The sequence below is a fragment of the Actinia tenebrosa genome, unplaced genomic scaffold (assembly GCF_029948245.1).
Source record: "Actinia tenebrosa isolate PJP-AT-01 unplaced genomic scaffold, QUT_ActTen_1.0 PGA_scaffold3__52_contigs__length_22856419, whole genome shotgun sequence".
Taxonomy (NCBI): Eukaryota; Metazoa; Cnidaria; class Anthozoa; order Actiniaria; family Actiniidae; genus Actinia; species Actinia tenebrosa.
The window spans coordinates 5,806,486-5,870,953 of NW_028292580.1; the positions used below are offsets into that span (position 1 = coordinate 5,806,486).

General features: G+C 36.7%; 3 protein-coding genes, 1 long non-coding RNA gene and 2 pseudogenes across 5 annotated transcripts in view; 4 read left to right on the forward strand and 2 right to left on the reverse strand.

Annotated features, from left to right (window-relative positions):
* Positions 1-443, reverse strand: part of LOC148908236 (uncharacterized) — a 1,131-nt gene extending 688 nt beyond the window's left edge. The window contains exon 1 of the mRNA XM_089035816.1: positions 1-443. This exon is cut by the window's left edge and continues 688 nt beyond it. Coding sequence (XP_088891942.1) covers positions 1-443 — 443 coding nt within the window.
* Positions 444-5,364: 4,921 nt separating this feature from the next.
* On the forward strand, positions 5,365-6,597 carry LOC148908237 (uncharacterized). The gene has a single exon (XM_089036130.1). It carries the CDS (start codon positions 5,380-5,382, stop codon positions 6,595-6,597), a length of 1,218 nt encoding a protein of 405 aa, XP_088892256.1. The 5' UTR covers positions 5,365-5,379.
* Positions 6,598-19,390: 12,793 nt separating this feature from the next.
* On the forward strand, positions 19,391-19,904 carry LOC148908238 (uncharacterized). 2 transcript variants are annotated; one of them, XR_016120852.1, is made up of 2 exons: positions 19,391-19,587; positions 19,680-19,904. It is a non-coding gene; the product is annotated as an uncharacterized LOC148908238 (long non-coding RNA). The 2 variants fall into 2 exon arrangements; XR_016120851.1 differs by having other exon boundaries at positions 19,393-19,587; positions 19,669-19,902.
* Positions 19,905-35,546: 15,642 nt separating this feature from the next.
* On the forward strand, positions 35,547-37,789 carry LOC116294705 (uncharacterized; annotated as a pseudogene).
* Positions 37,790-38,644: 855 nt separating this feature from the next.
* LOC116308561 (uncharacterized) lies at positions 38,645-40,025 on the reverse strand (annotated as a pseudogene).
* A 7,817-nt stretch (positions 40,026-47,842) lies between these two features.
* LOC148908239 (uncharacterized) lies at positions 47,843-51,663 on the forward strand. Its single transcript, XM_089035818.1, has 7 exons — positions 47,843-48,296; positions 48,850-49,053; positions 49,582-49,739; positions 49,865-49,982; positions 50,482-50,553; positions 50,822-50,905; positions 51,497-51,663. Exons 1-7 carry the CDS (start codon positions 47,897-47,899, stop codon positions 51,661-51,663), a joined length of 1,203 nt encoding a protein of 400 aa, XP_088891944.1. The 5' UTR covers positions 47,843-47,896.
* Positions 51,664-64,468: the final 12,805 nt, after the last annotated feature.

A 64,468-nucleotide genomic window follows, 5' to 3' on the forward strand; every position in this document is an offset into this window, starting at 1 on the left:
TCAATTTCAAGTAGTCTATCAATGTCTTGACCAGAAAGCAAAGTTTCAGTTGCTTGTTGAAGATCTTGGTTGTTTACTTCGACGCCATGATGAAAATCTGGGTTTTCGATGGTTTGTTCGTTTGTCTCTGACTCAACTCGTTTTTTCTTTTTCTGTGATTTGTCTACAACAGGATGTCGGGAAATCTCTCTTCTTTTATGTGTTCGTTTCGTCAACGGAAAGATGGTTGGGAAATGATTGCGACTCAACTTTTCCCCTCCTTCGAAATGTGCAGAGCAAACCCTAGTAGCTTGAGATTCGATCTTTAGTGTTTCGTTTCTCAAAATACGCTCGTAAACTTTTCTTTGCTCTTCATCCTTCGGAATCCTGTAATAATGTAATTCTGGAGCATTTCTGAAGCTGTTTAGGCATCCAGGAACACAACAGTTGGATTTATGCGGCATAATCCACACAATCACATGCAATTTTCAGTCGCATGGACGCCATTACTAAAATTTCTGTCCTTCCAAACAATCCATGCATGCTTTGCGGTCCGAACTCGAGCCCAGTACCCTGCTCGATATGGAAAAGGCGAATTACAAAGAATACGTCGAATTTATGGATCAAATGATAAAGAACTGTGCCGAGATAGTACCCCTGGATGAAAATGTTGTTCCTGTTACCAAGTCGAAAGTGAACTATGTAGTGCATCATAGGGTATACCACCCAAAGAAGAAAAACAAGATCCGCGTTGTATATTAACTGTGAAGTCGATAAAAGAATCTAAACAGGAACACAGCAGAGGATTTCCTGTGAAGTCGATATGTTTCAAATCTGGAAGATTGTACACATTCTCGAGGACTGGACAATGGATGTTGTTGTCTTTAAGTGACATAAACATAAAGCGACCACACGTAGGTTTATCTGGTAAACGAGGGATCAAAGTAAGTCCTTGCCAAGCGCAATCAATCAAAGTGTCGCTAAAAAGACATTTGCAACCACTTGGTAGAACAGGGCAACACTTTCTTAAAATATAGGGAATGTAAACTGAAAAAAAAATTCTTCGCAGGCTAAATCCTATAGTACTGGAGATGCGACGACTTGAGAAATGATATCATCATTTCCATTAGCAATAATATTATTTTCTGGTTGGTCTTTCTCCACCAGATCCGTGGCTTTAATCTGTTGATCGACTTGCGCTTCTTCTTCTAATGGCTTCCGCTCTTCTTTCGAGGATCGCCAACTGTCCATTTATGATATGAGTACTGGATTGTAGAACATTCCACTCTTCTAAGGAAAGTGTGATTCCTCATTTGGTTGGAAAGCTCTTTCCGCTAACAGGGTCCTTGTACTGCTTTCGAATATGGAACTTTGGTTCGCCTCGAAACGCATTCACAAACGCTTGAAATCTGCGGTTTCCCAAAACTACAGGGTTCTTAGATGACATATTTTAAAATTTGCTTTCTCCTTGCTTGTTTTTTCTGAGCCGGTTATCAAGTGAATACTATGCCTCCTCTCTCTCGAATTTTAATTTCTCACACATAAACTTTTCTTTGGTGCTGTAATTTATTACAATGATTTAAGAAACATTGTTACTATACTATGCTTATGCTTATAAATTAGCTTTTAGTTCATAGTTCACTCATAAATCGTTATTCTTCTACGGCATCTGACTCTTTGCTTCATTTCAACAAGCGTGCCTTCTTGGAACGAGGCTCATACTCTTCAGGCTTCTTAGCTTCACTAGCTAATTATTTCATATGATCTCTTCGTTCTTGTTCGAACTTCATATATTCGTTTTTCATCCCTTCTATGATGTCATCAGACCATTCGAAGTAATCACAGCAACGATCGGGGTACTGAACGGCACAACAAAAGAATGTGCGGTCTTTATTCTTCTCGGTATGACTGACACACATTTTAGGAATTCCGTCTTGTCTTTGGACTTGAGATTGAGCAGGGAGTACCAAAGAAACAAGGACGGCAGGAGTCTTGTCGTAGTCAGACATAATTAGTACGTAAGGAGTGATTGTCCTGTATCCTCTCTTTAAAATTATATATTCTTTCACACATTCCACAGTACGTATCCAAGTATTTACTAAGATTTCTCAAGGAATACTCAAGAATTCGGTAACATTGTCAAAGGGGAATTTCGAAAATTCAGACAACCCCTCCCCCTACATTTTCAATGAGTATTCAGGAATTTAGACCACCTCTCCCTCTACATTTTTTATGGGGTACTAAAGAATGCAACCACATTCCTGAGTCGGTCATACGGGGGGGTTACTACTCCTTGAGTTTAAGGTCCACCATTTCATATCTTCCATTGTGAATGTTAATTGAAATAGGTGTATACAGGCTACTATGATTTAACTTGTTTGTGTTTTGGTATGTCTATTGTTTTAAGACAATAAGCTTGCACATCCTTCACCACATTGTGGATGGAATAAAGCTGTATGGACCTGTTCATAGCTGGTGGATGTACAGCTATGAAAGGTTCAACAGCTGGATCTGCCAGCGTGTCACGAACAGAAGATATCCTGCTGCAACAGTCATGTAGACATACAGGGTACATGTAACAATGGATTTTACGTAAAAATAGATGATCGGGTGCATGAATATGTGCATGATTTTTTTAGTACCTGATGGTGTTATTTGAAGTTTATGAAAATGATTAGAAGCTAGAAGAATAGTTTAAATATAAATCTAAAATATTGTCTTTGTGTGTTTTAGATATTCGATTGGGTTCAGTTTATGCGGCTTTCCGGGCAACTTCAACTGTTAAGGACTTAGCAAGAGGATTCCAGACCCATTGTCCATAAAACGTTATGAGAGGATGAGGAAACTGCATTGCTGAATTTTGGCCTTGAAGTACAGCCTAATGCGTTTATAAAATATATTTCATTAAAGAAAAAATGCAGCAGGATTGGAATATTTGTCAGGTGAAGTTGTATTTCTTACTAGTGGTGCAGTAGGGTTGTGAAGCATTTTTTGTCACCACAAAGCTCCAATGACAGTTATGTGACACTGAATATTTTCATTAACTCATTGAAGGACAGAGAGAGTGCCTTGCTGTATGTCCACAAGCCTTTGAGGGGAAAAAAAACAGATTTCATGTCATGCTTTAATGAAAATATGTCTACCTGAAAAATGTTTCTGCTGCCATATACATAAACAGTCACGTGCTGATATATGACTTTACTAACGAATCAATTCAGCTAAAGGTCCCTTGGGGAAGGATCTGCTGGATGGCAAATAAACTTTAAACACGCCGGGTCATCTGGCTCGGATTTCCGGACATATACTTGAAGCAAAATATGATATCTTGACCGGGATAATTTTTTTAGAGACTGGGTACTACTTATTTTGATATAAAAACGGGTCGCTGAGCTTCTTGGGATAGCTTTGACAAAGCAAAGAGCGGGAAATTTACAAAGAACGCGAACTAAGCTTCATTTTGATACCAAACTTGAGCTGTAAAACTTAAGAATCGACGAATTGTAGATGGCAGACTTCGAGTCAAAATGGCTTCTTAAAGACAAGTTGTGAAATTGGCAGACTTCTCTTCCAAAAAACTTTTTTGCTTCCAATCCAAAAATCTTACAGAGGTAAATAATGGATTCCATGTTTATCAGGTAAGAATCGTATGCTTTTTATTTTTCATACAAACCTAATCAGAACGAGAAATAATTATATATCTGGACCACCTTTATAGCATAGTCACAACAGCTTGTACTCTTTCACAGCTGACTGTGGCACAATGCCTTATAAGAGAAATAATCGCTTCGATGTGGGCAGCTTTGTAAGGAGAAAGCGCGAAGTTCTTCAGGAATTGACGGAAGAAAAAGTGAATTCCTTGTCTTCTATTAAAACCTTACAGCAGCAGGTCAGGAGATTAAAAAATAAGGTAAGGTTTTTAAACATTTTTGAATTTAAGTTAAGCTTAAATCTGAATTGAAAGTTAAGAACAGCAGTGTCGGACTTCAAAAACATTAACTTAATAAATGTAAGAAATTAAACTTATAAGCTTATTGGCCGATAAGTTTCTGAATTATTAAGAAAGGCTAGGAACAAGACTATCTTGAATAAAATGCTATAAGGAATAGAAAAAATATATTACACGAGTTGTGATCTACATTCAAATTCTCCTTACCTTTTTGATATAATTACTGTTAAAAGTTAATAAGAATTTGTCTTTTGATAAACTATCGAATTTCTGTCTTATTTATATTTTACTTTGCAGTTTTTATTAATCTTATTTTGTTTTTTTGTTTTGTTTTTTTTATTTTTCTTACTCTTATTAAAATTTTACATTTTCTTCATCTTGCAAATGCAGGAAAACCAACTAAGAGAATCAACTAAGAAAGCATCTGCATGTACAACACCACCTCCTCTTAAGGTATTTTTTATTCAGATAATTTGCTTTGGTGCATTCTACCTTTATTTAATGAAAATATATATAATACATAGTTTCTGATATTTTAGGTTCCAAAAAGAGTCAGGTCTCCTACATTGCTAAACAGTCCTGCTTGTAACCAGAAAACTCTCCAAAGAAGGAATGAAGAATTATTCAACTTGGCCCAAAAAATATACGGAGCTACAAACAGCAACAAAAGGCCAGCACTAGATGGACTCTTTGACACCTTGCAAAAGAAGTGTAAGATTAATGAGCTAGGGGATTATGTATTGACTAACCAGAAAGTCACAGAATATGTAATAAACAAAGTCCAAAAAAAGGAAATAGATAATTTTACTAAATCACACCAAAATGTATTGAGAAGTATAGCAGCATACTATTCTGCTGGTGTTATGGGTAAAAGAAAGTACCAGGCAGTGCGTCTTGCTACCTCTATGACATCCAGTAAACGCAAAAGGGGTGGTCGAACTGGTCTGAAATTTTTGGGGAATTGTACAATTCCTAAATTACTTACTTATAATCAGTTGATAAAGGAAATCAATGCTATGGATATTGGCAATGTATTTCCAGTTGAAGAGCTGTTATCAGGTGATGATGAAATTAGCATAAATGGTAGTTTTCGTGACCTGAGAGAATTTCTCCCAAGACTTGCTAACTTCTATTTAAGCAACTCAAAGAAAGATAGTCTTAGATGGTTTGGTGAAACTGAAGGTAACTTCTAATTTGCTTTTGGGGGGGATGGTTGCCCTTTTGGAAAGCATGAAACAGCTTGCTCATTTCTAATTAGTTTCCTCAATACAGGAAAAAAGGTTGCATCTAGTAATGATAATTTTTTAGTCTTTGGTGCAAACTGTGAGGAAACCTCTTTGACAGTTACAAAATATGTTCAAGCTGTTTACAAACAGATTGTGGATATAGAAAGCAAAGTTTTTCAAGTACAGGGTTTACATGTGACATTCAAATTTTCTGAGCTCCCCAATGACATGAAAATGCTAGCCATGCTTGGAGGAGAATTGTCCAATTCTGCTAGATTTTTTTCTTCATTTGGAAATGTTACTTTTTCAGATAGTGGTGACCTACATGGGACTTTTGGCCAGGGTCAAAATCACATGTGGAAGCCATGGAGTTATAAACACAGGGTTGAAGTAGTCAAGCTTGTGGAAAATTTCAAGAAAAAGTTAGAAACTAAACAGGTTACAAAGCAAACTAAAAGAACTAGTATCACAGAATTTATTGCTAACCAGAAGAGCCGCCAGGAACATCTTCCTCTTATAGGGAGACTAATTGATAGAGCTCATGTTGAACCATTGCATCTGAAAAACAATGCATGGCAGTATTTTTTTAGAGCTTTATTTAAGGAAGCATTAGGAAAGTCCAAGCTCAAACCTTCACACAAACTTTTTTCTGATATCCCTCAAGACATCTGTGTTGCTAGAGTTGTAACTGCTTTGCAGTTTGAAGTGAAGGCAACCCGACTGGCAAAGAAAGTTAGGATGTGGTATAATGAAACACAAGGGAAAAAGGGGGACATGCAATACAGGTTTACTGGGAAGGAGTCAAGGATGTTTTGCCATAATTTCATGAGACTTATAAGGCACCTGAGTCATGAGGATGATAGTAAGAAGCAAAGGCAAACAGTCCTGGCTTTAGTTTATATAGGCATCAGGTTGAGAGACTGCTGCTCAATATTCAACAGATTTGAAGTCAAAGATGCTGATTTATGTAATCTTGAAACTAAAGCCAGAGAGTACTGTCATGCCAACAAGCTGTTTCTTCCTTACCCCATCAATCCAACCATCTGGACTATTGGCCATGTTTTACCTGTGCATGCAAAGCATGTGTATGATATCTACAAACAAGGGCTCCTTACAGTCACAATGGAGGGTAGAGAAGCTAAACATGTTGCTTTGCACAGGCTGAGCCAAAATTCCACATATCAGACAAGATGGAAAGACATATTTAGACATGAGTTTATTATGGCAATATGGTTGCCCGAGCACAACCATGTACCATGCCTATACTCACAAAGCAAAGAAGTTTACATACCTTCGAGAGTTTTTGAAGATGATAGTTTCTGCTATTGTGGCCTAGAAAAGGCAGATCCTAGTGATAAAGAATGTTCTTTCTGTGGTGACAAGCTCATGGCTCTTATACATGACAGTGTCAAGGCCAAAAGCTATAAACCTGGCCTGGCCCTTTGAGTTGTTTAACCATGTGCATTCCTGAGATTGCTAGATTTGCATACAATGTTATGAAAAATGTGTTTCTTATCTAGTTTATTATTATTAACATTTCATTGGTATGAGATTATAATATATATCTTAGATTGATAGATTTTTATATATAATATTATAAAAATGTGTTTTATTATCTAAGGTTTTGATATCAAAATATTCATATATAGAGGATATAATACATAGAGGATATAATGGACAATTACTAGATGCTACTAAATGGCTAGAGAACTGATTTAACAAAGCAAAAATTGGTATTAATTAGTATTATTTGATTACAATTATTGCTCATGGTTTAGTGCAAGCACTCTAGTGTTTACACATGATCATATACTTACATAGATTGTACTTGGCTGGTCTAAGAAAATCAAATAAACTGATGACAATAATAATGTAATCTATGTTGCATAATGAAGTATTTTGAAGAAAATAATAATAATAATAACAAATAAAATAAAATGTCTTATTATAGTCTGGTGAATTAATCGTGAAAACCATATCCAAGTTCATTCCAGTATCCATAATGGCAATTGATAACTATTTTCGAGTTTCTTTCATCGTAAGTTAAAATGAAAGGCTTCTCACTGTTCACCAAAAGTTCTGCTTTGCATCCCTCTCGCCTGCCTTTGAATGTCTTTTGCAGCATATCTTTAACTTCAGTAGCGCTGATCCCAGATAACTTCGAAAAATCACGAATTAAGCGCTTCTTGTGATTGAATTTCAGTACAGAAGACTCTACTGTTATACCAAAATTCGTAGAAGATTTTGAGCAAGCCTCGATGATTATTGTAAATATTTGTTTTGGCAACCTACGTCTTAGTTCAATTGACCAGGAGTTTTTGGCTTTCGGTGATCCTGTCATTCGTCTCTTGATGGACTTAAGCCACAAACTGATCTCGGAAGCAACTGCAGGTCTTACACTGATAGTTTTATTCAAGAGTTTGTCCTGTTCGTCTAACAGTCCAACCTGACGGCGTCTGTAAACTTCCCTAAGTACTTCGCTAGCTTCGTCTTGGAAAGCGTTGAATGAATCTACCGAAGATCTAAGAGGATAAAAATTCTTCACAGAGCTTCTTAATACCTCCTCGAGACTAGGTGATTCTTCTTCACTAACTTCTGAACCAGATTCTGCTAAAACTTCTTCTAAAACTTTTTCCACTGTAAAATTATTATTGCAAGCCGCCATTATACTTTTTAAGAATGCCGCTGACCGTTTGCAGCATGATCGCGGTACCTAAATGTCCGATTTTTCATGCCAGCTGACCCGGCGTGAAATTGCTTCGTACCTTGAAATCGAAAGTATCTTATAAGGGAAAAACAGTATTTTTGGAAAGGTTTTGGATGTGACATTAGTAATCCAGCAAAAAATCTTTAAAAAAAGGCAGTCCAAATGTTTTTGCCATCAAGTAACAATCACGTGTCAATCTATTGCAAAAGGCCTATTGCTACCAGAACAGATTACCTTTGGAGTGCATATTTTAATAATTAGTAAACTTTAAACATTATTCTTGTTGGAGTTCTATTATGTAAAAAGCTGGTAGAAAATGACAAGATGCTTCATGTATTGAGGTAATATAACTTGTAAACTGAATTAAGACCTAAATAGATTGTTACCTTATGGTATTCTACACCATAGCATCCAAATCCTCTTGTGTAATGATGTTTTGCAAACTTTAATTAAAGGGTTATGAGCTCATTTCGCATAGTTTTTATAAACTCAAAGTTTCTGAGCACTAATAAGAAAAAAATGTATGTATTTTATGATGATTCAGTGTTGTGCATTCAATATTACTATGCAAAGACTGCTCATCATTGATTGCAAAGGTATACATATTAATTCTGAATGAATACCTTTTTGCATGCATGTGAAATTTTGATGTAAATTGTATGTGATGCATTTCACATGTTTTTGATGTGTCTCACTATTATTTACATGCATGTGAAATTTTGATTCAACTATTTGGACGGCATTACACATGGTCTTGGAAGAGATTTGGGTATTCACATGCATATGTTTTTAACGTTTCACATATTTGTTCAAGCTAGAGGACACAGAGTGTAACCAGAGCCCACAGGAGATCAAAAAGACTTTTGGAAAGTTGAACAGAAAGTTCAAGAAGCGGGGTTGTTTTCAGGTACTACAATGAATACAAAGAATATTATTTGGTAAAGCAACTTACTAGAGTACAAACACTAAAAGTGTGCAACACTTTGCACTATTTAGTAGTAAATAGTGCTAATTAAACAATAGAAAACAATAGAATTAGCATAATTTAGCAGTATTTAGTGGTATTTATGTTACACACTTATAGTGTTCGTACTCTATAACATAATGCTTTATTTATTGTATTTTTTCATTATTATTTCAGGAAGTGTATGATTGGATAGCAACTTATGACAACAGTTCAATTTTGTTTTCGTTGTCAACATTCGATAAAAATATTATCCCTTTTGATGAGATGCACAATGAGAGGCAGGGTCTCTTATATTACAAGGAATTGGTAAATATGAATAAAGTCATTATAATTAGCTACAGAATGCAGAATGCAGAAAACAGATTGTGTATTTATCAACATTCGGTAATATCATGAAATATTTTGGCAATTTTCAGAGTAAAGAAGAACATTTTTAAAAGTGAGGTAAGAGAAAGTACGGAATATTATTTATTTGAAAGCAAAATCTATTTGCAAATGTTAGCTGTAAAAGCACAAAACAGTAAAGGGGTGTATAAATGAATAGTTACAGTGTGAACTGTAAGTTCTTTTCTTAAGCTTTTTTTCGTAAGTTCTTTTTTTGGAACTTAAGTGACATTGCTTATAACTGTTATCCATTAATTAGGATCTTCATCTGCAAACTTGCATTTTGATGACTGTCAATTAAGAAACTCTGAATGAGAACCATCAATAAATAAATACAAGGCATGTTCTTTCAGACCAATAAAAAAATTTTAATTTTAGGAATTTTAGGAAATTTTGATTGACATTTGATAGACAACAATGAAAATGATAAAATGCTAGTTTTCGCTGACAATTAAAACTTTGCAGATCCGGCACTGCAACGATAATGGTTATTAATTGATTACTGAATTAATTGAAGTATTGGTTTCTAAGTACCAACTTCCCTGAATGGGTATATGAGATATAACTACATTTGTTTTTCTTTTCCTTTCCTTTTCTATTTTTTTGCTATGTGCAGATAATGTGCCACAACACGAAGAGGTTGGCGTAGTGGGTAAGTACAACACGTTTATGAATGTCCCAGGATTTTAGTAGGATAGTTCTGGTGGTAGGGGCTAAAGGACTACTAGATGTGGTTAATTTCTTTTTCTTTTCAATTTTTTTTGCTATGCGCAGATGATGTGCCACAGCATGAAGAGGGTGGCGTAGTGGGTAAGTGCAGCAAGTTTATGATTGTCAATATGTTATGTATGACCTGTTCTCAAAACATATGATTATCTAAAATTATGAATTAGTTATATCCCTATGCCTTTCCTACTTACAGAAAAGAAAAAGAAGAAGAAAAGAAGAAAAACAAAAAAATATTAGAATAGAGTTGACATGCCAGTTACAATGAAATTATGAAGACACCTTTCATTCACTTTTATTTTATTTAGTAAATTTCGATAGTAGAGTGCACGCACTAAAGCCGTGAAACATTTGGAATACTAATAATTAGTAATTCATACAGACTCCTTTGGTTCCTATTGTTTGATTATCACTATGTGGAACTAAAAAATAGTATTTGTTTCACGGGTTTAGTGCGAGCACTCTTATTGTATTGTATTGTATTGTTTAAACAAATTTTTGATGTCTGAAACTGTAGTTGAAATTAAATAAATGGAAATTATCAATATTTTTATACCTGAAACGTCATGTAATATTAATAAAAGTAATATGTTTCAAAAAAGAACGAAAATAAAAGAGAGTTACATATAAATATGGATAGTCTGACCCGTGTATATCTGAATCATGTATTAATATAAAGGAAGAAAAAGGGAATATACATGCATCTTATATGTTGACAAAGGAATTTTTCTTGGTTTCGTTTGCGATTTTTATTATTTTTCTTTCAAATTTCATTTGTTTATTTTTATTTTTTTAGACCTAGTTGAATGTATTCCAGCTAGATGATTTGATTTCTTTATCTACATAAAATGACATACATATAGTCCGAATATCATATACTCAGGTACTCGAAAAATTTGCGGTTTACAAAGAATTCAGGCGAACGACTATTTATGAAAATTATATACTGCAATAACGATAACGATATTGGATGTCTAGAGATAATATTTTTTATAACTGTGATCTTAATGAAATAAAAAGCATCAAAGACAGCTTGGAATGGGTACAGCACACGCTTTATATATTATACTGCAAAAAAAGGGCCAAACTTTCGCTACAACTCGGCCGTTAATGCATAAACGACGTTCGATCATTCCAACGACGCACGTTCGCCCTAAACAACACTCGTTCACATAACACTACTCTCGATCAATCGAAACGACTCTCGTTCACTCAACACAGAATCCCACCTCGGACCAATCACTCAAAACGACGCTCAAATGCGGAATCGTACACGATTTGATAAACGTGTGTCGTTTCTGTATGGACGTGCGTCATTTACCAGAAACAATGAGAGATCCAATAAATGAATATATGTATTTGGTATTTAGGTCCTGTCGTAAATTAACTCCATCAAATCCCCAACAGGCAGCGGTCTCATAAACGTGCGTCGATTCTGTATGGACGTGATCGTTTACCAGAAACCATGAGAGTTCCCTAGCTCGATTACCAAAACGACGCTCGATTACGAAATCGTACACGATTTGATAAACGTGTGTCGTTTCTTTATGAACATGCGTCGTTTACCAGAAACCATGAGAGATCCCCTTTTCGCTCCATATTATTGGTTTCCGTCCATTTCTTATTTAAATTATAACCATGAGCAAAACAGTCATGTACAAAACTCGAGATTTAACATTCTGGAAAGATGGGAATATATATAAAATAATAACGCTACGATTGATCGAAAACCATGTTTGATGAGGGTATCAAAACACGCTCGCGTCATCCTTGCGTGACATAATTTCTCTTAGATTTTTTTTCTTGCTAATTTTTTTTTTTTTGTAAAAGGAAAAAATGGAAGAAATTACGAATTTTGATATGGAATGGGAAAATATCCGCGACGAAGAACTAGAGAACCTTTCACAAGCAATTGACAAACTTCAGTGTTAAAGCCCCTGAATATATGTCAAACAGGTTTACACGAATTGCAGTGATATTTCTGTAAGGCAGTCAAGAAATGGAAGCAAAACGCTGAGATGCCCAACATACTCAAGTGAAACTGAGGGAGGAAGGACATTTACAGTGACGGCAGTGAGAGAGTGGAACAAAATCCCTATTTCTATTAGATCCAGCCAAAATGTTAAAATCTTTAAACAAAATTATGTAAATTTCCTTAAGGAATCTTACGTAGGGCTAGATTTTTTCTCTATTTCTTAATTTACTCTTAATTTGTTTATATATATTCTTAACTGGGGACGGGGGCGTTTTTGGGTGAATGGATAGTTGGGGGTGTAGTAGAATTCAATCATATTTTTTCTTAATGATTATATTTTCTCTTGATTATTATATGTATGCATGCATATGTATGTATGTATGTCGTGTGCACGGGTGTGTATAGTTACATATATGCATATATATGTGTGTGTATATGCTTGTATATATATGTGTGTGTGTGTGTATGCATATGTATATATATATTTAGAACTTTTTAAATACTCATATTATTGTAATTTATTATATTTATATATAGCTCGAGGGCCACTAGTTTATCAGTTTATAACGGTTAAGTGTTTTTACCCTCTTTAAATAAAGTAATTATTATTATTATAAACTTGAAAGAGAAGCAGTTACTGTTGATAGTGTCGATGCAAGTAGATTTCCCAAAGTAAACACCGAAACGATAGACAAGATTCCCGTGCATTAGAAGGTGCTCCTGCCGTTCAAGTCGATGGCCGTGTTAAGCAGCAATTATCAGTTGAAAACCACCAACTGAAAAACTTTTCTCTAAACGATTCTCATGAAATGAACCCAACGAGTCTCAAAAAACACGCAAACACGCAATGTGGTGAGAATTTACAAATGCATTAGAATAATACGAAATTTTTTTCGTTTTTTGGCGTGTTTGTTATTTTATGAAATGCTACACGTCGTGGTTTCCTATGCTCCTCTCATGTTCTCTCAACATCCCGCATGTTTTGAACAGAGTATCAAACGCGGAAAACTGTTTTTGATCTGTTAAATCATTAGGCTAGCAACTATAGAATACCTGAAAGATCTTAAGCACCGTTAACAAGTTTTAGGATTGAACTGTGTATTTAATGCCTCAGGTTTACTTCTCATATATTTTTGCAACCAAAACTCTGACGCTAGTGACAGACTGTTCATTCTTCGTGTTGCAGATCTTCTGGAAGTACACGTTCCAGGGTCCCATGCTATGAGACTTTATAATACAGCTGTGTATCATTTAATCCAGCCAAACCAAGTGCCAGATTTTGGCTCACCAGAGGATGTCCAGAAATTAGTTTCATGTGGAATAAGCATGCTGAGTCGTTGAAATCAAGAAAATGGGTCTGCATGCTAAGCCAGGCGCAAAGTCAGATCTTTTTAAGCATGGACACTTTTTAACAAGCTGCTGTTAAGACACTGCAGAATTATTTTTCCAGCTGCCACTATTCACCAACTGGCAATGTTTTTCAAGGAACTTGGAACTCGTTGGGCATCTCCATATAACTCTGGTACCAAGACTACTGAAAGAATTATTGGAGAAATGCAAGGAAAAACGAACGAACTGCAATCTCTTGATTAACAGTCCCAGTTTGAAGATATGCTTGATAAAAGCACCAAAGTACAATAAGCCTTTTCATAGTTTAAGAATCGATTCCACTGCGCATGCGATTTTATCCCGAATTTCTCACCTTCTTTTGTTTAATTAAGAACAAAAGAAGGTTTAGACAAAGGAAGGTGAGAAATTCGGGATAAAATCGCACGCGCAGTGGAATCGATTCTTAAACTTTGAAAACGCTTATTGAACCTCAACGCAAAGCGTCGTCTTTCCGCAGAGGAAACAAACGTAAAATCCACTCACAAACGAAAACGGCTGGCATTTGCAATCAAGAAAAACGATATTAGAGCGGGCTCTTATCCTGAAAAATACTCCGACTTCAAAGCAGCTTAAGTCAAAGCTCACAAAGAAGGGGTGAAAGATGCCCAAGTTCTTTTTGAAAAATATATGCCTCCTGAGCGTGTCAGACATCTAAAAACAACCGACGCTGGGAAAAAGCTTTTTCATACAAAATGCCGGAAGGATGTATTGTGGTCAACGAATGTCATCAAAAGATTTTAACAAACTTAACACTTCATTTGCCAACGTTAATTAAGACGTAGTCTCGTATTACGACCACATAGATGAGATAGAAATACCATATCTCGACAATAAGGAAGAGGAAGTGCAACATGATGATCAAAAGACAACTTTGGAGCTGTAAAGTGAAGAAGAAAATTGTATTGAGAATTTTGAGCATAGTAAAGAGTGGAAATTGAGTAAAGTTGTAAATGGAAAAACCACGTACATTCACATCAAGCAAGCCATCAAACTTCTTTTACCACGTGAGTATATATGTCGCTGTCATTAGGAGAGGCATCTTGCGGCAAAATATCTTCCTGGAACGGAGCCTCTTAATTCAAAACATGACATTGTTAAGTTTTGAAATGTTGCTTTAAAAGTATAGCGCGATAATAGGAATAGATCCCAAATTGCAAGGATTGAGTCTATTGAGTATACAACTGATGACAAAGAAGTCTTAAGTTTTAAGTTGAAAGGAAGAAAGTTCTGTAGTTCGAGTTCCTTGTTCCCTCTACACCAGATTTTGTATCGTTGAATCGTCTTCCAACCATTGGAGGCAGCGGAAACACGATCTGGACATTAAGATTTCTGATAAAGTAAAAAATTAACAGAACCAGGTGAGAGTAAAGAAAGCCCCCCCCCCCCCCCCCCCCCCCCCAAACCATTGAAGTAAAAAGAAAATTCCAAGAAAAGGAAAAACCCAAATATTCCTAGACAAGATAATAGTAGAACATTTATATCTACCTTACCAAATCATGATCTTTAACACATATCTTCCGGCGCCTAACATGGCAGCCACATATTCTTTGTCTGTATATACGTTATTGTTTTTTATGGTTTGTCGCTGTTATGTAGTCCCTTTTTCTTATATTGATAATTATAACATTAATCGTCATTTGGATCTTGAAAGAAGTAAATCTCTGCACTTTACTGCCTACTATATGTGAAATCGTTAACCTGTCACTTCAAACTGGTGTTGTTCCATCTTCTCTTAAAGTTGCTGTTTTAAAACCGTTACTGAAAAAACCATCTCTTGATCATGAAATTTTTGGAAATTATCGCCCTATCTCTAATTTAAAGAATATCTCCAAGATTATTGGAAAAGTCGTTTCCCTTCAGCTAAATGATTATCTGTCTCTGAACAATCTCCATGAACCATTGCAGTCTGCATACAAAACATTTCATAGCTGTGAAACTGCTCTTCTTCGAGTACAAAATGATATCCTCCACTCCATTGACAATCGTTCTTGTGTTGCCATGCTACTCTTGGACCTATCTGCTGCATTTGACACAGTTGATCATCAAATTCTTCTAGATCGTCTCCATACAAAATTTGGCATTTCTGGCATAGCTCTTCAATGGTTTAAGTCCTACCTCACTGATCGCTTTCAATTTGTTTCCATTGATGATTTTTCTTCTGAAGCCCTTCAACTTGATTGTGGCGTACCTCAGGTTCTGTACTTGGTCCTTTGTTGTATCTCCTTTATACTTCTCCAGTAGCTGATATCCTCCGAATACACAGAATGTCTTTCCACCTTTATGCTGATGACACTCAATTATATATTCCTTTCTCCTGTAATGATGATTTGTCCCTTAATGATTCCATGAATCTGATTGAAAACTGTCTATCTGATATTGATGCTTGGATGACTACAAATAAATTGAAACTAAATAAAGGCAAAACTGAATTCCTGTTATTTTCTTCAAAGCACAGCCCACAGTTAACTCTTCCTTCTCTTCAATTTGGTTCTGATGTGATAATGCCCTCAATGCATGCTCGGAACATTGGTGTCATATTTGATACGCATCTTACTTTGGTTCGTCATGTGAATAATATTTGCAAGTCTTCTTTTTATCATCTCAGAAACATTGCTAAAATAAGAAAATACATCTCTTTGAAAACAACTGAAACTCTCGTCCACGCGTTCATATCCTCCAAACTCGACAACTGTAACTCTCTGCTCTTTGGCTTACCAAACAAACTCTTAGATAAACTACAATCAGTACAGAATGCTGCTGCCAGAATAATCACTCTTTCCCATAAACATGACCACATTACACCTATCCTCGTTAATCTGCATTGGCTACCAATTGAATCTAGAATCAAATATAAAATCCTATTACTTACTTTTAAAGCTCTTCATGGCCAATCTCCTATCTATATCCGGGAACTCATTTCAGTGTATAAACTGAACCGTAATCTTCGTTCTGCATCACAAGTTCTTCTATCAGCACTTTCTTATAATCTTAAATCTTATGGTCATCGCTCCTTCTCTGTGGCTGCTCCTGAACTCTGGAACTCACTTCCAATATCTCTCCGAAATGCATCAAGTCTAGCCTCATTCAAAACTAAACTTAAAACTTATCTCTTCAAATTAGCATATTCTTTGTAAATAATTTTATTTTGTCGTTGTCTTTGTCGTTTGTTTACTAGCGCTTAGAACAGATTTGTATTTGCGCTTTATAAATAAATATTATTATTATTATTATTAAAATGACTTAAAGTGGCGTACTAAACAATGGAAGTGACGAATCAGACGACATAAGCCTTGTTCCAAGCCTACGAAAGAGGAAAACGATTATAAAGATCAGCTAGTCAACCAGTGAAGATTAGAACAAACACAACATTATGAAGGCAAAATACAAAACTCATCAAGGCCTGAAGTCTTCACGATTCGAGATGAGAAATTTAATAACTCTTCATTAAGTCATACATTTTAGATATTCTTAAAGGTAAGCTAGCGGTCTGGTCTATGTTTACTGTTTTGACTGCCTTTTGCAATTTGAAGTTCAGTTCAAAAAGCTTTTTGGCGGACATGTGACCTTTTCTACGCATTTACGTGAACGCCGAATTGTTGTTTTTCTCAATGGTGAAAAAGCGTAAACACAGTCAACAGAGATCGCCTTGTGTCATTGAAATAATTTCTTGTTTAGGTAAGGTTAAGGTTTAGGTAAGCTAAATTATTAACATTTTAAGAGTTTTTTAAAACATTAGTTGTCGATAAATAATCCACACGCTGAAAAAGCAGTCATTACGATCGAAGGCAGCCTGTACTCATTTGATTATATAATGTTGTTTTTTAGCACTCTAAGAATTGACTAGATCAAGGGTCTTTTAGGGTCTTTTCAACTTGTCTGAATAACACATCATCTAAAATTTTCCATTATCTATATTTTTGTTGAAAAGCACCAAAATTTTAAACACGGGATACAATTCAAAACATACATATTGAAGCAATCCGAGGAAAAAACAACTTCCACTAAATCGCCCCTACGAGTGTTTTGAACTAAAAAAAGCATTTCTTTGCTATATTTTTGTTTAAAATAATAAGATAATCCAAGATCAATAACCAAAGAAAGCACAAACAACCGGTTACTAACCATAGTAGCTTCAAAGCAAAAGTTTTCTTTATTCCAAAAGATTACCAAAACAGCTCTTTTCAGGCGCGATCTTGTTTCTCTGAAGCATATGGGTGCGAATTTTCGAGTAATGCATTGTGGGTCGACATAAATATCCTCCTTTTCTCAAGACATAGCAACCTACTGTAGAAAGAGATACTTGCCCGACGTACTCATGGTTCATCTGTATTGTGAGAGAGCAAACGAGATGGAAAGAGCACTACAACCAATGCAAACTGGGTTCGATAAAACGTAATTTTTGGCATTGCACAGAGGTCCGCATTACCAGAAATTCCGGACATGTGACGTCAACGCAACAATTATTTCCCCTATCTGGGCATTTAAAAATGGCTGCTCAAAAACACTGATAAATGTATGGACTTCTAAAATGAATTAGTAATATCTTTTATAAACGACATCCTGTTATCAGTGCCGTCCTCGAAATGACAACTACAGCCTAAGTGCCATTCAATTATGCGAGTTATTTTCCATTTTGTATGTTGTAGAGGCCGCCCAAAGGATTCAAAGCTTCGAGGAATAAGTGCTATACTTTACTTTAATGTTGTACTTACATTCATCTTAGCATCAAGTGTTAGTGGATTTTCGTGGATCCATCGGTGCCGACCTCTTAAAGTGCACCTCAAGTGTAATTTTCCCCCTATTTGGAAGAAATTCTCAATATCTCAGTAATGCTTTTTTGCACTTTTTTTCCCATTTTGGAGAAATTCGTAAGCTTTTACAGCGTTTTAAAGTACGCAAAAAACTAGTGTCCAGTCACTCACAACATGTCAGCACCGCGTCACAAGAAGTCCTGGTACGAGAAAAATATACGTCATCGGGGTGAGATGTCATGCGGCCTATTGTTGCAAAGCATTGTACAAATTTTGTAAGAAGTTATTTTGTTGTCATAAAATGCCTAAATATTGTGTTGTAACTCACTGTAAAAGTAAATCCAACTTGAAAGAAGGCATCAGTCTGCATACGATTCCCTTCTTTAACGATGATCGCCCAGAAGCGAAAATAAGACGTAAACGATGGGTTGACTTTGTATGCCTTCACCGCAAACACTGGCAACCATAAGAATGGTCCGTAATATGCTCAAAGCATTTCAAGTCGCAAGACTATGAAACCATGTTTTCAAATATCGAGGGCTTGAAAAACCCTGTTCACCCAAGATTACGGCGAGATGATTTTGGCATAATAGCATATCCAACTGTTTTTGTCAGCGACAAAGAGAAAGCGCCACCACAAAGTGCGCGAACGCGTAGAAAGGTAAGCTTAGTCAGCGATGATAACTATGTTTTCATGCTTATATTTGGATTTGGGAATTGTTCACTTAATCGAATAGATTTCGCTTATCTATGGTACTGATGGTGTGCGTAAAATATTTCGTAGATCATGAAAGAAATAAGGCAATCTCAAAAGGTCGCTGAAACTGTAGGGGACCTATGTATGCAGACAGAAGAGCATGATATCCAGTCAGTGTCACCAGTCGTGGAAATCAATGACGTGAGTTGATTTTTACTTCAGAAAACGTATATCGTATATTATTACGGTAATATTCTTTGAAATTTTTCTCTTATATAGGAAAGGAGAGACGACACAAACCATCTCAGCATCATGTCAACGCACCAGCAGCAAACTCCGGGAAAACACTGGAGTCTCGATCAGAGTTCCACTATTCCGACACCACATCAATCCTCGTCGAAAGAACGACAAATGCGAAACAGGATTATCACGCTACGTTCGCATTTGAAGATAACGAAAGAACAGTTGAGGAAAGAAAAACTAAAAAGTTAGTAAAGTCGGACTTTCCTTGAAAACAAACAAACTGTATTCCATTACTCTTATAATTACGGCACAACTAGATTGCGTTTATAATTTTTTCAACTATTTAACTTTCGTAGACCAGAAATTACTAGAGCAGCTAGAAACTTTGTATTGTAAAGACTCCATTGGTTAAAAAATTGCACCACCGCACGAGAATAATGTTGAAGATCACCTTGATGATCCTTGTAAAGAAGATTGTCTATCTTCGGACGAAGATGAAGAGATGTTATCGGACGAGAATGAGGTTGACATGGAGTATGAGACAGAAACAGAAACAGAATCGTCGATAACCGATGAAGAGGACAACCAACCATCAAGGTATATTTCCCATGTCCATATTTTTGGTTTAACATCAGGACTTACATTGATAACAAATACTGATTTCTTTCGCTTTTTCAGTTTCATTGTAGGAGAAGACAATCTAAGGACTCATCCCAAGTTCATTGTTTTCTGGTCGCAGCTGCTAATGCTCTTCCAAATTTGCCATTCTTGTGGTGCAAAAAAAACCTCTTGTAGAAGCAAAAGAAATTGGTACCATGGTTGTAGTGACAACTGACTGCTCAAGTCCTAAATGTCCTAAAAGACACACCGTTTGGTCAAGTCAACCAAACATGCTATCTATGAAAATTCCTGCTGGGAATTTTCTATTGTGCATGGCAATACTGTTAAGAGGAGGATCAGTCACGAAAGTGTTCACTATGTTTAAACACATGGGCCTTAGATGTATGTCCCTGGCTTCATTCTTCCATCACCAAAGAGTGGGTTTGGAAACATATGCCATATTTTTTGATTGGTTTTATTACTAACATTATCATTATTTTCATCAATACCTGTGGAAGTGCTGTTTCGTAGGGCCCGGGGGGAGTGGAAGTGAGGAGTTGAGTGAGAGGAGTTGACTGTTATGACGGAAGGAGATCGAGACTGTCCTAGAATCCCCTCGGGACAGCCACAAAATGTGTAAGTGAACTTTTTGAGTTTGTTAGAAGTTTATTGACATTTTGATGACTATAAGTTTTTGATTCTACAGCGAATCGTGTATTTTTGTGAACCTATATTCGTGTGAACGTGTAAACGATTACGAAGGAAATATGTGATTGATGGACGAACCACGTTGAATAAAACCTTTGAAAAAACACGCATCTCGACCTAGTCCCGAGGCAGAGCACTGAAAACGCCTACAATGGGGATGAGCGGTGCAACATCAGATTATGCCTGCCTTTGGTGTTTGATCTATAAACTTATGAGATGGGATACAACAAAGCCACTCATGCACTTCAATGAAGGAGATCTCATGAGAACGATCAAAAGTCTAGAAAGTAATTACAAGACAAAATTTTCTTGCATAAACAAACCACTATTTAATATTGAACTTGTTCTTGATGAGCTCAATTTAATGCTCAGAATAACAGACAGGCTAACTGAAAATTTAATACAAGAAGTAATGGAAAAGGATGGTGATGAAAACTTCAATAAGGCCAAAGGAAAGAAGCTGGATGGGATTTATTTGAACAAACTAGTTAAGGCAATTAATGATCTTGGCATAACATTTGCAATATGGGTAAAAAAATGCAGATGGAAATGGTAGTGGGTCATATGATTGGACTAGCCTAATGGGATTAGATGAAAATGCTGAGACTACTACCTGACAAACTGAAAGAATTGGATATCCTCTTTCCAGAATCCAAGGATACAGTAATTAAACTCTGGAAAGATTTTGAAGAACTCAATGATGATTAACTGTGAATCAAATTCAAATGATTATTATTACCTTGATATTTTTGAGAAAGCAAAGATATTTATTAATTTATTCTGTTCTCTTGGTGCAACAAGAATGGGCTATTTGCAATCAAGAGTTACTCCATATATGCATGCCCTTGTATATCGGGACTTTAATTTAGTGGATTCAATATTCTTAGTAGGTACAATAGAGGTACGGATATAGACACTGTCCTTATTGAGTATGAATCAAATCGTGACTTTCTTTCTAACGTTATGGATTTTTTGATATGAAGCTAAATGACCCCATTTGTTGTCAAAAGCGATAGAAAATATCCATGAAAGCGGCATTCAAAAAATCGTCGAACGACAATTAAAATAACGACTGTTAAAATAGGGTCATATCAGTCTCTAGAAGGTGCAAAGTGCCCCCTACAAAACGACACATGGTCTGTAATGAGAAAACATTTCACCAAGACGAGTTGGGTGTATAATTGATAATGTGAAGAATATATTCTGCTATGCTATTGACACTGCTTATGCTACTGCTATACTGCAACTACTTCTACTGAAAGTATGTACTGCTACAGCAACTGCTACTATACTCTTACTGCTGTAAATAATGTAAACTGTATTATGTTTTCCGAATTCAATCGTAAATCTCGCTATATATAGGCATTTACGATCAGCTACTTGAATCTTTTACACATAAGTACATGAAAAGTACTTACAGGTAAAATCACCTTTGCTGGTTATGTTCCCTATCATGCAGTTCTCCAAATAGACAGGTAAACAACTCTCACGGAGTATATATATGAGACTATCTACTATCTATTATATAAATTATCATATACTCTAAATTAAAGCAGCATTATTCATTGCTGGATGGAAGACCATGAAGGAAGAGGAGTCTGGGTCTGGAAGTACCTAATTCATTACAATCCAAACAGCTGTCCACAGTTTCTAGTTGAGCTGGCTCGTTTTTTACGCGACTTGAAGTTGTGAAAGGCTTGTATGGCACTCTTCTTCAGTCGTTTGATCTAAGGCTCGTAATTTACTTATTACGCATGTTCTTATTTGATATCCGAGCCCATCCCACACGGCGCACTGCCACATCTATCTAGTACTACAATCCATTTGATTTTCTTTTCTTGTTGGTTTATTTTTGTCTAGATCTAAAAGGGTAACTATAGATGGAACAACATACAAGTAAGGCTGCATTTTTTGAATTGGTACTAGTAATCAAAATGGAGATGTACAATTGCTGAGCTGAGGAAAATTTGTGTATTTGATGGAAATCTCAATAGCAACCCTTGGTTGGAATTCACATTTTTATGTTTTTGAGGTAGATGATAAACCCAAAACCAGGACATACCTGAATGTTAATAGGAATATCTCTCAAACTTTGTACAATCAACATTAACTTCTGCATCTAGTTCTCTCTTCTCTTGAATATCATCAGATGCATCGCTCAAACATCAATATGAAAAAATGTGGTGCTTTCCCTTTCTCCAAGACAATCCCGTGGTGTGAATTTTAAGAAGCCATCAACGAGCTATGAAGAGTCAAAAGTGAAACATAAAACTCCATTAGAATTGCATTCCTTGATGTAAATAATTGTTGGTTTTGGCGTGTCATGTTTTACATATCTGTCTCAAAGTAAAGTAACTTGAACAATTTTATTTGATTATTATTCAATAAAACAAAATTTATTTTGCCTTCAATGGGCCAATGTTGACTAAAAATTAGTATAGGTAATCGCATGGCGCCGAGTTAAATTAAGGATTAATTTTACGAGGAACCTTATGATTGCCCTTTTATCATATATATATTTGGTGGCCTACTGACGCCATAGCATTTTTTTAAATCACGTATAGATATATTGATGCTTTAATTGTTTTATTTTCATTATTATTATTGCTATTATCAACATTTGTATTCGCTTTTCTTTTTCATTCGTTTTATTTTATTTTGTTTTTGCATTGTGTTTTATTTTGTTTCGTTTTTGTTTTAAGTTTGATTATATTCCTTTTTCTTTCACTTGTTTTCAATATTATGTATTTGTTCGTTTTTGCTTGATTACAGTTCGCTTTTTTATTCCAACATGATTGGTTTTGATTTGATTTTCGAAAACAAATCAAATAAAGTTGCATGGCCTAAACAACGCCAAAGACCAAAATGCATAAAATGCACCCCATCTACTAGCTCAGTTCTAATACCCTTTCCAACACCTTCGTATACACCACCGTCCCATCCGTCTACCATTGCAAGTCTGCATGTCAGTGCAAATGACTAGATGGGAAATGGCTTCCTTGGCAGACAGGCTCCCAAAGGATTCTTTTGCTGTTGGTACAATGAAAGTTCTGTATTGTACAATCACAGTAGCGGATCCCTATTTGCTATCTATACGCGCTGGTGAAGCTACCGTCTGTGATGCAGAGGCACTCATTAACAGAGGAAGAGTGAAACATAAAAAAATTCCAATGGGAATACAGCTTCCTGGCTTTGGAAACTTTGACCTTGATGGGCTGGATATTTTAAAGAAATTTTGTTTTATTTGCAAGACAAAACAAAAATTGGTTGCTGAAGAGAAGTGGATTTTGAAAAGCATTTCTGAATAAACAAGAGGCGGAAATGGTTAAGAAGGCAATGTGGCTCACCGTTTCTTTCAACAGAATATTGCTAAACAATGGGAAGTCAATCGATCCCCTCAATTACTGTGATCTTGTAGAGGAGCGATATGTTGACAACTTCCTGATTGATATTTGCATTGGAAAGTTCTTGCAGTGTGGCACTGAAAACACCCAGTATACGCCTTCTGAGTTTTTCTGTTGGATGACTTAGTAGTAGTTCCATTAACAAGGAATTTAAAAAAGATCAATTGAAGAAATTAATTAACAGTCACGACCCTTCTAAAATATCACAAATACTATTACCAGTTCATTACACAGGCAGAAGTCATTGGGGTCTTAGCTATGTTGACCTGACTAATCAGCAAGTGTTGTTTGATGATGGCAGGAAAATTCCAATTCCACCAAATAACCTACTGCTATTAAAGAATAGACTGGATATTCTCCATGACCCATAGCCAACATCGAGGTTCAGGCCCAAGTTCTGGTCAAATGTTTCCAACCCCACACGGTTTGGTATTTCCACTCAAATCACACATTCATCCATAGCAACTGGAAGCAAAGGAATTGGAGTAGTTCTAGCTGCGAGAGACTTCATTTTGAAGGGTCCTAGTACCATAAACAATACTACGCTTTGCAGTTAAGTTTGGCGTGACCGAAGTTTTGTCACATAGTTTTGACGTCTATACTATGATGTTATCAGGGGCAACGTTTCAAGGTTGCCGTGTCATTGTCGCGTATCGTCGCGTATCATGTATAGGATAAATACTAAAGGAAGAACTTTTATAAAAGGTTAATCACTGAGTTATGATATCAGGAGATCAATTATTGATGAAACAGTCCGAAATGGAGGCGACCCAGTGACTGGTTATTTTCCTGGACATTTTTCTGACGTTGCGAATACATTCAAAGTAAGCCGTGATACAGTCAAGAACATTTGGAAGCGTTTGTACAACGACTGTACAATTGAAACAAAGGAAAACATCGGAGGAGGAAATCCTTCAAGTTTGACTCAAGGAGATTTGGAGCTTGTGGAAGTTTTAAAGAACGAGAGACCTACCTGTTCCCTAAAAGAAATCCACGAAAAGCTTGAGAAATTTGGTAACATTCCTAACGGAACGTCTCACTCGGCAATTTCCCGCGCATTGAAAGAGCGCATGCTGTCAGGCAAACAGTATTCCCGCAAAAAAGTCTACTATAGCACAGGAAAGATTCACCGTTGAAAGCATCACGTATACTCAAATGTTTATTGATTACCTTTATAATAAAGACCCATTCAAACTAAAATTCTTTGATGAATGTGGACTGAAAACACCGTCGCATGGGAAGCGTTTGTATGGGCACTCGCCAGTTGGGGAGAGGTGTGTAGAATTAATGCGCTATCATCAATCTCCAAACATTACTGTAAATCTATTGGCCGGTTTAAATGGCATAGAATATATGAACACCGTCCATGGCCCATCGGATACTTTGATTTTTCTCGATTTTTTTGATCACGCTGGCAAAGCAGCTAACATTGACACAGGAAGACCTGCTCTAGAAGTCGGTGATGTAATTGTAATGGATAATTGCCCATTTCATCACAATGCTGGCGGCGATATTTTACAAGAATAGCTTGATGATCGCAATATCGAGCTTGTATATACACCAACTTATTCCCCAGATTTTAATCCAGTAGAACTTGTATTCAATAAAATGAGAACTGTCATGAATTATGATTTACAGGATGTAGTGGCCTATAACATTGAACTTGCTGCGATTGAAGCGTGCAAACAGGTTACATCTGGGGACATGTACAATTTTTACAGATGTACAAATTATTTAGACGTATAGGAAATTCATTGTAGTGATTTAGAGTGGTTTTTGAAAAGAACCACCAATAAAAGCATTGTCGCGACAGCGGCATCTTGAAAGCGATCAATGTAAATTTCATATTACCATGATTATATTTACATAAGGAATAGCAAATAAATTGTTGTATTTGTTTCAATTATTTTCTATCTTATTTGTGATTGTAAAAGACGAGATAGTACTCCATATCATACAGTTAATAGCCGAGCAGCGCAGTTTATTAGTCAGTCCAAGTCACTCAGTCTGTGCAATGAATTTTAATTTCATGATTTTCGGCATATAGAGCTTTAAAGTACAAATGCTTTTAATTTCAAAACACAACAAAGGGAATAAAGCTCCTTACTTTGAATACTATACAAAGTTTGTGAATATTCATCTGAGTTGTTAGATCAGTTTACATAATTTGTATACTTGCAACAATATAAATAAATTGTAAACGTATTCTAATTTATTATTAAAATTAAATCAAAATAATTGTTGAAACGAACGAGTCTCATTGTTTTTAAAGTGCATGACTATTGACTCATTTCATGCATTTGACTAATGTTTTGGCAACTATTCCTTGTCCTTGTTCAACTGATTTTGGAGTGAAACGGCAAGCTTGAAATCGCTTTCTTCAGTCAGTGCTTGACTGGACCCAACAAGTTCCGCTTTCTTTTTTTCGACTGTCTGGGCAAGACATTTTCCACAAATAGTTAGCGTACCAGAATTAAGAACTTTTGCTTTTGCAAGTTGTCGTTCAAACGTGTCTTTACTTGCTTTTGCATTGTTTAATACTGTTTTCATTTTAGCGATATTGTCCCGTTTTCGTTGCAGCATTCTTTCCACAGGACTATCGTTATTACTAGCAATTCCTTTTTTCTTCAGAAGTTCTAGAAGCTGTTTGTTTTTCTGTAAGTGTGAACAATTCCCTTTTCGAAGTACTAGCTCCATTGTTTGATATGGCACTTGTAGATTCACGACGTCTCACGATAATTTCTCGTGTGGATTGTGGTTGCCATTCAATCCTGATAGTTAATCTTCTAAAAGTAGCTCCTTTCACGATATTAGCACATCATAAAGCATCACAAAGTGTATCTCCAGCACGCAGGTTTACAAATGTCTGCTCGTCATCCCTGTATTTTATCCTGAGCTCTGTGTCAGGAATGAATTCCAAACACGCAATTTTAGCTCTCACGGCTTTCATTAGATCTTCAAATGATGAATGTTGTGATTCTTTGATGGACATTATTTCACATCGGTCTTCTTGAAATGAAATGTTATGAAAAACTTTAAGTTGAATCATATTGTGGGCACCAAAATACTTATACGTATTCTAAAATCAAGAAAATAGAAAGTAGCTCTCGAAGTCGTGGATACCTCACAAGATGTCGGCACGCTTATGGGTTTCCCGCCTTTGGACACATGACGCGGCAACCCTGAAACGTTGCCCCTGGTAACATCATAGTATAGACGTCAAAACTACGTGACAAAACTTCGTTCACGCCAAACTTAACTGCAAAGCGTAGTATTAGCTGGCAATACACCGACATGGACTACTACAGGGCAAGCCTTCTAGTGCAGATACTGGACTGGGCAAAGCTTTAGAGACCTGTAGCAACAAATGTGCTTGGGTGCCTTGTACACCTGTATGTCTGTGTGGTGTATCACCTGGTGTCTACTTGGGTCAATCATGTAAGCAATATTACTAGGTTTCCAAATTTTTATTTTTTATTGACGTTATTCTAGATCGCCATTTTGGCACAGGAAACCCAGTTTCGATTCACAATGACACACGAAACCCATCCAGAAAAAAAACACCAAAGCATTCTCCACGCAGCCACGCCACATTTGATCGACATGGCTTCCAAGGCTCCGATAGAAGGTATGTAAGTTCACAAGAAAATACTAATATTTATCATTGTTTGTGAAATTCTATTTTGTTTTAATTATAAAATAAGTGATAGCTCTGTTTGCTACTTGAAGTTATACTCTCAGATGACTTATAGTTTTGAAGATTAAAAGCGATTTAACCTGTTCATCCAGTATGTTTTTAATTGCTAATCAACACGTCATTGAATTCTCTGAATGTGATTGTACGTGGAAAAAAACGAGGTATGTACACGTGCCTCCTATTTGCTTTGCTATTTGTGACCATATAAAGTTTTTATCAAATCCTTTGCAGAGTCTTCATGTTGTTTATTAAATCATTACCATAAAACGACAGGGAGAGTATTGTTATGCAAGTTTGGGACAGGTCTTTTGTTTAGCAATCCAATTTATAGAGCGCAGGGATTTTGAATTTTTTATTCCAAAACTCAACCAAGCAGGCAAGTATGATGGCAAGCAAACAAGCCAATGAAGTCGATAGTCACGAAAAGAATCAACTGTATTCTTTTATAACCAACATTTGTCACTTGGTGTACGCGGATCTGTGCGTAAAACCTCTCATTAAGGAGAGAGAAATACAATCCAGATTATGCTTCCAATCGAGTAGCCTGAGACGACAGTACAAGTGTTTAACGTGGTCGACAGAAGAAGAATCGTGGAAGTTGTTTTACGATGAAGCCAAATATTTTGTGGATACGAATGAAGTATGGTATAAAGTATCCGATGTGTGTCGTTTAATGGTCATTGCTCCTGATTCCTCCTGGAGAACGTATATTGATCAACTTTACGAGCTTCCATGGACTACGATGCATCTCTTACATTATCAATACCAAGCAAATTACTTGTTTTACGATGAATCCGGATATGGGGCAGATGCTGACTTGAAAAGTATGAAAACAGGTCCCTGATGTGTGTTATATACTGAACATTTCTCTTTATCGCACCAGGACAGCGTGTCTAAAAGAATTTTGAATAAACTTAATCATGGTATCTATCTCGGATACTAGAGGTTCCTTGTGAGAAACGAAGTGACGAATGTTTTTTATTTTAATTTATTTTGTTTTGAAGTCTTAATAAATGCCTTTTCCCTCAAAGTGTGTATCTATGTTTATTCACAATGATTTACGACAGCAACAAAAATCTCTTAAAAATTGTGTAAAACAGTCTATTGTTAAAGACTCTTAAGATTTTATTTCATATCATCCAAAAATGTAAACTCCATGACAGGGAATCGAACCCTGGTCTCTCACTAGACAGGCGAGTATATTAACCACTATACTACCATGGATTTGATGTTTTATTTTCTATCAAAATTGATAGTTTTATCTCACGAGTCGGGAATGAACCGACTACAGATAACTGTTTTTTACTCTAGTCTGCCTCTCTACCAACTGAGCTACCGTGAGGTCTATGAATTACACTATACTAAAACTTTTGTTAGTCTAGTCAAATTTTAATGCACAATTCGTTAAGGTATCCTTTTATTCATTTCATTATTTACAAAGCTCCTTCACTAGCTAAAGTCTCTTGAACAAATTCCACACCACCATTGGAACGATGTCTTAGTTTCATCCAGCATTTCTTTATACCAACATCTAGCTGGCATGGAACTAATTTCAGTCTATTAATGAAAATAAATGTTTTTTTAAAACAATCTTATGTGTTGAGTAAATTCTTGAAAATATCCTTCCCCAATATTCTTTTAACAACAAACACCAAAGTTCAACAGTCAACCAAGCGTACATATCATTTCATGAATTATAATTTGGTTATTTTGTAATGCTTTGTGATGAAGCCTTAAAGAAAGAAGTAATCCGCGTTATGAGTTTAGTCCCCTTGACCGGTAAGTGTGATGTACATCAGACGGGTTTGATGTATCACATCATATAGCTAAACGGACAGAGTGACGTGACGAACTGTAAAGTGAAAGTTGTAATGGATGGTTTGAATAACTTTCTAAAGCGACAAACGACTGATCCCAAACCACAGGGACATCAAGAACTGTTGAAGCGTTACGTCTGTCTATCTATGACTCAAGAAGGTTTGGGAAAGAACGACCCTATGGTGGTGGAACAAATACTTGAGGGTAAATGTGAGTACAGTGAAGAGAATCGAGATACTTTGGGGTTTGTAAAAGCCTATCAGTATCTTCACGAACTGAGTCAATGTGATGATGCTGGGTTGTTAGATAACAATGTCATTACGGAAGTTCAGAGGATCCTCATGTATCATCCCAGTCATTTATGTACAGTTGGAAAGTACAGTTGGAAAGTACAGTGAGAAGGAACGGCTCGCAGAGTTTGAAGGAAAACTCCATATTTATCCCAAACCCTTGAGTACGGAAAAAAACATGCAGATGTTGATTGACCAGTATAACCACCACTGGTTTACTGTAAACCGCCTTCGAACCGTAGACAGTAGAAAAGCTTTAGAAGACTTGGTTAATCTTACTGCGTGGTTGGTCTACACGTTCTTAGAATTACATCCTTTTGGAGATGGGAGTGGAAGAACCATTTTACTTATATGTACTTACGTCATGGAATCCTATGGGTTTCCTTTACAAGTTTCTCCAATGCTGTGTAGCAGGGAAGAAACGAATGGTGTAGGATTCTACGGAATGCTCCACTCACGGAAAATCTAGAGGAACTAGAGCTGCACATGTTTTATTCCTTACGTACATCTTGTAAAGAGTATGATGCCCTCAATAAAAAAAATTGAAATATTGGTTAAATTATTCTATATCGTAGGTCTGAACCATATTCTAATGTATGTATTGTGAGATTCTCGCAGTAACGGGAAACTAGTTTGTCGACTAGTTTGGTCTAGTTTGTCGACCTACATTATTTAGCTCTTATTATTTAATTCAGCCAGATATGAAAAATATGACAAAACCAGGCTTTGATCAGCAGCTTTATTGCACTTGGTCAAATAAAGAGACTGTCCATTCTTTATGGTGTGGGGTATGGTAAATGGAAGGGGAGGGAGGGGGGAATTTTGGAAGCTTTTTTGATGGGCATTGAAACTTTTCTATACTTAGATGAGGGCCCAGGGGGAAAATTATTTTGTTTCATAATCAACAAAAACAAGAATGTCATTTTTAGTTGGTGGAGAGAACTACTTGTATCTTCAAATCTAGAAGATTATCCATAAGCAAATGTCTCTCTATAAAATCTTTGTTTTTTGCTTCTACAAGATTTGACAGTCAAGACATCACAAAGTATCATGACAGTGAAAAAAGGAATATTACAGTAATAACCTTGTAGCATCTATTTTTGGTAATGAAACCATGACCTTGTGTACACCCATTTGTTAACATATTTAAACTTTATGAAACAATTTTGACTAATTTTGGTTCTTTTATAGGTGCACAGTTTTGGAAATCTGCATGGAAAGTCTTGTTCCATCTCTTGACAAAGAACCTAAAAACGTAAATGAATTTCTGAGGCCTGCTATCGATGAATCGAATGCTTTATGGAAAGGAGTGCTATTAAAAAGCTGTATAAGCAGAATACCATTACCATTTAGAGCTGCAATAATGTGTATCTCATCAGATGTACCAGCTACAAGAAAACTTTGTGGCTTGTGGAAGTTTGGAAAGCTAAATATCAAGAGAGTGGACCAGAAGTGGCCTAGAAGCAAGCGAAGATCTGGAGGTCGAGGCGAAATTATCGTTCCTGTGTCCTGTAGAGTAAGTATATATATCTATGTTTATTGTTTTTGAATCGGACGATAATTATTTTCATTTAAAAATTCAGCTTTTGTTGCTTTTTTTTGGCCCAAGGTCGCCAAGACAAACGGTTTGGGTTTTAGATGTATATGTGATTGTTTCAGTTACTCTGATTGAATTGACATATGTTTGTATCTAAATGGATACTAAAAAGTGTTCACTTATCTTTAAAAATAAACGTCCTTTCCAACCAACGGTCTTTCTAGTTTGAATGAGCCGTACGATATGAATATATTTACCACAGTCTACCAACGGTCTTTGTAGTTTGAATCAGCTGTACGTACGCTCTGAGTATTTACCGCTGCACTATCCGTGCCAAGCAGCGCGTCAATAGGATTCAAGTCATAAGAATAAGTAGGTAGCCTAACAAGTGTCTGGACTGGACTATAATAATATCGTGTTCCATCCACTTCCACAGTACCAACAAAAGAAGTTACAGCGATTTCAGAATGTAGTGGCAAGCTAAGCATTAAATCAATATACCACCCAAAGAGATGTAGTGGAGCACCTCAAGTGGCTCCCTGTTAAAGAAAGGACTGAATATTGTCTATTACTTATAGCTCATAAATCACTGTGGGACCCATCGCTCCCAAATTACTTGAAACTCGAAAAACACAAAGTCCATTGCAAGCTGCGGTCAAGTTGTAGTACAAATCTAGTCGTCCCTCTTGAAACACGAACATTCCAGGATAACTGCTCAAAGATATTTAATGAATTACCGACTATCACCAAAAATGATGTAGACTTTAAATCTTTTTCACAACAAGTTTACAAAACTTTCATGAACAAAGCCAAACTGAGCTTGCAGATTCCATAGATTCCATTTTTAGATAGATACCAATAGATACCATAGAGATACTGAGAGAATATGTATTATATATGTATGCACTCGCTTATGTCTTAGTATATGTATGTATTCGTGGATGTATATTGTGATATATTAATTATGGTAATAAATGTTGTCTGTTGATGTATGTATATGTTATGTATATGTGTACATACGTATGTATATATGATATACTCTGTTAATATTCTATAATAATTGTGTGTGTGTATGTGTTTTGTATATATAGAATATAGTATATATTCCTTTATTTAATATGTATATATATATATGTATATATGTATATGTATATATATATATGTATATGTATGTATATATATATATGTATATAACAAAGTATGTAATGTGGTCTATACTGTTGAAACAGTGCTCGATGCGTAGGGATGCAGAGCAATAGATATATAGTAAAGATTGGATTAAAGACGAGACATGTTCACTGTAACTCCGAGTTTCGTGCTTACGCACTCATCAGACAGACTTTAATGAAACATATTCCTATTACTGTGATATTTATATACAAGAGGTGTAATGATTATTTACAAAAGAAGTATTGTTCGGAAAGGAGTTAATATCCAACATATCCTGCAACAAGACCGAATTCGACAAAGCCAAACCCATCTATGAACACGCCCTGAAATCCAGCGGATATACCAAAACCCTGATCTACAACAACCATAAACCATCTACACATTCAAAAAGAAACAGACAACGGAACATCATCTGGTACAACCCTCCATACAGCAAGAATGTACAAACCAACGTCGGAAGCATCTTCCTGAAGCTCATACACAAACACTTTCCCAAGCACCACAGATTTCACCGGATCTTCAATAAGAATAATATCAAAGTGAGCTACAGCTGCATGGAAAACATGAAAACCACCATTACCAAACACAACAAGAAAATCTTCAACACCGATACCGATCCCGCCACCACCTCTGAGAAAACATGCAACTGCCGTAAAAAAGATCAATGCCCTCTAAACAACAACTGCCTTTCCTCCAGCATCATCTACAACGCTCATGTCACAACAAACGAGGACACTACTGGGAAAAACTACATTGGCCTGACAGAAGGAACATTCAAACAACGATACACTCAGCACAAACTATCTCTGCGAAATAGAAAATACGCTAACAGCACCGAACTTTCTAAACACATCTGGGACCTTAAAGATAACAACAAAGACTACAACATAGAATGGACAATCATCACTTCAGCCAGACCATACAGCAACATTTCTAAGAAGTGTGACCTGTGCTTAACAGAAAAGCTACTTATCATCAAAACAAACAGCGACACTCTTTTAAACAAGCGATCCGAATTGATCTCCAAATGCCGACATGAAAACAAGTTCTATCTGATGAACAATAGAAATCCAGGCCTAGCTAATTAACTCCTTTCCGAACAATACTTCTTTTGTAAATAATCATTACACCTCTTGTATATAAATATCACAGTAATAGGAATATGTTTCATTAAAGTCTGTCTGATGAGTGCGTAAGCACGAAACTCGGAGTTACAGTGAACATGTCTCGTCTTTAATCCAATCTTTACTATATATATGTATATATGTATGTATATATGTATATATGTATGTATATATGTATATATGTATGTATATATGTATATATGTATGTATATATGTATATATGTATGTATATATGTATGTATGTATGTATATATGTATGTATATATGTATATATGTATGTATATATGTATATATGTATGTATATATGTATATATGTATGTACATATGTATATATATATGTACATATGTATATATATATGTATATATGTATACACCGAATCGCTAAAACTTTGACATTTTAACGATATATATACATATGTATGTATCCCCCTTTTTTCTAGTGTCTTACCTGGATTTTAAAGGAAAGACAATAGGAAAAAGGGGATACATGTATATGTATATATATCGCTAAATTGTCAAAGTTTTAGCGATCCGGTATATATATATATATATATATATATATATTAGCTTTACCTAGGTCTTTTTTTTATTTAATTACTTCACTATATGTTCATTTATTATTTTCTTTGTTGAAGATGTAGAGCTACTCTGTAGATATGCTTCAAAAAATCGTTATCAATAATAATAATAATAAATATTATTATTATTAATTTAAATTCAAAGATACAGCTCTTAAATGATGTTATTTACGGATACTTTGCTGATAACTATGGTTATATGGTTAATCATATTGCTGATGACAACTTGGTTAAAAAATAGTGACTATTCAGTTAAAGATTTGAAAAAAGCTCTAAAACACTTAAAATCTTCAAACAGCGACATCAATAAAACAAAATATGTTTCTCGTCAACTGCGTGACAACTTACGTAAAGTTGACCTCAACAAGAATGATCTTGATAACTTTGACCACGATAAATTTATCGGTAAGAACTTTTGGGGTTATATTAAAAAGGTTTTTAGCAAAAAGGATACAGTTCTTCCATCTTTTGGTATGGCTGAATGTGCTTCTTATTTTCGCAAAACTTTCAGTTCAATAAATCCAAATAAACAGTTTACTATTCCAAGTTGGATACCGCGTTTGTCACCTCCTGTCGTACCTTTCAACATTGAAGCTATGAACAAGTCACGAATGTCATCCGCAAAATGAAATCTGCTGCTAGTCCTTGTCCTCCCGACCAGCTTTTTATAGTATGCTTCAAACGTTGTCCATTTATAAGATCGTACCTGACTGATATCATACAACAAGTTTGGTCTTCTGGAAATGTTCCTTCTGCGTGGAAAAAAGCTTGCACAATCCTCATTCATAAAAAGGGTGACGCAAACGTTCCTTCAAACTTCCGTCCAATAACTCTCGAATCCATTCCCTTAAAAGTATTCACATCATGTCTTCACAATGCAATTTTCTCTTTTCTCTCGGTAAATAATTTAATTGAACATGATATCCAGAAAGGCTTCACTCCTGGTTTGTCGTGAACTTTAGAACACACCACTCAAATGGCCAATATCATTAATAAAGCTCTGATCAAACAACGCTCACTCATCATAACACTGCTTGACCTAAAAAATGCCTTTGGTGAAGTTCAACATAATCTTATCCATTCTGTGCTTGGTTGTCGTCACATTCCCGATCATATCAAGTCTCTCGTCCAAAGCCTATATACTGATTTTAAAACATCCGTCATTATTTCTGAATTCCGCACACCTTTCATCACTGTTGGTCGTGGCGTTTTACAAGGTGACTGTTTGAGTTCACTTCTTTTTAATCTATGCTTCAATACCTTTATACAACAGAAATACCGCCAAATTGGCTTTTCATCCAAGTTTCTTAATCCTCTTCATTGGTTCCAGTTTGCAGATGATGCATCTGTTATCAGCGGCCAGGAATCAAAAAACCAACAGCTTCTTAATCTTTTCTTAATAGACCGATCCAAGGTTAATGGACGCCATATTGCCGGGGGTGCAAAGGCATTGGGGCGAGCGCGCGGCCAAACACACATACAACAATAGAAATCATATACCGCCATCAATTCTTGCTCTTTTATCTTCAAATATTTCGCTAGTTTTCTACATTATATAGCCTTTAAAAAGTCCACCACTTCATCCAAAAGACATCATTTATTATATTGGATGGTTTTTATGTCGTAGTCGATGCTGAGACAGGCAGAAGAAAAGCTAGAATACGAAGACTTCGTGAACTGGACTGTCAACTCGCTTAAGGACTTTCTAGCACTTCGTGGATTGAAACAAACAGGCAAAAAAGCTGAGCTTGTGGCAAGAGCATTCGGTGCCTACGAACTTAAAGCACCAAAGAAGTTTTCTCAAGAAGAAATCAACAAGAAACTAAAAGAAGAGTACCAGCAAAGACTTGCGAAACACCACATTAACATTGACCCAAACACGCTACGAACCGAAGTGTAGAACGATAATGTTCAAAAATGGCCACAAATTGATGATGGCATGCTTTTCAGCTATATCCTACGAGTGAAAGCAGTTGATGTGGAGTATATCGGTAAATACAAGGACCAGAAAGCATACTCTTACTGGCTTAGCGGATTTGTAGACACTGTTTACCATGCTGTTCATAACAACTTTATGTTTTTAAGAGGAAATGTATCGCCATCACAAAGACTCAATGAAGATCCACATCAAGTGTGGATTTGCACCGAGGGACCAAAAGATAGGGCCAAGATCTTGACCTCATGGTGCATATGCATTGCTGGGACTAGTGAGGCATGTAACCATGTGATTGCCTTACTTTATTAAGTAAACTATGCCTTAAAAAAGGACTACATATCACCCTCATGCACCAGCATTCCTCAAGGATGGAATAGGGGGACAAAGAAAGAGGTCACCCCAAGCCAGATTAGAAATCTCAACTTCATAAAGCATAAGAAAACACGAAAGGACAATAACAATGATCCTGAAATGGAACAAGAGCTAAGGAAGCACTTTGACCCAAGGAAACCAAAAATGGAGTGAAATGAAAGAGTGCTTACTGACGAGAGAGTGTCTGATTTGCTCAGCACAATCAAGGAGTGTGAGCCATCATCTTGTGTCCTGAGTTCTATAGAACATGCCAGGGATGATGGTCTCCCTCAGCCTCTTAAGGAGAGAGCTGCAGCTTTTATATATTTCAATGATATGAAAAATAAAAGCTGCGAAGAAGTAGCCCCTTCATTTCTAGAATATTGCCAAATGTCAAGGGATCCAGTGAAAAGGATTGAAGTTGAGACTAGAGGGCAAAGCTGCTACCAAGGATGGTTCAAACAAAGAGAAGGGCGAATCACTGCCTCAACCTTCAATCAACACCATACTAAAATGGAGACTATTCTTCGATCACATAGAAAGAACAAAGGGACATATACTCCTCTAGTGTTCAACATTTTGAACAAGGGTGATGACAATTCACATTTACCCCAAATTCAATGGGGGAAATGACCACGAGAAAGATGCTATTAAAGCGTTTATGTCTGATGTTGCATCCCAACATGCAAATGGAATGAATGGATTCAAACAATGTGGCTTATTTATAAAGCCTGATTATCCATTCCTTGCTGCCTCTCCAGATGGAATGTTTATTTGTGATTGTTGTAATCCAGCTATACTTGAGGTCAAATGTCCATTCTCAGTGAAAGATGAGGACATCAATCTAGAGGCCACCTACAAACGCGTAGATTTTCTAGAAGAAATGGAGGGCAGACCCAGGCTAAAGCGCTCTCACAAGTATTATACTCAGATGCAAGCACAGATGTGGGTTACTGGCACTGACCATGGTTTTTTTATTGTGTGGACTAAGGGACATAAGCCAATGTATGAGAGGGTGGAGTTGGACAGAGAATTTTGTAACATTGTAGTAAATAACATTACTCTGTTCTACAAGACGTATGTTTTGCCCTGCCTGTTAGGGTATAGAGATATATACAAGTGTCCAAAGTGTGACAGCATTATACTAGAGCCTCCTGAGATCAACAATTTCTTGTGACAACTGTAATACTTGGTGGCACCTTCCCTGTGCTGGTCTCTCAGAGGAAGTTGCAGATTCAATGGAATCATGGGTCTGCTATAGCTGTCTGGTTGATATTGCAGATATTGACAGTGCATCCGACAGTGATAGTGATTTCAACAATGTACCTACAGCTAGCAATTCTTGTGACATTGAAGAGGATTTGGCAGACAATTTAACTACTACCCTGGACATTGGAATACCATCAACTAGTGGTTTGCATGTTGTTGACACTGTAAATCTATGTAGTGTATGTTTACTACAAAGTGTTCCTGTGGGTCGGGAACACATTTGTACAATTTGTAAGAAAGCTGTCCATGCATGGCGCAGTAATCATGAAAACATTACGAACTCAGCAGACTTAGTGTGCCAACACTGCAACCCATGAAATAGGACAAAAACACAGATATGTATGCTGAAAGTGTATTTATTTCATTTCTTTCAATATAAATAATATTGATAATCTTTTGTGCTGTAAATATGCAAATATCCATTACCATTAACTGGAACATTTTTATGATTTATATAATATTATTGTATAATTTGTGTAATTGTCATTTCAAGTTATTTTGCATGTATATTGTGGTAATCACTTCAAACCAATTCATCAATTTTGGTCTGCCTTAGTGATCAGATGTACTTGCATGAAATGCTTCTATAACATAAGAAATAGATAAAAATGTTTGAATGCATACAAATGTGAATTTGAAATTTAAACATCTGTACATATTCTATTGTTCTATTCCTATTGTTGGGAATACGAATTCCTTAGGGCTTGTATGAATTGACCCTTAAATTTTTTCTCTGTACTCTTGTTACAGTTAAATTATACCACATTTGGGGTATTATACAATACAGTGATAAAGCAATCTTTTTTGCTTAGTCCACTCATTTCAAACAGTAACAATGAATGATGGGTACTTGTATTGTGACATTAAAAGCACAATGGAATTCAATATTGTCTATCTTAATTAACTAGAGTAAAGATACATGAACCATGATTAAATGGACGTTATTCATATCAAGTCTTCTAATTGCTTGAAGTTACATCTAATTTCATGGGTGCAGTGTATTTACTCTGTATTCAAAATAAACACTAGAGTGCTTTTCATCAGACTTTGAAACAATTACTTATAGTGAATGCAATGGACTTAGGTTCTACTAGTGTCTATTATAGTACCTATTAGCCTTAAAGTAATCGTTTCATAGTTCAATGAAAATCACTCTATCAAATGAATGTTAGTTACTCACAAAGCGTGGGAAGTAAATTGCACAAAGCACAGCATACTCTACCAATATCATCTACTAGAGGTAGTAAGGTTATTGGTAGTTCATGTTTCAAAATACGGAATAGTTTAACTCGACCAATAGCTTGCTCAACATAAATTCTAACATTGGCAATGTTTGATGTCTTCTTGACATCAGATGGTAGCATCTGCATAGAGGCAGCGCAACTTGGTGGTATGCATAATGTTGCCATGGACATCATCAGGTCTTCTTTGATTTTGAAACCTTGGTCGGCCATCATTTCATCTTAAGGCTCAATGAGGTTCAAAAAGCCACAACCCCTGACAATAAAAGCATCTGATGCCCTCCCTCCATAGCTTGGGGATACATATGAAATAGCACATGTAGGGGTGATGGCTACCAATACTTTACATGTGTAGTGATGTTTGTATTCAATCCACAGTGCAGCAGCAAGGCTTAAACCACTAGGGGTTTCTGTAAAACACTCGAAACAATCTATAATGCATCTCACTTTAGGATAAAGTTTCTTGAAGCATGATGGCAGTGTGTTCTTGACTTATTGTTTGCTTGGCCATATAATCAAGACTGAAAGCTCTTTTGACATCAGTTTAACCCAAGTTATAAAAACACTGCTGACCATAGTTGAGGAAACCATAAATCTAAATGCCAAGTCTTCATTAATGAGGCCCAATTTAAGTTTTATCAATGTTAACAGAAATTCTTGCTGTAAGTCTAGCTTGCGTCCTGGGCCTGGGCCACCTTTTGTTACTAGACCAGGAGCTTTCTTCGGCGCTTCCTTCGCAGTTTGTTTTGGCCCGCGCCAGTACTGCATATTTTGCGTTCTAGACAATAAATATTCAAAAATACATTTGAATGCTTTGGTAGACGGTAGACCAGTAAATGTCTTAACGTCTGCTTCCCTGGTTATTTGTTCAAAGTGCATTGGAACTTGAAAATCAAAATCCTCTTCGTCCCTTGAATCACACTCATGGTCATTTGTCACCTCACTTGTCACTTACTGAATTTTCGCTCTCTAAACGCTCTCTAGTTTTGTTTTTTTTTTTGGGTGATTGAGCCTTCAAAAAATCACTGAGGGTAATAAATAACGTTGGATAGTCGGTTTTAGAGTTATCTGGTGTTCTCTTGCCTTCGGGAAAATGGTTTGAACAGACAAATGTCCCTTGCGCTCCCGGCTTTGGATCGAAGTCATCACCTCGACCTTTGGCGATTTGTTTTCGCCACAATGCGGCTAATTGCGGTGTTCTTGGCCACTTATGGAACTTCAGGACTTTAACATGCGATCTTACAGTCCAAAGATTGGGAAACCGCTTGTCATTATCACAATAACCAACGCAACAGCGAGCATGTTTTGGCATAATGATGCGTCGATGCGTCCGCCATGCGTTGGCCGCGCGCTCGCCCCAATGATTTTGCACCCCCGGCAAGATGGCGTCCATTAACCTTGGATCGGTCTATTTGGTGTCAATGGGCGGATATGATAATTAGGGTTGACAAATGCTCTACTTTTGGCATCAAAAAGTGCTCAACCAAATCAGTCCAGTACCTTCCGAAACTCTTAATCAACAATGATCTTATTCCTCGTGTTAACATCAATGACTTTTTTCGTTACCTAGGCAGATACTTTGATTTCGAAATGTGAAACCAAAAACACAAATCAGAGCTCATTTCCGAAACAGATGATATGATGTCCACCATTGATCTAAAGCCTCTTCATCTTAAGAATAAACTGCTGCTGTATAATCGCTTCGTGCTCTCCAAAATATTCTGGCACTTTACTGTATCTGACCTCTCCATAACTTGGATTAAAGAAAATCTTGATTCTTCTGTTAACAAGTATATTCGTAAATGCCTAGATATTCCTGTATCTGGCTCGCTGAGTAATATTTTCCTTCCTAAAAACAAATTTGGTCTGAACATTGTTCCTCTGTCTATCAAGTTCACTCAATGTCAAACAGTTTTGCGCAGAGCTTTAAAAACATCTACTAATGACTCAGTGAAACATCTCTGGAACTCAAATAGTAACGACAAAAACATTCAGTATGACATTTACAAATCTACAAAGGAAGTTCTTAAAGACTTCCATTCTTCACAAGAGGATAAACTACTAAACAGGCTAACTGTTCAAGGATCTTTCTTTTCTATTGTCCTTAAATTCTCTATGCTGGAGCTAAATAAACTTTGGTCCACTGCCCAGTCAAAGTTACCTAAGAACATCTTCAATTTAACTGTCCGCTATATCAACAACACTCTTGCTACGTAGCACCATCTGTAACCACTATTTGTAATTATTTGTATTATTTGTTATGTGTACTCATAATTTATGTTTGTTAATAAATAAAATAATATTAAATAAAAAAAGTTAGATAAAAATCTGGTTCCCTTTATCTCTCGCCCAAGAGAGTGTATTGTTTCAAGCCACTGGTTTCTTCCTTAAAGTCTTTATTATCAGGACCTGGTTTCACAGAAAAGTGCGAACAATGGCGGAACGGAATTGAAGAGGATAAAATGGGGGATGGATACGAAGGGAAAATCTGGAAGGAATTTCTTGATTCTGATGGGAAGAAATACTTTTCTAAGATTAGAAATTTGGCAGTGATGATAAATGTGGATTGGTTTCCGCCATACAAGCATACAAAATGCAAATGTAGAGTCGTATATTTAGTGATAATGGTACCATGATAACCATAGGTGATGATGGGTGATTACCAGAGAAAGAACTGGCCAGATATTGCGTTCCATTCCCTGCTCCATGTCTCACGCTCATTAAGTCTCGCACACTAGCCAGCCGCGGAGTCCAGCCAGCCCTTTCTCTCTTTTGTCAAACCAAACCAAACCGAGCAAACATCCTCTCATCGACAGACAATATCTAGCACAATCTAGGACAATATCGTTTCAAGCTCAAATCACCAACAATGTCCAAGAAATCGCTTTCAACCGTAAAACAAAAAACACCACGTGAACAATCAACCTTATTTGAACAACTTGATCAACTCGAGGATCTCGACATTGACGAGGCAAACTATCCTACTCTACCGCCTCCGACTACTTCAAGAACAACAACTTGGACCAAACGTTTATCCTTAGCACAGCTTGAACTTGAGCTTGAACTTGACAAATTGCAGAAAGAAAAACTTCAGCTTGAGTTGAAAGTGTTACGTTTAAAACAAGGTACCACACTCCCTGGGGATACAGCTACAAAAAACAAGGGTAAAGATGCCAAGAAACGGACCATAGACTAGCCCCAAGACTTCGTTCCAGGTATGTCATCAAGTAGTGCAGATTTAAACTCTTTAGATATGGTAAGTTTCATAGCAGGCTATATCGCGATGATCAAGTCCTACGACACAGAGGCAAAAGAAACCAAGAAAGATTTCAATTTCAAAATGTCTTAGTGGTTGGCATCATTCTAGGTCCACGAGCCCAAAGGGAACATCATTTCTTCAGCCCTTAGTGAGTGAGTTGACTGATTTATGGGACGGTGTTATTTTCGATGAGAGGATTATTCCAGATGGCAACTGGAAAATTAAAGTTGTACTACTAGCCATTTGCTGTGATGTTCCTGCTGCAAGCAAAAAGGAATTTGGCCAACAATTCTTCCATTATTCTCCGTTATTACAAATGCATGCTTATCTTTTGCACTTTCTGGTTCTCTCTGAAGAGTTAATGTTTGATTTATCTGAGGCTGGAATACATCTTTGTAAGCGTGGGGTCCTCTCATCCACGAGTACTACGACTTGAATTCTTCGTTAGTGTCTTAATCAGCCATGGCTTGAATAACGCTTAGATTATCTCTGTTCTACTGATACTACTGTAAGTGTGACTGGAAGAATGCTGTCAAACAATGCTTGCTTTTCAGTGATGTCACCAGATTTCACACATTCGCAGTTACATTATTTTAGCATTGATCGTCAACTGATACACCTACATACTTTAGTCTCTATTTCCGCTGTCTTTATTTCTGCTACAGAGGTATCATGCCTAAAGAGAAATCAACAAAAAGATCTAGGAATGAACTGTCTCTGAATAAGAAATTCCAAATTGTTGAAGAATATGAAAATAGCAATGGTTCTGTGTGGATATGTAAGCTTGCTGAAAAGTACACGTGCGGGAAGACGTAAATAAGTAACATCATCAAAAACAAGGAATCTGTTAGAGAAGAATTTGAAAAGGGACTTCCCCAAGAAAAGAAACCGCACTTCTCAGTTCTCTGATCCAAACGACACTGCCTGGGAGTGTTATAAAAAGAAAAACGACCAACGAATTCCTGTCGACTGTCCAAAGATTTGAGAATTTCCCACAAAAGTCGCCGAGAAGCTAGGTTACACTGAATATCCAAAAGTTTTACTGCTGGAGGGATTTCAAGCGGTGCACAAATCCAAGACGAGAAGGAAGATCCTTTTGCTGATCTCGATGAGGACTTGGAGTGCTTAAGTTGAGAGGTTGCACCTGGAAGCGCCATTAACTCAGAAATGTATCTTCAATTAGATCACGAAGTTCCGATTTGATACTGCATCGATAGCGAACAGCAATTATTAGATTCGTTAAACACTTCAGTGGACACGGAAGTCATATCAAATGATGATGACAACAACAACGATGATGACGATAACGACTATGAGATCCCTCCAGCCACAAGCCTCAAGAGCTATCGTGATGTGATGGCGTCTGTGAGAGATATTGAAGTATTTCTTGTTCAGCGTGGGCTGACTACGATTGCTACTGAGTTTACAAGTTTAAGCAATAAAGTAGCAGAAAGTGCACTCAAAAAACAATCACGCCAAAGCACAATCGATAGCTTTTTTAAATATTAGAAGAGTCAGAGTACAGTCTACTATAGTACTGTACCATGCAACTTTTAATTCTATTCATAGTTTTCATACAATCTTATAAAGTTAAAGTTTGCTTAATATTAGAATAATTGTCATAGTTTTGATTCTATATTGCTTGTTTTATGTGATTAACAATAGTGATAGTTGTTATATATTCAAATTAAACAATTTCAAGAAAAATATGAGTGTTTTTTTTCCCGCACCCCGCTATTACGGACTCTCGCTATTGCGGATACTAAATTACGGTCCCGAGGGTGTCCGTAATCGTGAGAAGTGACTGTATATAGTTAGTTATTAACCCAGTTAATAACTATATATAGACCTCTTATTTATAATGAGCAACATTTGATAGAAAACCTTCTCAATTGATAAATAAAATACTTAATTACCGAGAACGTCAGTAATAAGCCTATATATCCCAAGGGCCACAGGGAAGTATATGGCTTATTGCCTCCGTTCTCGGTAATTAACTCTTGCAAACAAAATGGCAGAGAACAGACCAACTCGGAGAAGAGGAAGATATTGTGTCACTGGTGCTCCAAATCAGCGAAGCTGTAAAAATACCACTTTTACACCTAATGCAAAAATGCATCAGTTTCCTTCTGATCCAGCTATTCAGTAGAAATGGGTAATGGGTATGATTTTCAGAAGCCATTAAGCAAGTAAGCCTCGCTGTGCTCGGCTCACCTTGAAGAGTCATGTACCAGAGCTTTAAGGGATGGCCAATGCCAAGTTCAATAAAGTATCTATACCTACGTTGCTGCCACTCCAGAACCAATTTCTGAGCGAAGAAAACGGCAGTTAAACAAATGTATGTCATTTTTGTCACGTGTTTATAACTCATACAACTGTTTGTTTGTTTATATAATCATTGAAAGTGTTTATAGGCATTCTGCTATCTGAAAAGGGTATTGGCCCAACTGAGGAGAGAGTGAGAGCTGTTACAAATGCAAGAGAGCCAACCAGTGCCACCGAAGTGAGAAGTTTTCTCGGCTTTGTGAGTCATAGCAGCAGATTTATCCCTGGATTTGCAACCATGTCAGAACCCTTGAGAAGACTGACAACGAAAGATGAACCCTTCCAGTTTGGCCCGGACCAAAGGAAGTCCTTCAAGTCCCTTAAAGAAGCCTTAGCAAAGGCAGCCACATTGGCTTATTTTGACAAGCAAGCACCCATGAAGGTGGTGGCAGATGCTAGCCCCGTGGGGCTTGGCGCTGTGTTAGTACAGGAGCAAAACGGCAACTGTGTACCAATCTGCTACGCTAGCCGCAGCCTGACTGAGTGCGAGAAAAAATACTCACAAACTGAGCGAGAGGCCCTTGGCCTTGTCTGGGCCTGCGAGAAATTTCACCCTTACATTTATGGCATGCGGTTTGACCTCTTAACCGACCATAAGCCCTTGGAGGCAATATACAGCCCCCGTTCCAAGCCGTGCGCTAGAATAGAAAGGTGGATATTGCGACTACAGCCATATGACTTCAGAGTGATCCACATCCCAGGGCCAAATAACATTGCAGACCCCCTTTCACGCCTGGTAAAGCCAGAACAACAGCAAAGGCAAGATGAAGATGACTACGTACGATTTGTAGCCGTCAACGCCACCCCTAACGCCATGGACACCCAGGAAATAGAAGAGATGTCTGTGGAGGATGAAGAACTGACAGCTGTTAGACAGGCAATTGCGACAGGAAACTATGAGAAGTGTAAAGCTTGGTAAAGCTCTGTATTGTGCTGCCCTCAAAGCTCTGAGCCCGAGCACTAGCCCTTGCTCATGAGGGCCACCTAGGAATAGTGGGTACCAAACAAAATCTAAGAAGTAAAGTGTGGTGGCCAGGAATTGATAAGGCAGCAGAGAAACACTGTCAGCTTGTGCCACGGGTGCCAATTGGTGGCCACTCCAGATCCACCTGAACCATTGAAGGTGACAAGCCTACCTGAGGGACCGTGGAGAGACGTGGCGGCAGATCTCTTAGGTCCATTCCCATCAGGACACTCAATTCTAGTTGTAGTTGACTACTACAGTCGCTATTATGAATATGCTGTGTTGCAGTCTACTGTGACTGAGAAGGTCGTAGACGCGATGGAAAGGATGTTTGCTAGACATGGCCTGCCCACTACAATTAAGACAGAGAATGGCCCACAGTTCAAGAGTAGAGAATTCAAGGTATTCTGTGAACAAAATGGCATCCAGCACACTAGAACCACGCCCAAGTGGGTGCAGGCCAATGGAGAAGTAGAAAGGCAGAACAAGTCTCTACTGAAGCAAATCAAAATAGCACAAGCAGAAGGCACCAACTGGAAAAAGGAACTGCAAAAATATGTATTCAAGTACAGGGCTATTGAACACACTACCACCGGCAAGAGCCCGGCAGAAGTATTGTTCGGCCACAAGATCCAAGGCAAGGTACCTGACATGAGCTACCATGGGCGTTATGATCAAGACACATGTGACAGGGATGCGGAGCAGAAAGGGAAAGCCAAGGCATATGCTGATGCACAACGGGGTCTCAACTTTTGCAGTTGGGGGGTAGGGTAAGGCAAACTTTGATTAAAAATTCTAAAATACTAGAACAATTTCTCTAAACTGCACCAAATATGACAGAATTAAAGTATTAGATGTACTGATTAATATTAGCTATGAATCGAACTCATATTTCTCCAGGGGGGTCAACCCTTTACCCTTAGGGGGTAGGGTGAGGCAAATTTCGATCAAAAAAATCTAAAATGCAGAAAATATTATTAAGACAGCACTAATCATGGTAGTATTACAGTATTAGATCATATGATTAATTTAAAATTTAAACTATGAATCTATCTTGGATTTGTCGGGGTGAGGAGGATCTGAAACTTATGATGGGGGGGGGGGGGGGGGGGGGGTAGGTAAGGGCAAGCTTTGGTAAAAAAAAATCCAAAATGCTTGCATAGCGGACAAGATCCAGACAGCAGTCAACATGGCAAAAGTATAGTAATAGATCTGCTGATCTGTTATAGGCATGAACCCTACTTAAATTAGTCCGTGGGGGGGGGGGGGGGGGGGGAACTTTTACCCTTTAAGGGAGGGGTAGTGTAGGCCAGATTCTTGTAAAGAGTAATCGCGCCAAATTTGGTGCTTTTACCTCAAAGTGCACAATTACATGTATGTCATTTTTTTGCATCATATTGCTGGACTATCGGAATAAGGCTGACTAAATCTTACAGTAATTTAATAAATATGCTTAAAACTTATTTTTTTGAACTAGCGTTTTAGGATTAGAACTTAGTATCGTTTATATTTTATTAATTCTATACCTATTTAATTTATTTTATTTATTTTTTCACTTAACAAAATATTTTTAATTTCTATCTTAATAGTAGGGAAATTTTATCATATTGTAAATAGATTTTGATATTGTATTTTGTAATGCGCACTCGATCATATATTGGCATGTTAGACTGCGCAATGCTGAGTAAATGAATATCATTATTATCGCCCAAGGACATTTGGTACAAGGAGTTAAGGGTCCCTGCTGGTTTGCAGGATTGAAATATTACGACCTAGTAAAAGGAACAGCTGTTGACTACATGCACCATGCACTGTGTTATAGAAGGAGTGACAAAGTCGCTGATTAACCTCTGCTTCAATCCAACACTGTAAAAATGGACTGGTTGAAACGACCAATATTAATGGTTATAACCATTTAAAATTGGTTGGAACTACCAATGATAATTGGTTATTTTTGGTTCGTGGGAGCAGGCAAAACCTTAACCAAAAAGAAATGGTTGAAACTACCAATGATAATTGGTTAGTTTTTAACCAGTGCAGATGTGGAAAACTAAACCAAAATAAAATGGTTGTAATAACCAATTGTTAATGGTATACTCATAAATACCTATTTTTATTGGTTAATATAACCATTTCACTAAATTGGTTGGAACTACCAATTATAATTGGTTATTTTTGGTTCATGGAAGGAGGGAAAACTTTACCAAAAAAGAATGGTTAAAACTACCAATATTAATGGTTACAACCATTTGAAATTGGTTATAACCAATTTGATATAACCAATTTGACTTCGGCTATTTCTTTGGTAAAATCTATACCAACAAAAATGGTTATAACTACCAAATATTAACGGTATAGTCATGCATACCCATTCTTATTGGTTAATACATATAACCAATATAATAAAATGGTGAATATTTTAGACAAACTATAAACAGCTCAAAAGAGGCAAAACAAAATGTGAAACATGTAAAAAAAATGTATCATCCAATTGGTTTGATTGGAAATGCTTTTTACTCAATAAATTCATGTATATAACAACCAATATTATTGATGATAATGAGTGGTTATCCTGCCGGTATGGCTTGTAGTAATTCACAGCGTGAGGTCTGTAGGATTCCTACTGTTTCTACCAATGAGGAGCTTTATGTATATTTACGTCATGAAACCCTTGTCAATAAAAAAATACTTTCGTATCCGGCTTACTTTGTCATTGACTGCGGCATCTACAGCTCTGGAAAATTCAGCAATGGCAGCCAAAAAAAATTATAAGGGCAGAAGTCCAAACGTACTACGCTTTATTGAAAGCTGCGGCAATGATGTGGACATGAGAGGTCTAATTGCCCCAAATTTAGCCGCAGGGGCAAGGCTTGCCGCCAAGAATAGAACCGAAGCTCTGGATGAAAAAACTTCTAGGACTTACGAGTTGCGGCTCATAGCTCTCGAAGATTTCGCTCTAAGTAACGGGGACGATGCTGTTCTTTTTGGGCTAAACAAAAGGCCATTTTTGGCAGCAACAATACAGACGTTCATGCGTAAGTACAATGCTATGTATTACAACAAAAGATAAATGGGGTCAATCGCGGGTTGTGTTGTGTTAGTACTGGTATGGTCTTTGGTCTTATTGTTCCATACACGTGTGCAGCAGGATTCTTCTCGGAAAATGTTTTTGCATTGTTTTTAATAAAGCTAGGCCTTTTTAGACTTTTTTAGACTTTCTAGACTTTTTTTGCGTAAGTCTTATCATAACAAATGATATATTGTGTATGGTACTCTGATTCCCATAATGTTATCCGAACACTGCGTACATAAGCTTAATTGATGGTTGAAATAGTCACAACGTGCCAGAATCTTTTTGCACAACTATTCTAAATAGTCTTATTAAGAAATTGGCACTAATTTTCAGCCGCCACTTATGATTATGGAGGATAAGCAACGTCAGAGTTAGCAGATTTATCCGAGTCGTCTGAAAACATCAGAACGGTACCTGGCTGGGATTCCAGTTATAACATGTTTAGAATAGCATCCCTTTAAGCATAATGTTCTTAACGTTAATTTGCACAATTATTCAAATATTTGTTCTAATAGAAATGCTGAGTGAAACCAAGGGGAAGAAGCTGGGAACACTGAAATGCAAAGGCCTCAAGCCTCCAGCAGTTAGAGGCCACGCAGCAGCATTTCGCTACTGGTTTGACTCATTTGGTCACTCCGGACCATATAGTCAAACCATAGAGAAAGACGGCAATGGGAATCAAAGAGTCATACCTCATGGAAACCCAATGAACTCATCTGGTAACTTTTTAGTGAATTGAATGTTTTTACCAATATCTTATTGTAAGGGACGAACCATTAGATTTTTGAGGGTGGGGGGGGGGGGGGGGGGGTTAGAGGGAGGAGTTGGGCAAAAACCAAAAAAAAAAATCGAGCATGACTTTAAAGAAAGAAAAAAAAATCGTGTATAGGTAAAATGCCGAAAAAAATATTCATGCAAGCTCCAAAAAAATTCCTGCTCAGCAATGAAGGGTAAAAAAATTCCTGCACAAAATAAATTGACCAGCCCCCCCCCCCCCCCCCCTCTTCAAGATTCTAATGGTCCGTCCCTAAACAGAACTGGAATGTGTACCCTCATTATGAATAGCTTAATATTTCATACTATAATCTTTTCTGAGGGGTTTCCCTCAAATTTTTTATCATCAAATACTAAGTGTGAAGCAAATGAATTTCCACCCTAAAGTATCCCTGAGTTAATCCCTGCTTGTTCTTTGCCCACCATTCCTCATCCTCCAGGTTGTTCAAATTAACTATAATTCCTTTTTCCAGATGTGAAGCAAACCATCAGACAGCTCATTAAAAGGTCACTTAGGCCATCAACTAGAGACTCAAGCCGTGGGAGGGTGCCTTATGAGCCAAAACAGGCACCTCCTTTCACCCTTGAGCAGATGTTGCGGATGCGCAACTACTGCTTGAAAACAGTTGAGGTATGCTCATGATATGGTTTTCCATATGTATGTAAGACTATAATATAGTATGTATAATATGTCATTATTATTCTTATTATTACTATATTGCCTAAATTATTTCTGCTTTATTTTTTTATATCCAGGGTTTACGTGGCTTGTGGTTATGGACTATAACCTTGTTTTCATTTTCCTTATTCTTACGAGGGGAGGAACCTCTACGTTTGAAGATGAGACACATCAAATTACCTCCCAACTATTCAGGTACAATATTAATTTTACAAGTCAGGGAAAAATCATGTAGGATGAAAGGAAAACCAATACATGTACATCTACAGGTACAGGTACAGATCTGAAGCCAAAGGCCCAAATGTTCTATCAAATATTTTTGGCAGTAATTGGTTGTCTACGTCTTATGGTTTCCTTTAATCCTACTTAACTATCTATCTATTTATATACATATAAATTCACATATATTTTAAAAATAATGCTTTCTATGAAACACAAGAAAAAGTCTATATAGTACTACTTATATGCTGGTCAAAATGTCTTATATGTCTTTTATAAGTGTTTTTCTCTTTGGAGAAATGATCTTGCAATTGTATTTCATTCTCATCATCAAGAAAAACATATTTGCATGCATGATATAGTCAATTTAGAACACCCATTGGCATCATCTACATCATATTTTCTATTGACTTACTGGTTGTATTGACATATTGATTTTGAAATACTTCACATATATGCAACTGTTCTTGTCCAGTTGAATCAGGTAAATTGCCACAGCGATTGGAAGTGAAAATGCCGTGGTCAAAGGCAGATAAGAAAGCTAAAGGTAGGTGCAAAACATTTTATTCACTTTTTAACATATATTAGGGTTTGTATATTGGCAATGATTTTACATATTAAAAAAATGAGAGCCTGCTGGTTGTACAAAAGCACTAAACCACTGGATATCACTTACCCTGAGCAGGTAAAACAAATATAACTGTATAACTCTTATCTGGTGTGTTATGTACTCAATCCAGCCTTTGTACATGGGATCGGATAACACATATTTAAGAATAACATTTTCTAATGCATGTCATTAAAATATGTTTCAGGAGTAACACTTACACTGTGGGCTAATCCTCTAAAATCAGAGTTATGTCCAGTTACTGCTCTTTTAATATGGCTACTTGTTTCAGGTAAAATTATAATTTGATATTTAGTCTATATCATGTATGAAATGGCATATTATACTTTTCTTCCAGTATCATTTTATATTGAGGAAGGTGGCAGAGTCATCAACCATAAATTATTATACCAAGTTATTTTTAAATCTTAATTATATATGACTACCATACCATAGAGTTTCAGACAATTACTAGATTTTCACTGAAATAAAATATTATTGTTATTAATAGTTTTATTGCAATTTTTTTTGTGTGTGTGTGCATTCATATGTTCCTGCTGTCATGCCTAAAAATATGCTATGCTAGTATTCAGTTGCAATTGCAACTGGAATCCATCTAGGAGTGCATGGTACAGTTTTGATCAGTTGTATGGCATTTCATTTCAACTGATGAGCATGTGGAAAACAAGCTAAGGAAAAGGCTCCCTAAAATTTACAAAAAGAGTTGGGGATTTTATCCTTTATAGAAGGCTGAGAAATCACATTTCTTGACTTGCCTTCAGGAAGCTGAATAAAGATTGATTAAAATGCATTGGTTTCACAATAAAAAATGTATATATAATTTTATGGTAATGATATGTGTTTTTGATCATTCCTTTTACAGATGTAAGAAAAGGACTCCTTTTCCCCAGGGTTGCAAAGAACAACCGCAAGTTACATCCCAACTCTGCCCGAGATGTAACATCGTACAGAAAAATATTTTCTGAGGTAAATTATGTTATGTCAGCTTATCAAACATTTGCCGCTTACAGAACCTTTCTCCTTCAGTAAATAAATTGAACTAGTTAATTATGACATACGATATTTTCCTAATAGATGTGCCAAGCTCTTTTTGATAAGGAGTTCACAACCCACAGCATTAGACGTTCAGCTGCTATATGGGCTGCTCGATGTGGGGCAGATGACAGCACGATTAAAAGGGCAGGAAGATGGTAGGTTCCATATGATGTTATTACATACTGTTGAGTCTGCGATAACATATTGCTTTTGTCTTGGAATGATCCAAGTGGGGCATTTGTTTGTCAATAGAAAACCTGTTTTCTCATTTGGCTATTTGCATTATGCATCTGTGATATCTACTAATAATTTCACCTCCAAATCACCATTGAGTTGTTCCAAGTTTTATACAAACAATCAGCAAGGGAAATCAGTATTTATTCATAATCTAAGCTTCAGCTTTTTATTATAATTGTGCTTGCTTCATTTTGTCCCTAAAGATTAAGTGTCCCAGTCATTAAAAGTCCAAGAGCCTGGTTCACATACAAAAATACTGACCTAGGAAATGAAACTTTTATTTAACTTTACAACTATCCATGTATTTTCAAATTGACCTTTCAGGAAATCCAATAGCTTTGAGCTCTACACTCAAGATGCTAGAGCCCAAATGATAAAAGAGCACCATGATGGCTGCCCTGTATCAGATCATAAAATGTGGATGTTTAAGCCTCTACGCTAGTTAATCTGGCTTTATGCTATTCTTCAGCTGACTTCACTTTTTGATTTATGTTATAAATTATGTTTCTTGATTTCTAACTTCAATATTAATGTGTATACAAGTGCTATGTATCCAATATTTCAGTTCTTTAGCCCATATTTTTAACACGGATAATTTTTTCGAAAGGAGTCTTTTGTTAAATCCTGTTTTTAATAAAGGCACTAAACCCATGAAAAATCCTTACAGCCAGAAAAGAAAACGATGGTTTAGTGTATGTTTCATAGGTATAGTCACTTCGCTTTGAAGCATAAAACGTTAACCTTTTTGAACTTGAAAGTTGGAATGAGAATAGACCTTTTAGTTCCACTCGTTTTTCATGAATTAGAGGATTGATGCAAATCACTTCTTTCTAGATTTGACTAGTTTGTAAATCTTTCCTGGTTTTACCTCTTGATATTTGCTATATATGTTTTGCAAATTAAAGTTGTGTTCTTTGTATATATTGTAAATGCATTTCCTTTGACTATAAATTGAAGTGTGGCTTCCATTTTTGCCTTTGTAGTTCCTCATTTGGCAGGTCCAGTCTTTAAGTGGAGGGCAATCTTCACCACCATTTTCCCAGATTTCTTTCACTTCCTCCAGTCTTTCAATGTTTCTTGGAATTTTTAATGATTGCAACCAAAATTCAACACTTTGGTACATTTGAGAACCATACTCCCGAAAAACCTTCAAGGTATCAAGATCATTTGAATTTACTGGTTTTGGAGGTGGCTGTGCGTTCTGTGGTAGTAGTAGTGGTGGCTGTGCGTTCTGTGGTTGTGTGTGCGGTAGCTGTTGGGCCTGTGGTGGTAGTAGTGGTGGTGGCTGTGCGTTCTGTGGTTGTGTGTGCGGTAGCTGTTGGGCCTGTGGTAGTAGTATTGGTGGTGGCTGTGCGTACTGTGGTTGTGTGTGCGGTAGCTGTTGGGCCTGTGGTGGTAATAGTAGTGGTGGTGGCTGTGCGTTCTGTGGTTGTGTGTGCGGTAGCTGTTGGGCCTGTGGTAGTAGTAGTGGTGGTGGCTGTGCGTTCTGTGGTTGTGTGTGCGGTAGCTGTTGGGCCTGTGGTAGTAGTATTGGTGGCTGTGCGTTCTGTGGTTGTGTGTGCGGTAGCAGTGGTGTCTGTGGCGGTAGTGATGAATGTGCATGTGTCTGTGGTTGCTTTGGTAAATGCGATGATAAGCCCGGATCTGGATGCGACAGTGATTCTGTTGGGGGCAAAAGTGCATTGACCTGTGAAACCGATGACGGTTTGGGCGACTGTTGTGATATTGGAGCTTGGGGAAGAGCATGTCCAAACATAGAAATAAAAAGGGAAGCCCAATGAGCAATTTGTCTTGCGGCGTGTACTGCAGAATTTTCACTACGACTGTCTGGCAAACCATTTGGTGCAGCTTGAAATCCCTCAAGGCGCGCGTGAATAGCTTTGAGGGAGTCAATTATGGCAGCATTTTCCAACGACCTTGACTGTGATTGGACCACTGGTACCGCATCGAAGTTATTGAAACTGGAATCGAACGATTTTTGGTGTAGAAGCTCCCCAACCAACACAGCATCATCAACAATAGCTGCCAGTGATTTTTCGCTGGTGTCTAGCTTTGATTCCGTTTCAGGAGAAGTTCTCAAGGTTGCTAAAACTGCGGCCAATTCATTGTCCTGACGAGAAACGAAGTCCGTATTAGCAAATTCGTAACGTATTTTGCGAACATTGCACAATGTTATTATGTTAAAAGTTAATGAACGGCAAGAAATATATCACCTCCTCATGTTCTTGATGTTCTGAGTCTTCCGAGTCTGTCCACTCTGATAAAGATGAGTTCTGTCATGAAAACAAAGAGACGGCATTGACTCATTAATATCTCACTATAACGCAGGAAATTTGTTTGTATTTTTAGAGTCACTTAAATTTTTTGAAATAGATCTTCATTTTAGTGATGCCATAAAAGGTAGGTTAGAACATAAGTTATTAGAACCACAATCGTATGATATTGCGCAAACAATCATTTGGCGGTTGCTACACGAGAAACCCGTTAGATAGACTAAAACATCGCAGAGAGCAGCGCCAAAAAGAAGAAAATAAATACATGTACTAAGACATTTATGGCAATAAATAAAGATTAACTTTTTTATGAAATTGCCACGACCTTGTAGCGGAATAATGTTAAGTTACTTTACTTACATCTGATTCTGTGTTTGCGTCCTCTGAATCCATTTTTCTGGCAAGTCAAGAACACCGCGCGTGGTGAAACTGGATTAAAAAAGGTACTCTACACCTCCCAATTCTATCGGTGATTAGGTGTTGTGAATAATTCAAGTGATGATGCAAAGACTACTCTGATAACAGATGACGACTAGTATTAGAACTAGTTTAGACTGCGTCGGTGATATTAAAGTTAAAACAAAGGTGTCGTGGTAGATAATCTTTTCTCCGTAATAAGAACAAGAGTAACTGACGTTTCGGACGTTAGTCCTTCGTCGGAGTCAATGATAACTCTGATAACATTCGACTTGTGCGTCTTATTATTATTATTTTTTTTTTTCGATCTTTTTCTTACCAGTAAATGCTACAAGTATTGTCAAACATTAAAAAAAAACACACACACACACACGAGAGAATTACTTTTTGGAAAATCTTATTACCAACTTTTTTATTTAGCATCTCATAGTTATCGTCCCTTGACAAAAAGACGGCATGAATACAAGTGTCAAAAGAGTGACAATACACAGCATCAGTAGCTTTATTATCAAGATACCGATGTTACTTGAAGTGAGACAAAGAGCTACCCTACTTTTTAAAACTGGCGATAAAACGAAGTGAACACTTATATTAAGTAAACTGAATACATCATACTGTTTTTGATAAAAGTTCAAATGTTCTTTCATCTATGAAACGGTAACGGTAATGGAATCTTGTTTCTTATTATATGTATGCCCATGGTTATTCATTGCTTTGCAATGAGTCATTTCCGTTAGAAGTGTCACCTCTAAAAACAATGAGGGTTTCAAAGTTTACAAAATTACAGGTATTGCTAAAGCATAGAACATTTCCGTTAGAAGTGTCACCTCTAAAAACAATGAGGGTTTCAAAGTTTACAAAATTACAGGTATTGCTAAAGCATAGAACATTAGCTAAAAGGTATATCATACGAGGGAAAAAAAAATATATATATATAGCTATGGATCTTAGGAAAAAAAACTAGATTATAATCTTAATAACTAAATGGTAATAATAATCAAATACAAAATAATCATGATCATGTATATATTAGATCAGAACGTATACATACTGTATATGTAGGACGTTATAATGACAACATTTCAAACATAGGTTACTGTTGCTCGCAGAATAACCTTAACTTAAAAATTCTATTTTCTTGTTCGAAGTCTCTTTGATATTGGGGTTGGGACATCTTCACCAGCAGCTATTTCTTCATCTGCCACTTTTTTTTTATCGCCTAAACGAAGTATTGCACGGAGGGTTGGCATCTCCTCTGGAACTTCCATTCCAAGGGCCTCTCTGCATTTTGGACAAGGCGTGCCACATTTATGACAAACAGGTATATTTTCATACCAGGGCATTGTGGCTGGTGGAGCTGTGTATGAATTGTCTTTTTCAGGAAAGGAAAAGTTTTTCCTTCTCCATTGGTCTTGGCACCAATCTACCAATTGCTTGGTCGCTCTATCCCCAAGGGACCAGCTACCCATTGCTTTTCTAGCAGCATCTTCTTGCAGTGCTTGCTGAATATGCTGAAATGCTGGCATTTCAACGAGTTTGCAAACAAAATTTGCAATGACTTCATGCACCTTCCAAGTAAAAGTGATCTTCTCTCCTCGTGCACAGCCTGACATTATAAGAAATTGCCATACAGCAATGTCGTATAGCGGCCTCAGAAATGCCAAAGGATTGCTTCGGGGCATGTCTTCCTATTAACTCGGGAGGAAAGTGGTAGGTAGTTGCAAGGGAGAAATCTGTAATGAAAAGATATCTATTATTCGAAATGTAAAAAAAGGTTTGCATACGTATACATGTTTAAACCAGTACTTAGTGCTAAATTAGGCCAAATTTGGAAAAACAATCGCAAACGAAATGCCACCGTAAACGTACCATTAGTTTGTTACGCTCGGCGGCGTTTTTATTTATTTATTTTGTTAAAGTTATTAAAGTGCGCTTATATACAGGAGTGGTGCGGTTTTATTCCATGCAACCCTCCTACTGTGAGATGTAGTGCAGATGATCTTCGACTGCCGCGCAATATGAACATAGCTTGCTGGATTGCTTTCTGGACAGCTTAGTCGCGAAAAAAATAACCCTTTTTTTATTATTTTTGGCTCACCGGATCAAACAGGGAGCTCAATAGTGGTTCAATGTGCTCGTCGCAACATCATCAAACCATTAACCTTTCATCGTTGTTATAGACTTAGGCATAACAAAAAAAATTCATCCATGTCTTTGAATACCTTTGATGCGCTCCAAGTTAAAGCGGTCCTTACCTTCTGAGTTGAGAAATACTAGTATATATTCGACTTTATGATTGCTTCTGTGGTTCTAGACGTATACTTTTGGGATCTAACACGCTCGATAATATTTACACGTGATGACTTAACTTCGGCGCGAGACTGAACGAATCATCTCTTAACCAATCAGAACGCTGTACGTCTAATATTTTATTCATCTTACATCACTGATGTAACCGCACACGCGGTTACGATTTTGAGCTTTTTAAAATTTTTTTACAGTTTTGTGTTGTTGTGATGGCTTCCAATTCAGATCAAGCTGCTTGTCAATCGACATCATCTAAGAAGAAGGTTCCAGAAGCTATCACAGACTTACTAGATTTGGCAATTTTTTCGTTTGCTTGTCAGTCTGGCCTACGGTCATATCACAAGGTTCGAGGCGATCCGGTGATCGAAGGTGCGTGTGCGTTTTTTGGTCGCCTTCTTCAGTGCTCAAGCCCCGTAACGCTACAAGTTTACGAAGAAGTTGCTGCCATAAGATTTGGTGGTTGGGAACCAGGATCTGCCCCATCAAAAGAGCTCCTTACTTTGGTGTCTTCCAGAATGAAGACGCTGAAAAGTAAAGGCGAAATAAAGGAGAGCGACAATCCCGAAGTGCCGAAGCTGTTGCTGTTGAAGAAGGACAAATATTTTGAGGACGCAGACAGGGTGAAGACACGGTACTTCCCTAAGTGCTGGCGCTGTGGCGATCGTTGCGATTTCTGTCGCAATAAAAGGAATGCTTTCCCTAAGTATCTGGATAACTTCAATGTTGAGTAAGTTACGCATATTAATTTCCTCGTATCAAAATGAAAGCACACACTTTTTTGATCGAAATTTTCAAACAATCTTTTAAGGAATACCGCACATGATACAATAGAAACACAAAATGATGAATAGCATGAATATCGCTTAAGGTAGCTCCATATAGTTAATTTTTACCGCAAGGGAAATATTAACGAGTTTTATGATGGCGCGAGCTTTTAAAGCCACGAAAAACAAAATAAAGATGGCGGTGCGCCAAGCAGTTTCAAAAAATGTCGTAAAATTACTTTTATTTTGAAATTTGGCGGTAAAATGTCTTGAAATTTTTACAGTGTTTTTTCGATATCAAAAACAATTAGCTTGCAAAATGTGTAGCGAGTTCTAACGACAGAATGTTTTTAATTGTGAAAAGACAGAATGTTTTTAATTATGAAAAGACAGAAATTGCGTTAAATTCAAGGTTCTTTCGTTGGGATACTTAAGTCGCGGTGTCAAATGATGAAATAAGTAGTATGATTTCAAAATTAACCGCGAAAAACTCGAGCTTTAATTTTTTTTATTACAAAAAAGCCTCAATTAAGACTAACGTTACGTTGCTATGGCGACCCGTCATGTGATATTTTTTTGTAAAAACTGAAACCTTGATTTACTAATATTAATACAATGCGCAAAAACGGGCCAAAACATTTTTTTTTTTTTAATACAGCAATATGTAACATGTACCTCAAAAGCCTTTTAACTATATGGAGCTACCTTAAAGATAATGAATTTTCAAAGTCCCATACACTGTTTACTGGATATATTGGAAGAACAATATTGCTTTATCACTGTTCGTGGTAAGAAACTATAATATATGGTTTTAAAATATATCTCCCTTTTACATAGCATTGCCTCTCCTTTCCTTGGAGTTTTGGAAGATATGCTCGGAGAGCATCAGAGAACCACAGACGATGAATCTGATGTGGATGGCGCCGTTAGCAAAGATAATGACGATGACGACACAGGAGATGATGACCTTTATACTGAGTGTTTCATGTCCAACAACAGCTTCTCGGATAACACTGATGATGATGATGATGAATTTTCTATAACATCAGATGTAGTTAGTAATGAAACAGCTGGTGGTGCTGGTGGAGGAGGAGGAACAGAAGAAGAAGAAGAAGAAGAAGAAGAAGATTAAAGAAGAAGATTAAAGGATCCTTATACAATAGATCTAGACTTTTCAGCTTCTTATGCAAATTTCAGACCACATATTATGTCATTCCCTAGAGAAATGCTTTTTTTTAAATAAAATATTTATCGCATTTTCATCATTTTCTTCCTCAATTGGAAACGAATTCGTTAATTTGTGGAATTCAGTTCCACAAAAAGTTAAGTCTTCGAAATCAAGATGTTACAGTTAAGGAGAGCTTCTAGTATAAGGCTGTAAAGGTTTCTTAAGCACATATGTATTTCATATTGATCTCGTTTAATTATATATTCTTTAAATGATGTGTAACATATGCATTATATATATATATGTGCGAATAAAGAATTGAATATCTACATTCACAGTTTATTTGTGCTTCACTTATGATACGGACCCGGGATACAGAATATAAACGATATGAAATAAAAGATATCTTGCTCTTTATATGTGGTAATGTAGACCAGTTTGTGGCTGTAAGAATATCTGTTTTAAAATATATGTGACTTATTAATAGTAAAATATTGTAATACTGAGGCTGACAGTTGTGTTTGTCTGTTGGTGAGGGGTTATAATGGTTGAGGGAATGGGTGGGTTACAGGCAAGGGAAAGAGTGAGCTTTAAAGGAGGAAGTTAAGAGTTGCAGACACGCGGATTGTAAACTGATAATGTTGTGAGGATCGGAGACAACAGTCCGCTGAAATGTATTTCACTTTGACTGGCAATTGACCAAGTTTGAACCGTATGCTTCAATTCAACCACCAAATAGAAATTAACAGTTGATTTTAAAATGTAAGTGAAAAACCGGCACTGAACTAAAGCTTTGTTATCAATACTGAAACCAGTTTGTGTAAGGTATTACGGATTTTGCGTTTCAACGGGACAATGCACAACCGGCAGTCAACCGAAAATACGGATCCCCTTGGCGAGTAATTTATTTTACAAAATGGAAAGGAAGTTAAAGAAACTGCGTGCCTTAGAATTCCTTACGATTGACCATGTTTTGCGACAACGCAAACTGTGGTGACCATATATCGATAGCAAAACTTTGTTTAATCGAGGCAAAACGTTTATACACACCAAGCGCACCATTGCTTTGCTTTTTTCTAATATATATTGAACAAACATATTTTGCGACATTGCAAAATGTGGCGATAAATTATCGCCATAGATTGAATTAGCGCAAACCATGGCTTATGCGTGGGTACCACGTTTTGCGATGACAATTTGTCGCGAACTGTGTTGTTGAAAATTGAACCACAGTTTGCAATGACGCAATATGTGGCTAAGTTAACCCTAACCCTAAGACCATATTTTGCGTCGTTGCAAACTGTGATTTAAAACCCATGGACTATATAGGCTTGACTCCAGTTACCACAGATTGCGACATCTCAAACTGTGGCTTTGAATGGCCACTGTGTTTTGCGACCAACCCGGAACCATATTTTGCGTCGTTGCAAACTGTGATTTACAACCCATGGACTATATATAGGCTTGACTTCAGATACCACAGATTGCGACATCTCAAACTGTGGCTTTGAATGGCCACCGTGTTTTGCGACCAACCCGGAACCATATTTTGCGTCGTTGCAAACTGTGATTTACAACCCATGGACTATAGGCTTGACTTCAGATACCACAGATTGCGACATCTCAAACTGTGGCTTTGAATGGCCACCGTGTTTTGCGACCAACCCTAAGACCATATTTTGCGTCGTTGCAACTCCACAAGGCGGTATCGGCGGAGAATCGGCGAAGAGGTAAAAGTAAATCGTTTATTCTCACTAGCGCCTATAGTTAGTGGATAAACCTCTCTTAAAAACATTCTCTCTTAAAAAATGTTCGAAACATGCATTTATCAGGAGAGAGATGAGCATGCAAAGACTCAACAGACAGTAGTTCCACATTAATAAGAGTGAAGTGAATGAAAACTAAGGAAAGCTGCTCCCATTGCTTTCTATCGAAGGGCACGAGCATACCATACTATTTGCAATAATAAACTGCAAACTGCACTTGCGCCCGGCCAATGTTATATACTTGGTAATTCGATCTTTATGTTTTTGATTTTATGCTATAGCAGGATGATAAAGTGCAAACACAAACTTAAAGTGTGCAGGAAAAATAATACTTAAGTAAGAATGTTTATATTTGATAACATACAACTTTATAACATCTTACAAAAGAAATATAATAAATATCCATAGAGTGCAAACACTAAATCCGTGAAATAGATAATAAAATAACACTAATTTATGCAAATTCCTTTATCTTCTATTGTTTAATTACACTGCTATTTAGTGCTATTTAGTTAGTAGATCTACTGTTTCATGCTTTTAGAGTTTGCACTCTAATATAAAGAAAAGTATTTATATTTAGAATATATTATAACACTAAAAATCATTTTAAATAAGAATGTGTATATTTAATAACATACAACTTTGTAACATTTAAAAAAATAAATATAATAAATGACCATAATAAAAAGAAAAGTATTCAATACAATGATATAACTCTATAAATCCTTTTAGAACTTGTATTGGCTAAATTATCAATTTAAAAAATTGGTTTATTTAATGACAAAACCAAGCTGTTGTACAAATAATGAAATTTAAAAATATGAAAATTGATATGAAAATTGAAACGATTCTTAGTGGATTCATAGCAGCTCAATTTTTGCTGAGGGGACCAGGAGAAAAACCCTCGAAGCACAGAAGAGAACCAACACACAACCTTCAAGCTTCATTTATAAATTCCTTTTTAATGATCTTAACAATTTACACCTACTTGCTAGAACGTCATACTAAAATAGAACATTAGTGATTTAGTGGGATAGGAATTACATTACAAAACAAAAGAAGATCACTGAAGCTGAACTTTTTCTTTTGTCTTTTGATGAATTCCTTTCTCATTAAATTACAAATGTTCTATTCTTGTATGACTACCTTCTTGCAAGTAGGTGTATATGATATTTTCAGATTTAGAGTATGAATGGCATGCAAATTCCTTGGGCTATGGAGGCATGGTTTGGATGGGAATCATATTGTATTATATTCATAGCCATACTGTGTGAATAATGTTACAGTCATTCTAGAGTGCATGCCATAAATCCATGAAAAAAATACTAAGTACTATTAGTCAAAACAGGTTCTTGTATTATGGGGTACTTATTGACAGTTCAGGCTAAGTAGGTTCTTAAGTAGGTTCTTAATTTCTACAGAGTAGACATTGTTGATTATCAGAAAATAGTATAAAGTGTGGTTTGTTCTTCATTATATATATTTTTTCATGTATCCATGTTGCCAAAAGTCCAACAAAATTAATTGATCAATGATATATACAATGTATCTTTCCACCAAGAACTGCCAATATGGAAACCCTGCTGTAACAATAATATAACAATAATATAGTTTAACCCCACATATAAGAACCTGTTGGAATTTGTTTGGCTACAAAGAGGTTCTTATATTTTGGGGTATTAAAAAATCAAATTTCTGCCAGAAGGTTCTTAATTCCCTAGGTTCTTACATGCGGGTTTTTACTGCACTTAGTTATCGACAAACTAAGAATTCACTAAGGCATGAAAAACACAAAGAAACACATAAAAGCTAGTTGTTTGCAATGCTCTGCTTCATCGATAGCATTATAGTTTGTAAAAAATAGTGCAATTTAACAATAAATATTAAGTTTTGTTTCATGGAGTTATGGCCTGCACTCTACTCTAACCATGCATGGTCACTTGAGTTGCACAATTAGTTTATCAAACAATGACAAGTGAAATTCATATTTGTATTTCAATTCATATATATACTTTTAATATATGTTGTGATATAATCTGTGTTTTTTTAATGTTTAAGCAAGTGACCATGGTTATAGAATGACAGTAATGTTATTCTGATTGTTGGGTGCTGGTATGAAGGATGGCTGTTGCAATAGCGTGAAGGATGCCTCATTTATTGTTGTGTGTGTGATGCAGGGGTGTGTGGTTCCAGAATTTTCCCCATAGAGATGTGCATCAATTAGCAAAGATTGCCAAATGAAAAGTCAACTGTAATGGTGTGAAGGTGACTGTGAGAGTGGGAAGAATAGTCAATGTGCTGATTGTTGGAGAACTTCTTCATACACTGTTGTCTCTGAAGGATGAATGAATAGAAGTTTTACTTTGGGGGATGGGACTGATGGTGTTAGTGTTGTTAGCTCAGACTCGGGGATGGAAGTATGTCCTTGCATTCTCCAACTGCTTCACATTGATGACCAACGAAATGACCAACAGATGACAAATGCACTACTGCCTTGCTGCACATTGGGCAGATGCAGGGGTGCACTGTCATAGGCTGGTACTCCATCTGGAATAGCCTGGAATGATTATTCTGACCCTAAAAAACTGTAAAAAAAATTGATCTATATTATTGTAAAAATTTCATTTTATTGTCAGCTGTATAATACTTACATCAAAATACCTGGAATATAAATATATGAAAGCAAAATTCTATTCTGTTTTTGACTACTGTACCTCAATTTCAAGATAGCATGTATTGTTTACAACATGGCAGCGGACGTGTTGTACAGTAAAAACCCGCATAAAAGAACACTCATTTTTGGAGTTGAGGCTGATTTTGTTCTTATTTAACGGGTGTTTACTGAAAATCAGCATGAAGGTGTTATTAAGGTGTTCTTAAAATAAAGGTTTCTAAAATGTATAACAGTATTACTATATATAGCTAGACTACCAATACATGTAGATGATATCAATGTGTAAGTTCAAAAATGCTATTAAAAAATTCTTGACTGCAATAATAACTGTATCAAAACAGTAGAAAAATAAATATTGTCAGGTCAGGCTTGAAGTCTGCTACTGGTAACACTGTAACATAAACTCTCCCCCCATCAGTGTATACATGAGTACTGTACTGATGAGGAGGCATTTAATAGTGATTTTTGTTTTTTAAGAACACGTTTTAATATTTCAGGTTCTTATTTACATGGTACTTAAAAACCCCAAATTCAGGATAAGTATTCTTAACCCACTTGGTTTTTACTGTATCAGAATTACAACCAAGAGCCGAAGGCAATTGAAAGTCAAAGGAAATCCTAACAAGATCTCTGATGAAAAAGGACGTGCCATCTTTAATTTCGATAAATTTAGAAGAGAAAGATGTGAATTAAGGAAGGAAGAAAGTAAAAAAAAAAAAAAAAAAAAAAGAAGAAGAAATAATTATCGTTGATACAAGTCCGGGTAGAGTCCCAGCTCGAGTCCTGGCTCGAGTCCCGATTAATAATTTAGGTACACTCGACTCTTTCATAATATAAGAACGACGTGACACTTGGATATTTTGGATCTTAGTAGACTGCCGCACAACAATCTCGACAAAAACTCCGTGTTCGGCAGTGCGAATTAAAAGAATACATCAGAGAGCTTTTGAAAACAAGAACGTAGTTATCTGTTTTTTCTTGGACTGGTTAGCTTATCTGCCGTATATATATATATTTTAAATCGACTGCCGGACACGGAGATCAAAAATATCTAATTGTCACGTCGTTCGTATGTTGTTGAGCGACGAAGAAACCTCGAATCTTCGACTTTGTAATTTCATCAGAGAGCTTTTGGAAACTAGAAGGAAGTTGTTAGGATTTCCTTTGACTGGATGGCTTATCTGCCTTGATTT

Excerpts from the sequence above, each read along its gene's own strand:
- LOC148908237 (XM_089036130.1), top strand. The coding sequence starts at position 5,380 with ATGAAAATGCTAGCCATGCTTGGAGGAGAATTGTCCAATTCTGCTAGA.
- LOC148908239 (XM_089035818.1), top strand. The coding sequence starts at position 47,897 with ATGAGGAGCTTTATGTATATTTACGTCATGAAACCCTTGTCAATAAAA. Across the intron at positions 48,297-48,849 it reads AACAATACAGACGTTCATGC|AAATGCTGAGTGAAACCAAG; the intron begins GTAAGTACAATG and ends TTGTTCTAATAG. Across the intron at positions 49,740-49,864 it reads ACTGCTTGAAAACAGTTGAG|GGTTTACGTGGCTTGTGGTT; the intron begins GTATGCTCATGA and ends TTTTATATCCAG.